The sequence below is a fragment of the Pelobates fuscus genome, chromosome 6, assembly GCF_036172605.1.
Source record: "Pelobates fuscus isolate aPelFus1 chromosome 6, aPelFus1.pri, whole genome shotgun sequence".
Classification (NCBI taxonomy): Eukaryota; Metazoa; Chordata; class Amphibia; order Anura; family Pelobatidae; genus Pelobates; species Pelobates fuscus.
The window spans coordinates 43,079,874-43,151,962 of NC_086322.1; the positions used below are offsets into that span (position 1 = coordinate 43,079,874).

General features: G+C 42.7%; 1 protein-coding gene across 4 annotated transcripts; it reads right to left on the minus strand.

Moving 5' to 3' along the window:
- Positions 1–424: 424 nt before the first annotated feature.
- RPIA (ribose 5-phosphate isomerase A) lies at positions 425–37,538 on the minus strand. 4 transcript variants are annotated; one of them, XM_063459816.1, is made up of 10 exons: positions 37,468–37,538; positions 26,875–27,002; positions 24,992–25,052; positions 16,998–17,053; positions 16,380–16,439; positions 15,499–15,563; positions 15,056–15,124; positions 13,755–13,896; positions 11,641–11,740; positions 425–1,226 (listed from the first exon to the last, which is right to left on the minus strand). In XM_063459816.1, the coding sequence occupies exons 2-10, from the start codon at positions 26,965–26,967 to the stop codon at positions 1,129–1,131; spliced, it is 744 nt and encodes a 247-aa protein (XP_063315886.1). In that variant the 5' UTR covers positions 26,968–27,002; positions 37,468–37,538; the 3' UTR covers positions 425–1,128. The 4 variants fall into 4 exon arrangements, with proteins under 4 accessions (XP_063315886.1, XP_063315885.1, XP_063315884.1 ...); XM_063459815.1 differs by having other exon boundaries at positions 26,875–27,006; positions 37,468–37,537; XM_063459814.1 differs by lacking the exon at positions 37,468–37,538 and adding an exon at positions 28,157–28,176 and having other exon boundaries at positions 26,875–27,006.
- Between the last annotated feature and the right edge of the window lie 34,551 nt (positions 37,539–72,089).

Here is a 72,089-nt window from a genome sequence, read left to right on the forward strand (position 1 = left end):
TATATATATATATATATTATATAATTAATACTTTTAAAACATGGTAAATAAAGAGGGTCCTCCAAATATTTACAATCTGGCATAAATCTAGATATGTGCATATATGTGGGTAACGTTAGGCCAAAATGATTATTTTATTAACACACAAACAGACTAAAACACACAGAGAACCACAATTTAATTTGACCACTGGCATGTCACGAATTCAAAAACAGTCCGTTTGTTAAGTTTTCATCTACTTTATTGCAGAATACAAAACCTTATTTTACATTGCATGGATACAGAAGCAGCAGTAACAATTGTGCTTTACAGACTCCGTAAGTAATCTGTTATTGGAGGGATAGTTATTAAATTCCAAGTACCGAGGCAGGAGTACTTTGCCAGCTGTGTGTCATACATACAGAAAATTTGATTAATTTATATAAACAAAAAATAAAAAAAAATAAAAAAAAATACCTAAATTAGTACTTGCAGGTTGGACGATACCAAAAAAGTTTATTTCCCATTTGTTATGTAGTTATTGGACGGCATACCACAGTGCAGGAATATAGGGCATTGCCTAGAAATGTCAAGCACCGACTTGAAATAGCAAAGAGATACAGAAAAATATAAAAAACAGAAATTAACTGCATAAGGCACAGATAAACATAAAAAAAATATACAAGTGTTTCAATGATGGTTTAAAATGTTCGAGAACCGTGCATTGTACATTTTTTTTTAATTTTTTTTGCATTTTTCAGCTATTTACTCTTTGACTTAACTTTCAAAACCAATATGGAAATACAATTGTTTTTTTCTTTACCCTTTCAATGGCACAAGAGTAGCCGATTCGGTGGAAACAGCTAAGGGTTATGTTCTAAATGTCACAGCAAATGGCACATTGTACAATACACACTTCACTTGGCACTTAAAAGTTTAAAGTGTGGTCATCAAAGCAAGTCATAACCCATTAAGATGCCTGTATGCCATTTTTGTGGAAAAAACTATAAAAAAAAACAAAAAAAAAACAAACAAACTGTAGAGTACAAAACAGCAAATGAAATACACAATGTGGAACATGGGAAGAAAGTAGAAGTCTACTTGGCACAAACATTCCATGACAACAGAGAACGGCTGGCAACTTAGGAATTAGAGGGCATGTTTATCGCGGACACTAACTGTTCCATCTTCCATTCCAAAATACACCCTCTCAGCCATATTGATGAAGAGGCCAGTATCTACCACACCTGGGGAGAGGATTGAAAAAAAAAATTAAAAAATTTCAACACACAAAATAATAGCATTTTTTTTTTCAATTGAATGCAATAGGGCTGACATACAGAATAATTAGACTTAGAATTAGGCAAAATATATAAAAAGCAACAACAACAACAAAAATAAAAATCTATGGTCCATTAATAAAAGGTTAGTCACACTATACAGGTTTCTGAAAGCCTTTTGGAACATACATATACGCATATGGTCAACCAAGCAGTGACAAGGGATTTTCTACTCATAGAAACCTATCCTGACTACAGAGACAGAAGCTGGATGGTGATGAAGTAACAACTAAACGCCTAGCAATCATTATGTGTATTCTGTGTGAAGATTTTGATCTTGAAAATTGGAATCCGCTGGCACTTTATAACTACATCTTGATAGTTAGAGCATCTACTCCAACAGCTGGCTAAAACAAATCACTAAGCGGTTTATTCAAAGGGGAAGCATACAGCACGTATCTTTGTGTTGCCGTTATGTAAACCAAAGCATTACGGTTTTACTACAGTTATTAGAACAATTGATAAAAACTGTGTGATTCAATTAACGGTCTTCGAACAGAAACCAAAAAGGAGTAACCTGTGCTCTCGCGCAAATCCCAAGGCACATTTAACCCCTTAAGGACCAAACTTCTGGAATAAAAGGGAATCATGACATGTCACACGTCATGTGTCCTTAAGGGGTTCTTTATATCACATCGATTGTAATTCAAGTGTAAGCTCACTGGCCATATCAAGGCAAACCTCTTACATGAGTCCTACGCCAACAATTCACCTGATTTCAGAAAAAAAGAAAAAAAAAAACAGACAGAAAGCTGTAGTTTTATGAACCCCTATACATATCTTAACAGGGTAAACATGGCTGTGTATTAGAGAAGCAAATAAAAAAATAAAAAAAAATAAAAGCAAAATTAAGTCCTGCACTTAAACTCCCACAATCAAAATATATAAAACAGAAACCAAAAAGAGCTACCTGTGCTTACACTTAAACAGCCATTGATGTGATACCAAAAATAAAATTCCCGGGGGGGCGGAGCCAAGCAGCCGAGCTGAATGGCCGCACATTTTCTGAGCTCTGACCACGGGACCCATAAACATACCTCACAAGACCCTAAAATCAAGCTATCCACAACCGGGGAACCCCCCACGAGACAGTGGACACACCATGGGTCGTAAATCTAAAAAGATGAAGCCGGAAAAAACACAGATGGGCTTCGATATCGGAGACATGCTGTGGCAGGCAAGTGGAGTGACAAGACCAAAGATGGTCGACTACCCAGCAACGTACTCTGACCTCTCAGGCGACATGTCCCCTGATGAGGAAAGCGAGATCCCCCTTGCGAACCCAAGAGTAGCACAAAAGCACACCGAGCAAGACAATGCACCACTGACGGCAGCAGTGCTGAAAGCACTCCTGGCGGATCTCCAGAAGAGCATCCAAACGGACGTTACATTACTCCTCACAGATTTGCAAGGACTTACGGGCAGACTGGTGGTGTTGGAAGCCGCGTCCGATACCCAAGCCCAACAGGTTGCCACACTTCAGGAGGCTGTCAGGGGGCGCCAGCGACACAGTTAACAGGCTGAACACCACTTCTCCGCCATGGAAGACTGGAGGCGGAAAAACAACATTAAAATTAGGGGCATCTCGGACCACATGCCGACGGCGGAATTACCGCACTTCCTAAGGTGCCTACTAGGCACTATACTTACCCCACAACAAGGCAAACTGGTGGGAATTGATGGGTTCTTCCGGGTACCAAAGTCCCCACGAGCACCAGACAACGTACCAAGGGACATGGTCCTCCAGCTAATGAGCGGGAGAGATAAAGCAGCGGTGACGGCGGCGGTCAGAGACCACGCGCCATATAAATTTGAAGACGTGTCTCTCACTTTCTTCCCGGACCTATCAGGGAGCACACTAGCTTGGAGACAATCGCTCCGACCTTTTACATCACTCCTCCAACAAAAGCAGATTCCATACCAGTGGCGGCAATCCCGTACCTTAATGATCCAGCATGGGGGAAACAAGCTCCAGATAAGAGATCTTGACGCCCTGTCATGGACCGGCGCAGAGGCAGCAGGCTGCACTCCACACCAATGGAAACCGGAAGCAGTGATCCCTTTCTCCCACCGACAGCCGAACAAGGGAGGATATGCAGCGGCGACCACCTGAGGACATTATTGAGACAGACAGTTCTCTAATACCACGTCCTCAGACACTGCCTAGGGCAACAGTTTACAATGCCAATTCTTCTGCTCATCTTTTTACACATTTTCGTCCCACGTTTATAAATTCCAGCCCCACTAAAATATACACATATGAGAGCTCACACACACAAACAGCTCACCCGAAGCTCGACAGCCTACCCTGAGCCACATACACCCCCCCCCACACACACCTCCTAAGACCTATGTACATATAATACTACTTTGACTAGTACCGGAGGCAGTCAGCAGCGAACTACTAACCCACTCCGGAACAAACACTAGCTGAGACGCATACTAGAACGAAGAAGACAGTACCACTGTAACCTAGCTAGACCTAGACCACAACACACCAGAGATACTTAATAGTGCCCGGAGATGGACGGCCGACTCTTTACCTATCATCACACATAGCCTGTTTCACACAATACTCCACCTTAACGACAACACTTAAAAATATAAAATGTGCAACTTAAATGCATGCCAGGCTACCGTTGTTCCTTTAATAACGTTAGGTATCGCTATTGTGGCATACCAAATTTGTCTGTTAATATGTGCACAATACAAATAAAGAAAAGAAAAACAAAATCCCACTAGCTATTTAAATGTTTGGGAAAGAGTACAGGTAACTCTTTTGGGCTTCTGTTCTATGTATTTGGGCTGATTAACACTGTAGCCATTGCTGCTGCCCATGGAGTAGTGGGAGTATATGGGCAATGTTTCTATTTGGGTCTTTTAGTAAAAAGTACCCTGCTTAACAGAAAACTACATATAAATAAATAACTTTAACAATCCATTCCAAGAAACAATGAATCAGTTACTGAACAAGGAGAAACTAGAATGAGTTTAATCTCAGCTGAGGACATTGCAACAGAAGCAGTCGGATGACTATATCCAATGTTTGACCTGCACCTGTTTTTGTGACACATAAGCAGACTACACACAGCAGATGTTCTTTGATGACTGGTCATTACTAGACTATAGTGTATTACATCAGAGAATGACAGAATGCCTTCCAATGGCTGATCTGTCAAAAATTAAAACCAAAAAGATATTAATGTATAAAATGCATAAATAAAATACAAATTGGATGGTTCAGCATAGATTCTGATGAAAGCTATTCCATTATTGGGTGCTAAAAACAAAAGCCCAATTGCCATGGGCACCAAAAAAAGAACTTTTATCTGAGGCTGTGCTGGACCAAAAAAGTACTTTTTTTATTTAATTGCTTTTAATCACAATTGGGGTGCATGTACCCTCTGATTAAGTGCGCTCTTACCATTTGTTAGAGATTCGCACATGACTGTATGTATGGATTGATTGGTTTAGCTCCACTGCAGGATCCTAACCCCTTTCACCAAAACAAAAATCTGGTTCCCCCCCCCAGTGATTCCGCAATGCATGCAAGTGATCACAGTACGGCTGTTTACAGTTTGATCATTGGCCAAATGTCTATTATAACTCTGGAACACTTTGAATCATCAGCAACTCTACAGCATTTCTAGGCAATCGCTTATTACATGGCGAGAAATGCCGAATAGGTGCAGGCAGTGTTGGTAACAGCTCTGTTCCAAGGATTCCATATCACAGCAATCACAAGTGAGATATTTGGAGTTTAAAGCAGAACAGAAAAAAAAAAATCACAATAAACAAACCTATTTCGTGGGACTTCATTTTGCCAGCACTTGTGTACAAACTATTGGCAAAAATAAATGCATTTAATTTTTATTTTATTTTGAAACAATTAAAAAAAAAAAAAAAGAAAAGAAAAAAAAAAAAAAAAAAAAAAAAAAATCGGTATCCCACAAAATGTGGAAAGGACACCAGAGTAGGACATTTTAGATATTAAGATATATATTATGCATTTAATGGCATGTGGCCTAAAATACTTCTTCCTGGCTGATTACTGTAGGCAATGAGGTTACAGCTCCATTCCAGTCTGCAGTGTTTCTCCAATAAGAAAGTTGTTCAGGTAATCAGGAAGTTCCAATAGTAGTATTAGTAGTCCAGCTATAAAGCGATCTTACGTTAAAGGTTGAGGAGGGGAATTACAACTTCCAGAAACTATTACTTTACTCAAATGTCTGCAGGGGAAGGGGATTTGGGGAGATGATCTACAGGATAAAGTCAGAATTCTGAAAGTCCCCATAGAAAACAATGAGTGTTCTGACTGATGTGTTTAGCTCCTGCATGACAATGTTCCCCTCCCACATTAGCAATGCCAGCGTTCTTTAGAACTACATCCTTATCGTCCAGACCGAATGCCATGTTTTGATGCAAGAGTCAATGTATCACCCAAATCGTGCTTTTAAAATGTGCAGTTTTGCCCACTGTAATACTTAAAAATAACAAAAGATAAAAACTTCCATTATTCCATAAAGTAAAATGATATATTCAAATACTACAGTGCATGACAGAATGTGAAAATGATGTCTTGCATATTACGACTAATATGACCTTTCCTCCTCGGATCGTCACAGGGATTGTATTTGGAATCCTTCCAACAGTAATGGAGGTAAATATAGCAGTTTGCAATAATCGTTATGTTTTTGTGATTGTGTTTTCTAGTTTTATTTTATTTTGTTACAGCACAATCAGCTTGAGATTTAGAGAATGCGGAACCGTGCATGTTTACCATGGATACAAGGGCTGCCAACATCATATTAGAGATACTATAATGTCAGGAGAGTACTACCCTTTTCCCCTGTGGATTATTCTAGTTTTTTTCAAAAGTGTATACTACAAGTGATTCTCACCATACCCTAATGTTTTCAAAATTGAATTCATGCTCATACCATTCTTAGAACTTCCATTGAATGAAGCATTAGAAGGGTTCGATGTTGGTGCTTGCTACAGCCGTTCACCTAAATTATCCCATTTTGCTTGTAGTAAAACAAATACTTTCCTCTCCTGATTGTTTTTACCCTAGCTTTCTTCATATCACTTACACCCTGTCTACTACTGATGAAGTCATCTCTAAAATGAGAAACAATAGTTTCTCAACATTGAAATTCAAATTGCATTAGTAATATTACTTCTACTAATCACATTCTTTATTTCCAACTGTACATCCAAATCATTCCTAGTCTACACTCGAGTCCTCACTAGTCCATCTCATCCAACCGAAAGCACCTCTAATCCATTCACAACTCAGCGTTTCTCCATAGCTCTTAAGATGATATTTAAAAAAAAATTAAAAAAAATAAAAAAATTGTCATGCCCAAATATACCAATGCAACCAACATAAATAACATATGGCAGATTATATCATATACACTTACAGGGTTAATCCCAAAGGTAATCAGATCCGCAACATCAGGGGCTACTGGGCTTCAATAACTTTGATAACTCTGTTATACTCGGTGGTAGGGAGAAACTGAATATGTAGATAGCGAAAACAACAAAAAAAATATACAATAAGGTTATCCATGGCTAAGTCCCGTGGCTGTGTGTGAGCCGGGTCAGTGGGTTCCGACCGGATTTTTTCCCATAGTCAAGTCTCTGTTTAGGAGAGGCTCCCATGTCGTGGCACAAAGGGGACCACCGTCTCAGGATTCCGAGTTCCGTTCGTGGTACTTCCAGGGATGCTGAGGTCAAGTGCTTCTATCCGAAGGGCTGCGTAGAGTGTTGGCGCCTCAGTGAATGCGGTGTGTGTGGGTAGTTCTGTTCCGGGTTACGAGTAAGGTGCACTGCATTCCCCAGTGGTATGGCACTCCTTTGGAGGTGAGTCGTGATGGGGCCCATTTGTATGCAACACTGCAGCGTTGCCCTAGTTAGGTCTTAAAAAAGAAATTTAATGAGGAGTCCTCAAACTGCAGTGGGGTTTTACCTTGTACTGTCACCATAATATGGCCTCTGTCATTCGCAGAGGTGCAGCGGACAATCACGTCCCATGGCTCAGGATTGGAGGGCTTGGCCATGCTGGTGATTCGGAATAGTCTAGTGTGACTTTTTCCAACCGCTGGTGGGAGTACGGCGGCTAACAGCCTCTGGGTATAATGCGGGAGTTCTTCAGCTCCTACCGCCGCTGGTTTGCCTCTGATTTTAATGTTGTTCCGCCGTAGCTGATCTTCAAGGGTTGTCAGCCAGTGTGCGAGTGCCTGGTGGAGAGTATTGAGCTGCTGTACTGGGCTCTTGAGGTGGGACACCTCAGTATGGACATCCAGGATGCTTTCCTCCATGGCCTTTATGCGGTCTGTGTTTGCATGAATTTCCGTGCATACAAGTGCAAGGTCGGCCGCCATCATTTTATGTTAGTTTGAGGTCACTTTTAGTGGTCAGTGCCATGCTGTCCGCCTGCTGTAAGCTTTGGGATGGCTCATGGTGGGGTGTTTGCCCGGTTTCCATGTCCCTGCTCTCTGTCCCCGAGGGTGGAACCACTGTGGCGTGGTCAACCTCTGTTGTTGGAGTCTTCGAGGCTGTATAGCCCCTATGTCCGTGTCGGGTTTCTGTGTTCGATGTTTCATAGTTGGAGTGTCGGGCAGCGGGGGCGACCAGAGCTTCTCCGGGATGTTTGGAGTGTGTACTCCGATGGAGTCAAGGAGCGAGTCTAGGCCTTGAGGCGTCGGGTAGCATTAGGCCAGAGATCTGCGCCTCTGTTTATTTTTCCTCTGGGTGTACTGAAAGGGCATCAGTCGATGCGGTAAAGTGGCCTGTGTGTAGTTTTCGTGGTTTCAAAGCTTGATGGCAAGTCGGGAAGGAGATATTAGGTGGATTTTGTTGGGCCCGTGAGGAGTTTAAAGAAATGGCAACGGTTTAGTTTCATGCGTTAGCTGCGCCCCTTGATTTAAACAACTTTGATCATGATTTTATTAGTGCTGGATGTGATAGTTTATCTCCACAATGGCTGATCATCTGTAAATCTTGAAATGGATGGATTACAACAACAGAAGGAAAACTGGAAACATGTAATCTGGTTGAATCTTTCTATTTCTAATGCAAGATGCAAATAGAGTCTGGAGTAACAAAAACAAAACAAAAAAACGCAACAGCCCTTGTGTCTTCCTGCAGTGGGTGTGGGTCAACTGCCAAAGCTGGTGGTGTAATGAAATATTTTCTTGGCACATAGTAGGCACCTTAAATGATTTCTATAATGCTTTGACTTCTAAAAAGTGTCCTCTGGGTACTCCTCTCTGGATGTACTTCTTCCGTCACAGCCAACAGTGCAGGGCTTAGCTCACTGGTTGAGAAGGGTCAGTGGACACTCTCAGGTCAATAAGCTAGTCCAGTTAGTGAACCCCAGATCAAACCATTATAAAAATAATTTGACTATTTATAATGGGAGGATTGCCAGAGCACCCCTGGCACCATAAACACTACAGTGCACTATAGTAGTTCTGGTACTTGGGAGTATTCCTTTAATACCAAATAAGTATTGTTTAAATGTCCCAAGTTTTGCTGACGACCATGTGGATCCCTTAATGACCAGTGTACTCCTTCTAATGGCTTGTTCCAGCGTGATAACTAGTCACGTCACAAAGCAGCAGTAATCTCTAAGTCGCTTCAATTAACTTAACATTGAGTTTAGTGGATTTCTAATGGCTTTCATAGCTTCCAGATCTCAATCCAAAGAAGTTCCTTGAATATGCAGTCAACACATCTGCAGCAACTTGAATTGATACCACAAATAATTCAGGATGTGCTGGGCAAAGGGGGCACTATCTACTATTAGAAAAAAAGCGTGCCTAGAAGAGATGCCACTGAGTGATTATTGCAGTTCAGACTAACTATTTACCCGCAAAAGGACATATAATTAAAAAAATAAAAATAAAAAAAAACAAACAACAAAATTGAAAGGAAATGGTCACCAGTCAAAATGGAGAATCTTTATAGGGATTATTCTTTTCACATGGGAAGTGGTCAGAATATACTGCCCCTATGCAACACCGCCTAGGACATACCCACCCAACACCACCACACCTCCCACAGTTTGTATGTGCGGTGAGGTTGTAGGTGACTGGGGGGTGGAAGAAGCTGTCGTGGGGCCACAAGCAACCTCTCAACCAAAAACAGCCCCACAACATCTTCCCCCACCCCCAGTCACCTACAACCTCACCGCACATACAAACCCTGAACTTGCAGGAAGCGCCTCTAGTGGCTAGTTGTGAGACAGCCACTAGAAGCAGTTGTAACCCTGCAAGGTAAACATTGCAGTTTATCTAAAAGTGCAAGGCTTCATATTGCAGGACAGGTACACTGCACCCAGACCAGTTCAATAAGATGAAGTGGTCTGGGTGCCTATAGTGTCCCTTTAAATGCTGCCATTAGCTTGATACTGTAAGGAAGCCTGTATGAATGTGATGGCAGTTAATCTAATCCAGTGTCTGAGTGTTGGGGGTATAATGCTTCACTTAATGCTGTAATGATATTTGCCACCATAAACATTACTGTACAGACACACTATGTTTAAGCCAATATTCTTATCTTATATTTGAAACCTGTCAAATATATTTAAACACAAGATAAACATACTTTCCCAAAAAATATATTGCACATGATCTGCTATGTTCTAGCAACATTAGAGTTACAGCAACCCCAAAAGTCTCAAATGTTTGACTGCTGTGAATAATAGAATAGAACACTTCAAGGAGACTGCTTCCATCTAGTGGTCACACAGATGTAGTGATGGGTGAAAGAGAAAATAATATCTTGATAAAATGTAACATGCAAGGTAGTGTTTGTGAGAGAGGGAAAAAAAATCACTGTAGTAAAAAACTAGAAAAAATTTTTAAATAAAATAATATATATATTATTAAATTATAAATTATCGTTCACTTGAGTTGGTGGTGGTGGCCAAGAGGAGAACACTAGGTGCCCAACCACCACCCCATAATTATGGCCCCCACCTGCTGGCATTGGGTGGGTGCTGAGGTGAACAATTACAATAGTTAATTAGGATACAGTCCCCTCTTTCTGTTTTCGTTTATTAAATAAACTCCAGGAGCTGGTTATGGATGGGGGCAATACGAAGTCCCCGCCTCCCCTCGTTGGTGTTTCAAACATTAAGTAGATATGCTTTAAGTTCCTTAAACACTTGGCAAAAGGTATACATGTAGGGTATTGGTGCGCATAAGTTTACAGCCAATTGTGATTACATGTTCAAGTGAAAACACTCAAAATGCCCCATATGAAACAACGTAAGTGGTCTTTTAAAAACAGTATGCCACGATGAGGGTGTTGTGAAATTTGTGGCTGCGATCTAGTCCCAAAAGGAACACAGGCGCGGTAAGCAAAATCGTGAAAACATCTGCATAAACAAATCCGCATATTTGTATTATTTTTTTGGTGCATAGAATAAACTGTACGTATTTGCTGGCAGTGCCCCAATAGCAATTGCCGGCGATTAAATCAACATATAACATCAAGGTTGGAGCATGCATAACAGGGCACATTTTTGTTTTATGGTGATGTAGTTAGTAGTGTGATGCTAGCAAATAATGTTAGGTTTCTGTGTGTATGGTGTGTGGTTGTGTGTATAGTATGGTGTGTGGTGAGTTTCTCCCCAGAGCCGTGAATAGCATGGGATTGTGGTCCCTCACTCCAAGCAGGAGGGTGCCACTATTGCCTACCCCCGAGTGTCGTTCAGGTCATCGTGGAGTGCTTTGTCCGTGCGAGGGGGATGCCCCTGGTTGGGTAAGGTGGCTGTGTCTGCAGTGGGGCACTCTCAAGTCCCTGTGGGAGCTCCTGTTGGGTGGGTGTCTGGAGTTTGGTGCTCACGGTGGGGTTAAGACGTCCAAGGAATAGGAGATCTTACAGTTCGTCGGGGGTAAGTGAGGGTTGTAGTGTCAAGGTGGTTTCGTAAGTGACGATAGTCGGGGTGATACCAGTCGTGTTGGCCATAGGGGGAGCCTAGCACGTCTGAATTACCCTGAGGGGTTCACCTTGGGGAGGGGGAGTGGAGGAAGGTGAGGGGATGTGAGGCATAGTGATGGTGGATTTCGGTAGGCTGTTGGTGCATTGTGTCCTGGGTCGGGAGTCTAGCAAGGAGAGCGCATATCTGTATTTTTACATTAATTCTCTAAATTTGTAAAAAAAAAAAAAAAGTCTTTACAAAGGAGTACTGCTGTAACACTGGGGAAAAAAAATTAAAATTACTTTCTACAGATATGCACTTTTGTGTATTGGTTTCCCTTTTTCTACAGTACAGTTAGAATTTCTGTAAGAGCTTAAGATATACCTGGTATCATTTTAATTGCTGTGTTGATAGTGTTCCAGTCGTGAACCTTATCAAACTTCCAGTCAAGGAGAAAATTCCCATTATCTGTAACCACTGGACCCTGAACAAGAATAGACAAAATAAATACATAAAATAAAAATAGACCAGTTACATCAATGCAAATACTTTTTTTATTTTTAAGAATGGAAGACACAACTATGGATTTATTGCCCGGTGGGCCTGTGTCAGCAGGGGCCCGGTCGGGCGCTGTGGCGCTTTAACAGCGCGACCGGGCCCTTGCTTTACGGCAGCACTGGGAGGAAGTGACAGCCGCGCGTCACTTCCTCCCACAGAAACAGGAGCCGCGCAGGAGGAAGGAGCTGTTCAGGAGGGGGCCAGGACGGGAGAGCTTAACTCCCAGCCAGCCCACTGGACCCCGGGGAAGCCACCCTCCAGGAAAAGGTAAAAAACTGGAGAGTGGTTATCAAATTTTGAATGAGTGTCAAAGTGTGTGTGTGTCAGTATATATGTATGTGTGTTTTTCGGTTAGTGTGCCAGTATGTCTGTGTGTGTGTGAGTCTGTCAGTGTCTGGGTGGATCAGTATGTATGTGTGTTTTAGTATGGCTGTCTGTGAGTGTCAAAATGTCTGTATGTGTATGTGTGTTTCAGTATGTCTGTCTGTGTGTATGTGTGACAATGTCTATGTGTGAGTCTGTCAGTGTCCGTGTGGTTCTGTATGTCGGTGTTTGTCAATATGTCTGTCAGTGTATGTGTGTTTCAGTATGCCCATCTGTCTGTGTGTATATGTATCAGTATGTCTGTCAGTGTATCTGTATGTCTATGTGTGTGAGTCCGTCAGTGTGTCTTTGTGTATGTGTGTTTCAGTATGGCTGTCTGTGTCAGTACGTCTGTCAGAATGTGTCTCTGTATGTTGTCCATTTGTGCTTGTGTATCTGTATGTGTCATTGTTTGTATCTGTATATCTGCATGTGTGTCAGGTTGTGTATCTGTGTGTCTGCATGTGTCGGTGTATCTATATGTAGTCAGTGTGTGTACCTTTGTATCTGCGTGTATGTCAGTGTGTGTGTGTGTGTGTGTGTGTGTGTGTGTGTCTAAGTGTGTGTCAGTGTCTGTGTGTATCTGTATGTTCTTGTGTGTATCTATATGCGGTCAGTGTGTATCTGCATGTGTGTCAGGTAGTGTATTTGTGTGTATCTATATGTAGTCAGGGGGACCCAAGTAAATGCTTGCCCAGGGTCGAATCAAAATTAAAGACGGCCCTGAAAGCATAACATGGCTTAATTATCCCTGACACAGTCTATGGGTGGGAGATGGGACATCAGAGAATGTCCGTTATTTATCATACGAGTGTTTGGTTGCTCAAACAGAGCACGAAACATGCATTAAGATGGGAAGGGCTTTAATTGTCCAAGCAATGAACAAGATATAAAGAGGAGATTGTAACCGAGAGGCAGAGCAATGGCACTCTGAAGAATTATAGCGTTTGAAGACATGATCCACCATTAAATAACAGACAGAACACGAATTGTATATCAATAAAAAGAAAAAAGTGAAAGAAAAAAAATAGAATATCTAGTGTTTTAGCCATTCACGAACACTATAGGCAGCAAGTACAGATAGAAGATAAGTAAATGAACTATCAGTAATATGCTTAAAGAAACACTCCAAGCACCTAGCATTGCAGGCATGGCTCAGGAGAGCTTATGGAAGTTCTGGCTCTCCAGATTAGTTAAGGAGACAGGGGGCAGTGCCCAGATCAGAAAGGATTGCTTGGAGTGTTCTGTTAAAGAATTCAATTTTTTTTTAGATCTGAAAATAGTCTACAAAGAACACAGCCCTGATATATGATGGGAAGTTAGTGAAACAAGTGCAGTAAATGCAAGATTATGTCCAATTCTTACATTATGTGTGATTGCAATCAGTAAGGCATGTTTTACACAAACGAAGATCGATGAGAAATAAAAACAAAGTAGCACAGGAAATCAGTAAAAGTTAGACCTATTTACGTTTTACCTGTGTCACGAACTTGGGTAAGTTCAGAATTTTGCCTGGACAGTTACTGAAATTTGTAAGTTAGAGAAACATTACCCAGTATGTGACCAGAATAACTTACAGCTTTGCTAATGGCCATCCTCAGCTCAGCAACACCACCAAATTGACCTTGTAAAGCTTTGGATACTGGCACATAAGCCATTGGGATAACTTCAATAGGAATGCCCTTTTTCCACTGCTCCCCCAAATTCTTGGAATCTTTTCTATAAATAAAGAAGGACGAGATACAATTTAAGAACTTTAAATAGTGCAAAAAAAAAAAAAAACTACAGAAAATACACAATCATTCAATACAATAAAACAGGCTCCTAAAGACTACTGCTGGTGTACACAAACAAATATATATCCATCACCGGGTCACGAATGTTGAAGTTGTAAACTGACATGTTGACCAAACAAGCAATACCCAGGGATCCTATATTCCCATGAGAAGGGATTTAAAGTGGCTCTGTTACCATCTGGGGTCTTTGTATGATTAGCAATGTCCCCCCATCGGTGACATTGCAGCTGAGAGTTGATGGTGTCCCCCCATCCCCCCATGTCCCCCCATCTCTCAAGGCCGCCATGATCTTCCATCCGGTACTCTTCAGCTCATGGTGCTTTAGCTGCCAGGAGCCAATGTCCGTGCTAAACTCTCACACGTGAACAAGAGTACAACACTAAGGTCTATGGAGGAATTCGCAAGATTGCAGGATCCTCGACAGAAAGAGCATTTTCTCCCTTTTGTCGAGTGTTGTAAAAATACTGAGACAAAGTAGTCCCTATCTTTTGACTTGGTTGGAATTTCAGCAATTAATTTTTTATAAAGATTTTAAGTTTATGAACTGCTAATTTTGTGTGCCATAACATGGTACACAAGAAGCAGTAATTCAGGAATAATGATTTGTATGATGCCATGTTCTATTTCCTAATCTGACTTGATGACCATTTTGGATTAAAGCAGGGAACCATTATTCAGCATTCTCCTTGGGTTAGTGACTAGAGTGTGTGGGAACACCGGGGTCTAACAGGTTTTTGACTTTGATTTACAAATGGACAAATCTCTGATCTCAGGTAGAGTTAACATATTGGTGGTGATTAACTGGTTAAGAGTATACACAAAAGTAAGTCATGAGCACACAACATAGTGTTGTGTCCATCACATCATGGTGGGCTTGGCAATCCAAAACAATTTTTTTTTATTGGGAATAATTCCCAGATTGCTATAAAAAAAAAAAAAATAAAAAAAAAAAAACACAAAATACAGATTAAGCATCCACCTACAACCATCCCACAGTGCCATATTCATTAATTTACGAGTGACACCTTCCTCGTGTTGCCATTGAAACATTTCCAAAAGAAGAAGAAAACTACGCCTCTTACCTAAAATCTGCAACCACAATGAAAGATTTTGCACAAGCAGCAACTATTTTTTCCTGTGTTAAACAGCCGCTAAAACCAGAAAAGAAAAACACTATTAGTGCTACAATCCCGCATATGGTACAGTAAAATCTCCTTTTAGGGTGATTGGGGGTTAAAATTATGATTTGATTATACATACCCATGCACACATTTTGATCTCAAATTCACTGCCAACCACATTGTACACACCATCCAAATTCAATAAAACTGAATCCTCACATTTTGGCTAAACTTCTCGCAAATGCATAAACTAAAGACAAAGGAGCACGATAAAATTTTATAAAAAAGTTTTATCGGAATTAGAATGCAACTCATGTGGCCAGGGTTAAAAAAAAAATAAAGAAAAAAAAATACACACACACTTTTAGTGACATAATTAAAAAAACAACATGTTTATACTTTACCCTCCCCCTTTGATTAGGTTGAGGTCAGAGTCCACTTCATCTGCTCCATCAATGGCTACATCAAGCTGCGTAAAGAGGAAGTTTGCCGAATAAAAAGAAATAAAATAAAAATTCAAAAAAAATAAAACAATTGAGATAGAACCATAAAAAAGAAAAAAGAAAAATCAAAGTAGCACAAAAAAAAAAAAAATGAAAAAAAAAAAAAAAAATACAAAAAAAAAAAATTTAGGCTACATAAGTATATATAACAAAGGATAATGCAACAATAATTAAATGAACACTCAGCACCAAACCACTACTACAGCACGTAGTCCGTTAAAAAATTAAAAAATAAAAATAAATTTAACCCTGTCAGGCAGGATAATCCAGTAAGCCTGCAGTACGAAGTCTGGACATTCTCATGGTTTAGTACACAACACTCCAAATTGATTGGTCTTTGCTCTCCATGGAAACTGCTAAATAAGATGGTTTCAGCAGCATCATTACTTCAATTATTTAATAAAGTGGACGAAGACTTCTTACCAGTAATAAGTTGAAGATGACAATTTGATACTCTTTACAAACCAGATTGCGATGATTGTTTTAGGCCGGTCATTGAGCAGCGCCATCAAGGCATTTTAGAATAGGAACAAAAACCTAAACTGCTAAAATTTCACAGTTTTTCATAGTTTTGAGAAACTGGTAATCAACTCATTCAGGGGGAGACATTTCCCAAAAAGGGAGGCTGAAAAAAAACTGATGAAAACATCTGGAATTGGTACTATGGGTATATACACTTGGCCAATGCAGAGAAATAGAACAGCATTTAGAATAGGTTTCTGGTGCATGCTGTACCACCAGTTACATTACTGCAAAGGGTATGCATATTTATTATGCCTTACCTCAGGATGCCGGTCCAGGTCAGTCAGAGTTAAGTCATTCTCAAGGATCAGCTGCCGTGCCTGGGCAACAAAATCAATGCCATGTTTGAGGTTTTGATTAACACACTACCACATCAAAACTTCTAAAAGGGATTTATCACAGATGGATTAAGCAGAAGGAAAGAACAGAACATACAATGCAGCAAATTGGTAAAAATTTAAATTTTAAAAGTTGGTTTTTTTTAGAATTTTTCTTTTTTGTAGAAATCATTTGACATTGTAAGTCACTCAAAAATAAGGAGACGAGAAGCTTGAGTAATTTTATTTTTGTAATGCTGCTATGTGGTCTTAAAGGGACACTCTAAATGGCAGAGAATTCAGCAGTGAGACTGCAGGTACATGATCTATACACCAACACTGCTTCATTAAGCTAACTTTGTGTTGGGGCTTATGGAGTGCCCCTTTAAGTGGGACACAGGAAATGGTAATAACGAGCACAATTATTTTTGGATTGTATTTTCTTATAGCAAGGACACTCAATCATGATACAAGTTCACAGTTAATTTGATGGTTACCCTAAACAACATTGCTGACAGAAAAACACAAAAATAAACAAATAAAATATCAATGTAACGTCACCTGGAAAGATGTGGGGACACAGAAAACATTCAAATTTTCTTCTTTCACCCTTTCAGCTGTAAGTGTAAAACAAACTATGTTAGTTACAAAAACCCACTCCAGTTAATGCATTTTATCAGAGGGTAGAGCCATCACTTGTGCAATTCCTTTAATAAGGAGATATTAGGATAATGGACAGCATTCAATACATTTCCCCGTGGAAGGCATTTTATGGCGGTTCTGTGTAACATAACAGTTCAATGGGTAATGTACTTATGTGAGGCATGGGTAATGCACCAATGTTGAGGAGAAGTGATATTAAAATCAGTGTTCCTTTGAAAGCAAAAGGTAAGATCAACTAAATAACTGTATCAGAGGTACAGAAACAGTAAATAAAAATTCACATACCTAAACAAAGTTTTTTATTAACACGCAAGAGTCATATATGAATAATGTTAAAATGAAATCAGGTGATAATGTATAATATATGATAATGTAGAATATATATGCATATTGCAACAAAATCTGTATTGAATTTTAGAAAACCAATACTGAATTGCAAAATGGAAGAGAAAAAAAAAAAAACACATTTTGACAAAGAGGAGGATTCCAAATCTGATTTAATTTGCTAAAATTCAAAGTCTACTGAAGAACCCGGTCAGTCAAAGAATTTATCATTATAGGTGTAAAATGTGAAAAAACAGTGACATCTAGTGTACAAAACAAAAAAAACACTATTTAAAAACATTACAGGTAACAAAAGCACTATGCAACAGAGTCGGCATTTACACCTAGTGCAAAGGCAGTCACATTATTAAAAAATATTTCAAATGGACATTTTGACAGACTTCTTCAAAATTCAACTCTCTGCAGGATCAATGCAATCTACTATCCTTCCAAGATGGATAAAATGACCACCATTCAATGGTAAAATGTATGCCGCACAAGCACGCTAAGCTTTCAGCTTTTAAGTGTCCCCTGATCCACACGCATTACCTTCTACAGGGAGTGCAGAATTATTAGGCAAATGAGTATTTTGACCACATCATCCTCTTTATGCATGTTGTCTTACTCCAAGCTGTATAGGCTCGAAAGCCTACTACCAATTAAGCATATTAGGTGATGTGCATCTCTGTAATGAGAAGGGGTGTGGTCTAATGACATCAACACCCTATATCAGGTGTGCATAATTATTAGGCAACTTCCTTTCCTTTGGCAAAATGGGTCAAAAGAAGGACTTGACAGGCTCAGAAAAGTCAAAAATAGTGAGATATCTTGCAGAGGGATGCAGCACTCTTAAAATTGCAAAGCTTCTGAAGCGTGATCATCGAACAATTAAGCGTTTCAATCAAAATGGTCAACAGGGTCGCAAGAAGCGTGTGGAAAAACCAAGGCGCAAAATAACTGCCCATGAACTGAGAAAAGTCAAGCGTGCAGCTGCCAAGATGCCACTTGCCACCAGTTTGGCCATATTTCAGAGCTGCAACATCACTGGAGTGCCCAAAAGCACATGGTGTGCAATACTCAGAGACATGGCCAAGGTAAGAAAGGCTGAAAGACGACCACCACTGAACAAGACACACAAGCTGAAACGTCAAGACTGGGCCAAGAAATATCTCAAGACTGATTTTTCTAAGGTTTTATGGACTGATGAAATGAGAGTGAGTCTTGATGGGCCAGATGGATGGGCCCGTGGCTGGATTGGTAAAGGGCAGAGAGCTCCAGTCCGACAGACGCCAGCAAGGTGGAGGTGGAGTACTGGTTTGGGCTGGTATCATCAAAGATGAGCTTGTGGGGCCTTTTCGGGTTGAGGATGGAGTCAAGCTCAACTCCCAGTCCTACTGCCAGTTTCTGGAAGACACATTCTTCAAGCAGTGGTACAGGAAGAAGTCGGCATCCTTCAAGAAAAACATGATTTTCATGCAGGACAATGCTCCATCACACGCGTCCAAGTACTCCACAGCGTGGCTGGCAAGAAAGGGTATAAAATGACATGGCCTCCTTGTTCACCTGATCTGAACCACATTGAGAACCTGTGGTCCATCATCAAATGTGAGACTTACAAGGAGGGAAAACAGTACACCTCTCTGAACAGTGTCTGGGAGGCTGTGGTTGCTGCTGCACGCAATGTTGATGGTGAACAGATCAAAACACTGACAGAATCCATGGATGGCAGGCTTTTGAGTGTCCTTGCAAAGAAAGGTGGCTATATTGGTCACTGATTTGTTTTTGTATGTCAGAAATGTATATTTGTGAATGTTGAGATGTTATATTGGTTTCACTGGTAAAAATAAATAATTGAAATGGGTATATATTTGTTTTTTGTTAAGTTGCCTAATAATTATGCACAGTAATAGTCACCTGCACACACAGATATCCCCCTAAAATAGCTATAACTAAAAACAAACTAAAAACTACTTCCAAAAATATTCAGCTTTGATATTAATGAGTTTTTTGGGTTCATTGAGAACATGGTTGTTGTTCAATAATAAAATTAATCCTCAAAAATACAACTTGCCTAATAATTCTGCACTCCCTGTATAGCACCATCACAGTTAAATAGACCACAGCTAAATATACCCATCCTGGTGGCAAGTCTGACAGTAAATCGATTATATTTAAAATGTCATTGTATTGATCACTACTAATACAAATATTAAAAGTATGGCGCCCTCTAGTGTTGCTGGTTATGAATGGCATTAGGTTTTCATAGTTCAAATAGTTTGTTAGTGTGTCCTTCTCTAATCGGAGTTTGAATGATTAGAATTTCTGCCATATAGTAATTATTTTGTTACTGTAGTAACAGATATCCCGTTAGTTTTATAGATGTGATATGGGTCACACGTGTGTTGTTGCCTCTCTCTATGTATAGTACAAGGCTGACCTGATGGATATCAAATTCTGCATGTTTTAGCTTGAAGGTAAAACAAGATACCAAATCTAGTAACTCACATTATTTAAGTGCTATATGTGATATAATTCTAGCATTTTAAGTGGCTGATAAAGTGCAGATCTGCATGGATAATAATCCTGGAATTTTGCTTCTGCTTAATATTAAGAACGCCTATATCAAGGTATTTACAGATTAGGATTACGGACTAGATTGTACAAGATGAGTTTCTCTCTTGTAAGCATTGATTACATAGAAGGCAATGGGGAAATGTCTATAAAACATGAAGTTTAGTAAGTTTATCCCATCTAATAATAACCTAGCCCACAATTTGCACTTTCCAGTACTTCGCTGCAGCTCCAGAAGAGGATTACAATGTTCACCCAAAAGTAGCAGGTGAGTAACTGTAAATCTGCCTTTTCCATAACGCTTTAACAGTACAAGCTAGCATGAATTCTGGCTCTCGTGGGTTTTGCTGCAATCAGTTTGGGAAGGAAATGACAACACTACACATGTAGAAATCATGCACATTTACAAAATGAAGACATACTCTGCGTGAGCTTACAGAATTAAAATTGTTGGATAAATCGCTGAAGAAAGTAATATTAACTATTGGAATAATACAATAGGGAGGCTAAAAACATTTTGTATAGAGATCTAAAAGTTTATTCAAGAGAGAAACAGTGTCACAGAACCCCCCCAATATTGGTGGGTCCTACACTAATTTCAACTTGGGAGACAAACATGCAAACTGCAGAGATTCTCCTCAAATTTAGACTTTCCAACGCAGTGCCTATGGTGGATGGGTGGGGTGCTCAACCCAAAAGGAATCAATTCTGGATTCAAATTATATAAAGGAATCTATAAGGGATTTAGGGGCACACCTAGGACATGCATTTTTCAGTAGTGATTCTGCTGTAATGTCCATGTTCGAGAACTATCTAGGTAAGCCAAGGAAAAAAGGACTCCCACAGCTATTAAAAGCAGAGGAGGGACGTGCATAACAGACATTGTACAGAGTTCAACCTCTATGTACATTTTTAGAATTATGGCTTTAGACCGGCAAGGAAAGGAACAAAAAAAAAAACCCCACACACAAAAATAAACCACACACCACACCAAAAAAAAAAAAAAAAAAAGAAAACCACACGAGTGAAATTTATAAAAGGTGCCCAAGATTTTTGCCAGGGGAAGAATCTTCTAACAAGAAGCAAGGTAAGGTAAACATTCTCCTGAATGAAACAAAGTCGGTATGAGGCTTTCCTCAAATTAGAAAAAAGGATAAAACGTTAAAGCAACAGAAACACTATGGCTCTGGCCCCCTTCCATTGTAAGTTGTCAAATCGTTAAGAGGTGCTTGACAACTTACCTGGGTCCCTTATGTGCCCACTACGGTTATAATGCTTGGAGTGTATATTGCTATTCATTTCTGTTACCAGTCTGTCTATCCAGAAGTCTTTGAAAATCATTTAGCAAGCTATACAACTGCAGCCTTTTAAGCTAGTAAATAAGAAATGTAGTTATCCTTTTATAACAAAGCAATCCTGCATCTTAATCATTCAGCCCAACATAATTTGAAACTTATTTTCCTTAATAGGAATAAGTCACAAAAAAACAGTTACTTATTTCACAGGATCGCTTTATCTTAAAGCGTTCTTGTGGATACGTTGTATTGCTCTACTATCCAGATCACGTGTTATATTAATCTTGCATCTAACATGAGAACAATTCGAAGAATTAATTTCTTGATTGAAAACTTTCATTGTTGGGCGATCTCTGACAGATATTTAATTCTTTGCTACATTGTCACATATCCCCAGAGGACCTACTGTACCTGGTTTTCAGCATCCTCAAGGTGCCCAGTAGTGTAGGAGTCTCCCGAGTCACTCTGAGGCAGTACCGACATCAAGCATCAGTCACTACGCATGTGTTAATCATGCCTGACAATGCACAGGAATGATGCCAGACCATCATGTGTCCATAATTGAGGCCAAATTAGCTGCAGCGAAGCATCAGAGGTATTTTCTTGTGGCATACACACGCTTTAGACAGTCTCTGCCTAAATAACCCAAGAGCACATTTAGCTCTGCTCTTGGTTACTCTGCAGCCCACTTGCGGTTCCTACCTTCTGCTTCACTGAAAGCCCAGATTTCTGATCCTTGCCTTGTTTCTCAAAACTACAAATCTTTGTTGAATGCACTGACCTCTGCTTTGGGACTGATCATGGCTTCTCCCACTACCTTCTTGGCCCAAACATTCCCATCTCCGAATTTCTCGACAAATGTTCCAGTTTCCATATTAATAAAAGCCATGTGCTACCACAACTCTTCTGGAACCGGGGGCGGAGCCTGACCGGGGAGCTGCACAGACGTGCTTACTCTGAGCTCCGGATCACGGTTAAAGGCAGAAATCAACGGTGCATTCCGCAAATCCTGCACCCCAGTTCACCCTACCTTGTTACACTGGGGCAGAGGTACCGGGGGACACCTTCCGAGACAATATGCCTGCCATACCGCTGAACCGGAGGACCGAGGCCTACACCTCACTGGGCTGGCGAGAGACGGCCGCTCTCCCAGCACACCAAATCATGATGCACCCGCAGTATCGGACTTCCTCCCCCCCCCCCCAGGACCGGTGGGGGTTATCCCGGTCCTTACTAGCAGATATCATCGACCCACAAATGCTGCAAACGGGGACAACACTCCACAGCATGCTCCGAACCAGCAAGCAGTGCCCCACAAAATGGCGTCCGCAAACTTAATTGCTGAGCCTGCTCTCCATCAGCCCCTCCACGAACGTCTGGATGCCCTGCTGCAAAGCTTTTGGGAAAACCTGGAGCAGCGGACGGCACAACGACCACCTAACCGACCAGAGATGGGGGAAAGGCGGGAGGCCGCGAGACAAAGCGGGCATTCCCCGGGCAAAACCGCCATATGCTTACAGGCGGAGAGCCCTTCTAGGCAGGGGCCCAACAGGAGACTCCCTCCTAAACGCCTACCACACCGCAGGAGGGTCGCCCGCCGCCGGCGGCGGAGAACCACCAGGGCCCTCCAAAGCGCCCACAACGGGAAAGACCCGGCCCCGTATCCGTATCCGTATCCGAGTCTGTGGACACAAGGTGTGGGCCCAACTTCAAGCCTGGAGCTGGGGTGAAGCTCCGCGCCGTACTCCAACCACCTCCGTGCTGACCCACCTGACACCTCCGCTGCTGAACTACCGATTACTCCCTTGCTCACCACCAACCATAAGACTGACAGGGATCGGCTGAATGAAACCTAGACCCCGATCATACAAGGCCAGACCACAAGCTGACGGACACTCACAACTTGGCGCAATATTACCTAAGCAATCTACCTAAGAGATATACCTAACCTTATGTTTTGTTTTACTATTTACTGCACCTAAGTTTTATCAGTTGTATTGGTATGTGGGGGCATTAGCTGAGTAATGTTCCTTTAGCCTCTCGGCGCATGCCAGGGCACCCTATGTGACCCACGTATGTTTACTGATGCAGAACTAGGTTTTGCTTCATGAGTTAATATATCCTGTATGCTAAACTTAGATGGCGACCCTCATATAACTCTAATACTCTCGTTTGCTAAGCAAGACCAATTTCTTTACCTACTTCTAGTTTACTCTACCGACATTTCGCATGTTTTTATGTCCCCTATGCTAATGTAAATTGGAGCGAATCCAGCCTGAAATCGTGCTATATTTACTAACTGCATGTCTAGGTAATTATATTGTATTTTGCTATTCCCTTGACTCTCTAACACGTCATGCAGTGATCATGAATATATTCCATAAAAAAACAAAAAATGAGGCATGGTCACTCGGGAAATGTAGTTCTCTGAAAATGTCGATATACTAATCCTGTTTTGTAAACCGTTTATTACATTTCCCTCCCTTTTTCTACCCAATCCTGTATGCTTCAATAAAAGAAAGATTGACAAAAAAAAAAAAAAAAAACTCTTCTGGAACCTCTACCCATTTCCAGGCTTTGCTTGGGATTGGTAATTCTCTAGGGCAGGGATAGGCAACCTTTTACCAGCACTGTGATGTCCCGCAGCGTGCGGGTCTTTTTTTTATTTTTTTATTGAGGTGTGTATGTTGCCGTATTCAGCTTGTGTTATTTATACTGTAGTTGCTTTGTGCGTATATGAGCTTTTATATTGTATATGATCATTAGTAGTTTGTGGTATTGTGTATGATACCTATTAATGTGGGCTGGGGGATGCTTGTAGAGTTGTGTGTGTGGATGGATGCGTCACATTGTGTGTTGGGTAGTTTGGGGTATTGCATATAGGCTGCATGTGGGGATGTGTGCATGTATGTGGATTGTTAGTGGTGTTACGTTTGTGCGGATTGTGTGTGGGCTGTTCGTATTATTGGTATGAAGGGAGTTATTCTGCATTTCTGTGTATATCTAGCAGTGTGGGTGGCTTCCCTGGGATCCAGTGAGGACCAGGTACAGGCCAAGGACAGGACCTGCTGGAGCAGCTGCGTGTCGCTCTACTCCAGTGTGAATTCCTATTCACAAGTGCTGGGAGGAAGTGATCTGAGATCACTTTATCTATGTGCTGCAATGCTTAAATCGAGGATTGCCCTTTACCACCTTTTTGTATTAGCAGATATCTGAAGTTTCACTGGGACTCCTGATAGGCCAGAGCCTATTTGGCTCTAGCAGCCTTGAGTGCCGTGCAAAGACTACTGGAGTGCCATGCATGGCACATGTGCCATAGGTTGCCTACCCCTGCTCTAGGGTCGGCTTTCTTCTCACAATCCGGATCCATTTCTGTAAATCCACAGTGCAATGCAAAAACAATTTAGCTATTTTTTTGATTTCCAATGCTACATTTTTTTTCCTGTTAGGGGTTAGTCGCTATTTAGAGTAATAAATGTACTGGTGGTATAGGACCCTTACAACAAGATTTTGAAATTATATATACACACACAGGACAAGAAATCCGTGTGGATGCAAAAGCAGCTGCCAAATCAAACTTGGTTTAATCCAATCACATTTCATACCAGTCAAAAATGTATTTAAAAATAAATAAATAAATAAATAAATAAAAAAAAATTTAAAAAGCACACAAACTGAAAACAGGGTTTGTTTAAACCGTACCTAGTCGCTTTACTGCATGGACTATCGTAGATCCACTTCCAATGCCAATAGCTTGATTGTTCTGAGGGAAAGGGAAAATAAAATGCATGTCACAAACCAGGTTAATACACCCGTGTATCATGCTGTTCAAATTTCAGTATTCATTACTGCTTGAGTCTGCACAAAGCTATTTGGAAAAGGCGATATTACTGTAAAATAAATATGCATGACTTGATATTGCAAGCAATATTATAATCCCTATAGCTAGAGAGGCACGGGAAACTGACAAAGAGCAATGGCATCAACTCTTGAGCTTTAACATTTTTACAGCCAAGGTGCCATTTGGAACGTGCAGGAACAAACCAGTCTCAACATGCTGGTAAAACCCTTTGTGTCAATGGATGTGATAAGATTCTTCTTTTCTCATACAGGAGAGCAAACAGGCGAGGAAGCAGGAAGATCAGATATAAGATCCGTGTCGTAATTTTTCCATCCACACCACTGCTCATGTGTAGAAATTGCTTTCGATAATGTTATATAATTAAGAAAATGCGTATTCAGAAAAATCCACAAGGGAACAAGAATTCTGCTTTTATTAAGATTAATTGAAAAAAATAAAATAAAAATAAATGCACACATTTTTGTACATAACTCACAGAAATCATGCTCCTTGCAGGAACAGGTTTAAATATTTGAGCATTAAATTCAAACTCATTGAATTAGCCTGGAATCTATACATTGCAATATAAATACAACATAACTCCTTAAACCTTTAAATATAAAAGTTAAACCTGCCTTCAGTAACTTTCTCATGCGGTTTGTAAACAGCTTGACCTTGATAATGTCAAAATGCAGGAGAAAACAGAGGCTGACTGGAAAATAGCCAAGATGGCAGTTCTCAAATGCATAACATAAAGGGACATAATATGAATACTGGAGGGGAAAAAGCCTGGGCTGAGGATACAGGTAACGTTTAGGGAAAAGGTAAATAATGGATTACACCAGCTTAACTCACTACATCCCCAAATAGTGTTTTTGGATGATGTAATCCATTAAGGATATAATTTGTCAATTACCTATTAACTAACATATCAGGGACAGACCAATCATCAATTCCACCGATTATTAGAGCCTATATACATTTTACCAATAATCGGTATTGACCTTGTAATTTACTGATGACTTAGCACACCCAGTCACCACACGCTGTTTTCTGCATCCAGAAACTCTAGCCGCCAGCCAATGAAGCACCACGTCGTGGCCTCACGTCACCCCTTTCTATGCGGAGCTCAGCTGAAGGCGAGACTGGGAATAATCTACTGTAATGTACTCGGCTAGCTGACAGAGTGATAGGAGTGTGGTTGCGGCAATCAGCAATCAGACTCCTATCCGTAACAGCACTGTACATGCTTTGATCGGAGATGTACTGGATGCCTGAGCATGATAGGAGTGTGACCGCTGTCAGCATGTTCAGTTAATACCAGATTTGTGTAGAAAGTTTTGTTACTTCTTCAAAACTTTAAATGCACAGAATATCAGCACCAATTATTGGCAATGAGCCCAAAAGGCGAACGATATTCGGTATCGGCTCTGGAAAAATGGTATCTGTCAATCCCCATTACTCACATGCTCAAGAGATATCTTAAAGCAGAAAATGTGTTTTCCTTGTTTAAATGTGCTGCCTCTGTAAGGGTTTGGGGTTAAGATATGTACAGTACTTAGCTTCCTGGCAGTCACACGGTTTAACTATACACATGAGCGATTTTGCACAAGTTAAACAGAAGGCTAGCAAAGCATCCCTGCCCTGATACGTCTAATAAAAACTCTGCCAAAGTAATGTCACCTGATTAAACACAATGCGGTGTATAATACCCGGCCCTCCCTCGGTACACAGCACATAATACCTTCACGTGGTTGTCTACAGCCGCATATCCTGCAAGTTTCTTGGCCTCTTCAACCATTCTGCTGACGGTAGTGAACAGCCGGCGCTGGATCATGCAAGGTCCTTAATAAAAAAAGACTGGGGTCCAAGCTGTCTAAACAAAAAGACAGAGTAGCATTATAGTTACTTTATTGCAATCCTAATTCACAAATTGCACCTACATAGCTTTCATTCATACAGACAACATACAGGTTACAAATGTGAGAAGCACAAAGCATCTGACTGTATGTAGATTTTGGGATCCAAGCTCTTTAACACTCTTTGCATCTCTATATTTACAGAGTTAATCCACAAATAACCTTTTGAATAGGGAGTCAACACAGTAACTAGTGTACTGAAGGCCAGCCTGCACAATGTAAGCCACATTACCATACTAGGATCAATTTACTCACACAAAAAAAATAAACTTCATGGATTAGTGAATCAATCTAATGAATTGGAAACTGAGCGAAGTTATAGGTTTGTGCTGCTTTCGTTTCAGACCCATTTCTTCGTTTATATATACACACACAAACACACACACAAAATGGGCTGATACATATAAATCTCCACCCACTTTGCATCCATGTAATTAACATGTGATTGCACATTTTCCATTTTTTATCCAGATAGGTGTGTCCAAAAAAAAAAAAAAAAGCCAAACATTTGTGTAGTTTTGGCTTCTGAAATATTATACTTATTTTAGGCCATGTGACCTCATTCTCCACCCAGTTTGCAAACCATGTAGTGAATCAAATAGAAATATACTATTGTGCTTGTGCCAATTCCATGAGTGTTTGCGTTTGGGGTAAATATAGGAGAGCAGGGATTTGCATTTCTGACTACTAACAAAAAATTAAATTTTTGCAACACAAATACTGCACAATACCTGCAAAACCAAAACGGCACAAATGTTTTTAGGGCACATATCAAAGAAATAGGGTTTATTTTTATTCACTTTATAAAAACACGTGGTGCCAAGTTTACACAACTTTCTTTAATACCCTTAAGTAAGTTCTGTAGTTTAATATCTACCATTAGGTCACTCTTCTTCAATTGGTCCAGGGATATAATAATCCCAAAGTGGTCCAGTGTGTGTCAATATTTACATTGAAGCGCTAGATTATACCATCGTAACATAGACAGTGTGTTAGATCACAACACCCCAGAATCAGTCTCGCACAAGGTGTCCTTAGGAATTTGCAGCTAGATAAGTCACACAGGGGATTCCAACACAGAATGATATATGTTGATAAAAACCGTACCTTGTTAAACACAGAAAATCCCGATAATTTCTTGTCAAAGCAGTGAGGAATGCTGACAGACTGAGCTGTTCTGCTTTCTCACTTCCTTAACGCAGCCCTAACATGTCAAATTGCCAAAGACAATTAGGGCAAAAATAAGCAAGACGAAACTGAAGGAATTACAGTGCAAAGTAATAAGATAAGAAGACAGGCACCATTGGAACGCAAGACCAAAAGTGCAGTATGTAGTTGCTAAACAAGCACTTGCTTTCCTGCTCCATATTGCATCATGCTTCTTTGGCCAAATGTAGACAAGCAGTATGCCCAAAGTACAACACATGGGAACCATCAATTGCACAGTCTGCTTTCTACAGCCAAAATCTGTCCCCAGCGGCAGGCAGGGACGCAGCAGAGCTGGAGTTCATTCCACCGCCAACAAGGGGGATATGAGCAATGAACAACATAGATGGGTTAGCAATAGTGATGTCGCAAACATAAAATTTTCGGTTCGCGATCGGCCAACGCGAACTTCCGCAAATGTTCGCGAAAGGGCGAACCGCCATAGACTTCAATAAGCAGGCGAATTTTAAAACCCACAGGGACTCTTTCTGGCCACAATTGTGATGGAAAAGTTGTTTCAAGGGGACTAACACCAGGACTGTGGCATGCCGGAGGGGGATCCATGGCAAAACATCCATGGAAAATTACATAGTTGATGCAGAGTCTGGTTTTAATCCATAAAGGGCATAAATCACCTAACATTCCTAAATGTTAAAGATAAAGATGGCGGGGGGGGGGGACGATGACCTACTGTCCTCCCCCCCCCCGGCCCCCACCCCTGAGCGGTGGGTGGGGGCCCTAAATAAAGATAGGGGGGGGGACCTACTGTCCTCCCCCCCGGCCCCCACCCCTGAGCGGTAGGTGGGGGCCCTAGATAAGAATGGTGGGGGGTGGAGACCTACCGTCCTCCCCCCGGCCCCCACCCCTGAGCGGCGGGTGGGGGCCCTAAATGAAAATCCCCCCCAATCAAGGTGACTAGGGGCCCCAAGCCCCTAGCCACCACCCCCACCCCCCCATCAAACTATCCCCTACCTACCCCCCTCACCCTAAAAATAGTGAGGGGGGAATAAAATAACTAAAATAACTAACCTGTAAAAAAAATTAAACTTACCATTTGACGTCTTCTTTTTTTTTCTAAAATCTTCATTTTTCAGCCCCAAAAAATGCCAAATAAAAAGCCATCAAACCGACGAACTTAAAGGGAAACTCCAGTGCCAGAAAAACGATCCGTTTTTCTGGCACTGGAGGGTCCCTCTCCCTCCCACCCACCAATCCCCGGTTACTGAAGGGGTGAAAACCCCTTCAGTGACTTACCTGGGACAGCGGCGATGTCCCTCGCCGCTGTCTCCGCCTCCGCGACGCTCCTCCTAATGATTACGTCGGCCGGTGGGCGAGACTAATCTCGCTCACCGGCCGAGGAGACCTAATGCGCATGCGCGGAAATTCCGCGCATGCGCATTACGTCTCCCCATAGGAAAGCATTGAAAGATCATTTCAATGCTTTCCTGTGGGGTTTTGAGCGACGCTGGAGGTCCTCACACAGCGTGAAACCTGTGCTAGAACCCAGGAAGTGACCTCTAGTGGCTGTCTAATAGACAGCCACTAGAGGTGGAGTTAACCCTGCAATGTAAATATTGCAGTTTATGAAAACGGCAATAATTACACTTGCAGGGTTAAGGGTAGTGGGAGTTGGCACCCAGACCACTCCAATGAGCAGAAGTGGTCTGGGTGCCTGGAGTGTCCCTTTAAAATAAAACAAAAATCCCGAGTGCAAAAAAAAAAAACAGACGAAAAAGAAAAAAAACAGAGCGCAAAACAATAATCCATCTTCACCCATGGAGGGCTCCGCGCAGACTGAGCTACGCAGGGCGGGGGAAGGCTTATGAAGCCTTGCCCCGCCCTGCAATTAGGCTAAGAACAGTTCTTTGGAATTTTCCCACGCTGTGTAAAATGACAAAGAGCACTCTGATTGGCTTAAACCCACCAATCAGAGTGTTCTTAGCCTAATTGCAGGCCGGGGCAAGGCTTTATAAGCTTTCCCCCGCCCTGCGTAGCTCAGTCTACGCAGAGCCCTCCATGGGTGAAGATGGATTTTTTTTTGCGCTCAGGTTTTTTTTTGCGCTCGGGTTTTTTATTTTATTTTAAGTTCGATGGGTATGATGGCTTTTTATTTGGCCTTTTTTGGGGCTGAAAAAAAAAGATTTTAGAGAAAAAAAAGAAGACGTCAAATGGTAAGTTTAATTTTTTTTACAGGTTAGTTATTTTAGTTATTTTATTCCCCCCTCACTATTTTTAGGGTGAGGGGGGTAGGTAGGGGATAGTTTGATTTGAGTGGGGGTGGGGGGGTGACTAGGGGCTTGGGACCCCTAGTCACCTTGATTGGGGGGGTGGGGGATTTTTATTTAGGGCCCCCATTCGCTGCTCAGGGGTGGGGGCCAGGGGGGGGACAGTAGGTCCCCCCCTTATTGTTTTCTTAGGGACCCCACGCACCACTCAGGGGTGGGGGCCGGGGGTGGGGGGGGTAGTTCCCCCCACATTCTTATCTAGGGCCCCACCCACCACACAGGGGTGGGGGCCAGGAGAGAGGACAGTAGGTCCCCCCTTATTGTTTTTTTAGGGCCCCCACCCTCCGCTCAGGGGTGGGCGGGGCTGAGGACGGTAGTTCCCCCCCACCATTCTTATCTAGGGCCCCCACCCACTGCTCAGGGGAGGGGGCTGGGGGGAGGACGGTAGTTCCCCCCACCATTCTTATCTAGGGCCCCCACCCACTGCTCAGGGGTGGGGCCAGGAGGGAGGACAGTAGGTCCCCCCCTTATTGTTGTTTTTAGGGCCCCCACCCAGCGCTCAGGGGTGGGGGCCGGGGAGGACGGTAGTTCCACCATTCTTATCTCGGGCCCCCACCCACTGCTCAGGGGTGGGGGCCGGGGGGAGGACAGTAGGTCCCCCCCTTATTCTTTATTTAGGGCCCCCACCCACCGCTCAGGGGTGGGGGCCGGAGGACGGTAGTTCCACCATTCTTATCTCGGGCCCCCACCCAGGTCCCCCCCCTTATTCTTTATTAAGGGCCCCCACCCACCGCTCAGGGGTGGGGGAGGACAGTAGGTCCCCCCCCCTTGTTTTTTTAGGGCCCCCACTCACCGCTCAGGGGGAGGGGGAGGATGGTAGGTCCCCCCCCCACCATTCTTATCTAGGGCCCCCACCCACTGCTCAGGGGTGGGGGCCGGGGGAGGACAGTAGGTACCCCCCCTCTCTTTATTTAGGGCCCCCACCCACCGCTCAGGGGTGGGGGCGGGGGGGAGGACGGTAGTTCCCCCCACCATTCTTATCTAGGGCCCCCACCCACTGCTCAGGGGTGGGGCCAGGAGGGAGGACAGTAGGACCCCCCTTTTTGTTTTTTTTAGAGCCCCCACCCAGCGCTCAGGGGTGGGGGCCGGGGAGGACGGTAGTTCCACCATTCTTATCTCGGGCCCCCACCCACTGCTCAGGGGTGGGGGCGGGGGGAGGACAGTAGGTCCCCCCCTTATTCTTTATTTAGGGCCCCCACCCACCGCTCAGGGGTGGGGGCCAGGGGGGGAGGACAGTAGGTCGCCCCCCCCTTGTTTTTTTAGGGCCCCCACCCACCGCTCAGGGGTGGGGGCCGGGGGGAGGGGGAGGATGGTAGGTCCCCCCCCACCATTCTTATCTAGGGCCCCCACCCACTGCTCAGGGATGGGGGCCGGGGAGGACAGTAGGTCCCCCCCTCTCTTTATTTAGGGCCCCCACCCACTGCTCAGGGGTGGGAGGACAGTAGGTCCCCCCCACCTTATTGTTATTTATGGGGCCCCCACCAGCCGCGCAAGGGGGGGGGGGGGAGGTTATTAGGTTTTTATTTTTTTTATTATTTTTTACACAGGCTGCTCACTAGACATGCCCCTACTCGCGGTATAGCGAGTAGGGGCATATTATTTACTAATACTTAGTAATCTTTAGGTTACTGGCTATGGGGGGGGGGGTAATGTATAATAAGCACAGGTTACTGGCTATGGGAGGATAATGTATAATAAACACAAACACAAAAAAAATGAATGCAGCTTCAGAATTAATCTAAATTGTATGCCGTCTAGGAGGTGGGAGGGTATGCTGCTGATTGGCTGGAATGTGTCTGCTGACTGTGAGGTACAGGGTCAAAGTTTACTCAATGATGATGAATAGGGGGCGGACCGAACATTGCATATGTTCGCCGTCCGTGACGAACGCAAACATGCTTTGTTCGCCAGGAACTATTCGCCAGCGAACCGTTCGGGACATCACTAGTTAGCAATTTTGAAAACGTAGGATCCATCTTAAAATTTGTACTGCCCATTTACATTAAAATGGGATGCTATAGGCATAAAAACAACTTTATTCAAAACAATATAGAGGGCTATATAGTGTTTAACAAATATACATACTTATTGCTAGGGTTATTGATGTGTCTCCATCAGAATAAAGTAAAGTAATCAAATCATTTTTTTATTTATTTTTTTTACACGGTTTTGGTTAGCAGCAAATAAAGATAACCGATGTATTGTAAATATATTATATTGTAACTATATGCTGTTGATATACTATATTGCAGCTATGGTTAAATGCGCAGGTGACTTACAGAATATAGAGCCCATCCTCCACTCTATAAAATATATTTTTAAAATGTTGTTATTAATTAGAAATATATAATACATAACCATAAAATACAAATAAATTAAATAAAAGTAGCAGAGGACAGAAGCAAAATGGCCAGAGCTGTATATCCTAAATAGGATGAATGTCAATACCTACCTATCAGTCCGGTGTAGCCGAATAGATTACAGAAAGTCACAAGTCTTAGACAAGATGAATATAGCATATAAATGCTTGTCACTTGGCCAATAAACAATGTCAGGAGCCGGGGAATAGTAGAAGGCTCTGAAAAGCTGCACTCCACGTGGCTAATTTGATAAAGCTCCGCCTCTGCTCTGGCCCACCAGTGACGCATTTCGCATACGTTGCTTCTCAGATTGGTGAGATGCGTTTCAGCCTCCTTTGAGAATACATATACCACCATAACAAATCAACCCCCACAAGGGAAGCACTTAATAGTGCATCTGGTGGAAGATATTTATAAACACACTAATGATGGGGTTTTTTGGATGTAAAAAAAAAAAAAAAAAAAAAAAAAAAAAAAAAAAAAAATCAATGCTTCCCCATAGGATTGGCTGAGACTGACAAAGAGACAGATCAGGGGCAGAGCCAGCAAAATTCATACACAGCCCTGGCCAATCAGCATCTCCTCATAAATATGAATTGAATCAATGAATCTCTATGAGGAAAATTCAGTGTCTGCATGAATTGTTCTGTATAGAACTGCTCTTTGTTGTAATCAACAGACAATAAGTCACTAATTACAATGGAACACTCTCTGTGATCCAAAACTGCAAGAAAACGACGGCTCCATATTGGGAAGACATATGAATAAATGACACAAGTTCTTTGTTTGATTCTATTTTAAAGTTATCATTCTATTCTTTAACCCCTTAAGGACCAAATTTCTGGAATAAAAGGGAATTATGACATGTCACACATGTCGTGTGTCCTTAAGGGGTTAAGGGGCCACTGCCATGCGTAATAATTCATAGTCCTACTTTAAAATCACCTCATTTGTTTTATCCTTCTCACTGTGCTAGTTGTCAAGTTATCACATTTGTAAAAGCAAAGTAATGTCCAGCCTGCAAACCAGTCAATCCCTGAGGCTACGTATCTCTTCCAACAGATCAATGTTTGGCATTATTAAAGGACCACTATAGTGCCAGGAAAACACTCGTTTTCCTGGCACTGTAGTGCCCTGAGGGTGCCCCCACCATCAGGGTCCCACTCCCGCCGGGCTGGATGGAAAGGAAGGGGTTAAACACTTACCTTTCTCTTCCTCCTTTCCCCGTCATCGGCTGAATGCGAATGCGCGGCACGAGCATTCACCCAGTCTCATAGGCACGCGTTCTCAACGCTTTCCTATGGACGCTGGCGTCTTCTCACTGTGAAAATCACAGTGAGTAGCGCGGAAGCGCCTGTCAATGAGACAGCCACTAGAGGCTGGATTAACCCATAGGTAAACCTAGCAGTTTCTCTGAAACTGCTATGTTTACAGCAGAAAGGGTTAACCCTAGCTGGACCTGGAACCCAGACCACTTCATTAACCCCTTAAGGACACATGACATGTCTGACACGTCATGATTCCATTTTATTCCAGAAGTTTGGTCCTTAAGGGGTTAAGCTGAAGTGGTCTGGGTGCCTATAGTGGTCCTTTAACAGTCAACCGTGATTAACTGAACACAAGTTAGATACATAAGTCAGTCTCATATCTGTAGTTTTATCAATGCATTTATTTTGTTAATCGAATTTATATAATTTTTCTAATTAGATGTGCACTAGTCGTATTTCATCACATGCTTTCCAATGAACTATTAGCAGTTACACATACTGTATCCAACATAAATCTGTCACACTGTTAGAAGTCTTGTGTTCACACAACCGTCTCTATTGCTGCATTAAAGCTTCAATATAAAAGGGGAATTGTTTAGGGATTCTGGACATTGCTAAGAGCACAAAGCTTTAACTAGAACATCCCACATCCTCTAGTGCAGGCTTCCACAAATTCCGGTCCTCCAGATGTTGCTGAACTACAACTCCCATGATTCTCAGCCTATTTCATTCATAGAATCATGGGAGTTGTAGTTCAGCAACATCTGGATGGCCGGAGTTTTGGGAAGCCAGACCTATTGATTTTCAAGCTACATGACCTACAACAAAAATAAAAAATACTCCCCTAATGACGTAGCTTTTAATAAACATTGCTTCTAATTCATTGTGCTTTCCAGCTTTTGTAAAACAAAACAAACCTCTAAATGTGTGCTGGTGCAAGCGTGTGTCCTTATTTCATCTCCTCAAATGGTTACACCAAGCGCCAAAACCACTTCATCTTAATGATATAGTTTTGGTGCACAAACACTGTAGAATATAGCCATATTTACATCTAGCTGACAGCCACTAGAGGTACTTCCTCACTGAAAACTTTCACTTACTAAAAGTCTTCGAGTTCAGGTGAACACTGGGAATGCAGCTCACTGAGAAACATTAGACTCAGTGCCTCTCCACAGCGATAACAGTGAGAAGCATTGTATTGGGGGAAAAAAAAAAATCATTCTGACAGATGATTGCAGAAGATTAGCAGCAGCTGCTTGGAGGATACTGGGTAGTATTTTTAACAAGTGTGGGGTATCCATAACCTAAAAAGGTAAGGAACACACTAACATTAAAGGATTACTATAGTGACACTATAGTGCCGAGAGGGTGCCCCCACCCTCGGGGTCCCCCTCCCGTGGCGCTGAAGGGGTTTAAAACCCCTTCAGCCACTTACCTTAATCCAGCATCGGGTTCCCTTGGCGCTGGTGACCTCTCCTCCCCCGCCGACGCCAGCTCCCCCGTCAGTAGAGTTAAATGCGCATGCGCGGCAAGTGCTGCGCGCGCATTCAAAGTAATCATAGGAAAGCATTTCTTGATGCTTTCCTATGGACGCTTTGCGTGATGGAGGCATAATATGCCTCCAGCGTCGCAGATGCGCCTCTAGTGGCTTTCCGGAAGACAGCCACTAGAGGCTGGCTTAACCCCAAATGTAAACATAGCAGTTTCTCTTAAACTGCTATGTTTGCATCTGAAGGGTTAAAACCTGAGGGACCTGGCACCCAGACCACTTCATTGAGCTTAAGTGGTCTGGGTGACTATAGTGGTCCTTTAAATAAAAATAATAAAATTATATATATATATATATATATATAAAAGAAACACTAACAAGTATTCCTAACAGAGTATTTTACTATATATTTAGAGCATTTTATGAGTTTTTCTTTTAATCCTTGAGGCCACTACTCCATCATGACTGATATCAATAATAATGTTCTTAGTTAATCCAACACATCCTACAGGAGCAGGGGGGCTAGTGTGCATGCACAGCAATTACTATTCTGTACCACTCAGCACCTCCTCATGCATCTCTATGGGGAGAGTTTGTGGTCTTTATGCCGTGCTAAAAGATACTAAACGTCAGTTCTGCATACATTGCAGCACTATACCAGGAAGACTTTATTTTTAGATTAGGCAGAATTCATTAAGAGGATGAAGGCTTAGTCTCTTTGCACGAGAAACACTAAATTAAAGGCACAATGAAGTGGTTGTGTTGATGAGGACCCAGACAGTCTTACTTTAAGAGGTTAAACGGTTTGTTAATGGTTTAACTCCAAACTCTAGAAGATGGAGTGCGATACCACTACTCATATAATTCCTATGAAGATCAGAAGCTTCAATCAGGAAGCCTCTGCACTACTGATAGGCTGAGATCTTCTCAACTGCACCTTGATAGGAAGTACAGGGACAGAACCATCAGGTGTCATCTCCCAGAGTTTGGGTTTAGACTGTAACAATATTTACCTTTAAACTGTAGTGGTTGTAGTGTTTATAGTGTCCCTTTAAAGCCCATCAAGAGAATGCAGAACACTCTTAAAGAAACACTAAAGACCGAATCAATGCTTTCCTATGGGTATTTGCAATTCGCTGGACGTCCAGCGTAGTTTCATGAAGCTAAACACCAAGAAGCTGCAGTAGGCACCTCTAATGGCTGTGTGTCAGACAGCCCACAGAGGCAGTCTTAACCCTGCAATTTAAACATTGCAGGTTCTCCAAAACTGCAATGTGCTCAGATGCAGGGCTAAAGTGGACAGGAGCACTGTAGCCAGCCCACTTCAATGCCCCTTTAAGTAACTGTCTTACCTCACAGATTCAATCCTGCAAACATTACAGCTGATGTATCAACATCAACACTCCTGCAATGTACAGGGTGACCACATTATAGTTGTATCTTTCAGTCATTTCACATTCAGCCACTAAAAGCATGCGAATATAGAATTGTAAATAAGTAGATGTATGCACATTACAGAACAAGAAGTATGAGATGAGCAGAATGAAGCATTTTGCAATATACCTGCTTACACCTACCTGGCAAACTGTGCATTGCACACCAGTTAAAATAAGATGAATTAGAAGCAATTCAGATTTACCAATAAAACTCTCTGAACAGGGCAAACAGCCCAGGACTGTAATTCATATAATTCAGATCAAACAGGTAGTTTATAGTTTTTTTTTTGTTTTTTTTTACTGAACGCATAATGCTGTTTCCTTTAGGAGAGCACAATTTGTGCCTTCCAGTACATGCAGCCCCCCAGACTCACCGTGACAGGTCCTGTGTCTGCAGCAATGTGCTCACACTGAGAACATCATGGTCCCTTCCCAGTACTGCACTGGGGCTGAGTGATGTCACGCCTGGGGGCGGAGCATCATGCATGCTGTAGGAGGGACTGCTTTAAAGGGACAGATGAGACAGGCTCCCTGAATGACAGCTAGAGGTGTGGAATTAGCTGGTATCATATGGGAGTTTAATGCACATTTATTTTTATTTTTTTTATTTTTTTATCAAAGCTCAAGGTTTTTTTTTGGGTTTTTTTATATGCTATGCCTGGTTGTGCAGAGTACTCAAAACCCATGAGGTGTTTTTTTTTAACACACCAGTCTTACACATGTTTAGTTAGAGGATTATTATTATTATTATTATTATAATATTTATAGAGCACCGTCAAATTCCGCAGCGCTTTACAATGGGTGGACGAACAGACATGTAGTTGTAACCAGACAAGTTGGACATACAGGAACAGAGGGGTTGAGGGCCCTGCTCAATGAGCTTTCATGCTAGAGGGATTGGGGTAAAATGACACAAAAGGTAAGGATATGATTATACAAAGGAATAAGCTTGTCGCAAACATCTAATACTATTTTACTAGACCTACTCTAGTCAACAGTGAGCTGAGAGACACCTTAACATGAAGAATTAGGTAGCGTGCTCAAACTAAATTCACTAATCACTGAATTTTACTCCGATTGATAAGCTTCGGTATAATGTGCTATATGGATTTTCAATAACACTATGTACAAAAGTATTGGGATCCTCCTCTTAATTATTAAATTCAGGTGTTTATATCAGACCCCTTGCCACAGGTAAAACTAAGCACCTAGCCATGCAGTCTGAATTTATAAACATTTGGGGGGGAAATGGATAGTTGAAGAGCTCAGTGAATTCAAACATGGTACTGTGATAGGATGCCACCTTTGCAACAAGTCAGTTTGTTAAATTTCATCACTTCTAGATTTTCCATAGTCAACTGTAAGTAGTATTATTGGAAAGTGGAGGTGTTTAGGAACAGCAGCAACTTAGCAACGAGGTGGAAGACCATGTAAAGTCACAGAGAGGGGTCGCAAAGTGCTGAGGCGAATGGTGTGTAAGAGTCGCCAATACTCTGCTGATTCCATAGCGGAAGAGTTCCAAACTTCCACTGGCATTAATATCAGCACAATATTGTGGCGGATTTTTTATGGAATAAGTTTCCATGGTCAAGCAGCTGCATGCAAGCCTCACATCACCACGTACACTGCCAATCGGTGGATCGAGTGGTGTAAAGCACGCCGTCACTGGATTCTGGAGCAATGGAAATGTGTTCTGTGGGGTGACGAATCATGCTTCTCTGTTTGGCAGTCTGATGGACGGAAGCCAGGAGAACGTTACCTGCCTGACTGCATTGTCACAACTGTAAAGTTTGGTGGATGAGGGCTGTTTTTCACGGGTTTGTAAAGCCCCTTACTTCAAGTGAAGGGAAATCTTAATGCTTCACCACCAAGATATTTTGGACAATGCTATGCTTCCAACTTTGTGAGAACAGTCTGGGGAAGGCTCTTTTCTATTCCAGCATGACTGTGCCCCAGTGCACAAAGCAAGGTCCATAAAGACATGGTTGGATGAGTTTGGTGTAGAAGAACTTGACTGCCTGTGCACAGCCCTGATCTCAACCCCATTGAACATCTTTGGGATGAACTGAAATGGAGATTGCGAGCCAGGCCTTCTCGTCCAATATCAGCCTGACCTCACAAATGCTCTATTGGATGAATGGGCAAAAGTTCCCACAGAAACACTCCAAAATCTTGTGAAAAGCATTCCCAGAAAAATGGAAGCTGTTATTCCTGCAAAAGGGGGAACAGCTACAAATTAATATCTCAAAAAGGAAAGTCTCTATAGGTACAGTGTAGACCTTGAGTAAATGTTCTTCTGTTCTCGCTTTGGAATCGCAGTGGTTGGATATGAAACACAAAAGCAGAGAAGGGGGGGACCAATAGTGCAAAACCGTATGGTAGAGAGGATCACGAACAACACAGACGTAGAGAAATGCCAACTTACAATTTTTAGAGCTAAGCCCAGCTCTAGGTAAAACAGCTTACAGTGGTATTTGATACTCCCCACATGTAGGATATAACTGGGCAATTGGAGTCTCCACACGATTCTTTAAAACTTCTGAGACAGACGTCAGCATATAAAAAATATAAAAAAAAAAAACCCAATGGTGCAATAACTTAGGTAGTACTGCAACAACAGACAACACAGAGGTCCTAAGAGTGCCAACTTACAATTTAGAGAGCTATAACCAGCTCTGAGTAAAACAGCATACAGTGGTATTTAAACTCCCCACGTGTAGGATATTCCTCTAGTGATGCTTGTAGTGCCGGTCTTATGAAAAATAAAATCACAAGAGAGGGCCCAAAGTGTTTTTCTTATGTAAAAATGACTAAGTGATAAAAAGAAACGTACTTACAGTGTTCAGAGCAGCCACACTGCTCTATGAACCAAGCGTAGGTGGAATAATCCCCACCAGGGATTTCTTTTGCAGTACTGGATCTTGTTAAAAATGATGATAAAAAGATCAGCCAGGATAAAACAGCAGCATATAAAGTAAATGAACTAACCCAAAGTAAAAGGTAGTAACAAAATACTTTAATATAAAACAGAGTAAAAATACACAACGCGTTTCGCCAAACAGTAGGCTTTTTCAAGTGTACACTTGAAAAAGCCTACTGTTTGGCGAAACGCGTTGTGTATTTTTACTCTGTTTTATATTAAAGTATTTTGTTACTACCTTTTACTTTGGGTTAGTTCATTTACTTTATATGCTGCTGTTTTATCCTGGCTGATCTTTTTATCATCATTTTTAACAAGATCCAGTACTGCAAAAGAAATCCCTGGTGGGGATTATTCCACCTACGCTTGGTTCATAGAGCAGTGTGGCTGCTCTGAACACTGTAAGTACGTTTCTTTTTATCACTTTGTCATTTTTACATAAGGAAAACACTATGGGCCCTCTCTTGTGATTTTATTTTTCATAAGACCGGCACTACAAGCATCACTAGAGGAATATCCTACACGTGGGGAGTTTAAATACCACTGTATGCTGTTTTACTCAGAGCTGGTTATAGCTCTCTAAATTGTAAGTTGGCACTCTTAGGACCTCTGTGTTGTCTGTTGTTGCAGTACTACCTAAGTTATTGCACCATTGGGTTTTTTTCTTTTATATATTTTATATGCTGACGTCTGTCTCAGAAGTTTTAAAGAATCGTGTGGAGACTCCAATTGCCCAGTTATATCCTACATGTGGGGAGTATCAAATACCACTGTAAGCTGTTTTACCTAGAGCTGGGCTTAGCTCTAAAAATTGTAAGTTGGCATTTCTCTACGTCTGTGTTGTTCGTGATCCTCTCTACCATACGGTTTTGCACTATTGGTCCCCCCCTTCTCTGCTTTTGTGTTTCATATCCAACCACTGCGATTCCAAAGCGAGAACAGAAGAACATTTACTCAAGGTCTACACTGTACCTATAGAGACTTTCCTTTTTGTGTTATCGTTTTCGTTTATTTTATCCAGCGCACCCTGTATTTGTTGTTTTTTGTTTTCTCCATTTTCTGAAGGGTTTGAGGGTAGCCCTTCCTTTCAGGTGTGCAGCTTTTTTTTTTTTTTTTCCCCTTGTGATCAGTACTGTAGCGCTGTTCCCCTCCCACCTTTTCTCACTACAAATTAATATCTATCTATGTATTTAGAATGCCATGTCAAAAAAAGTCCCTGTTAGTGTAATGGTCATGTGTCCCAATACTTTTCTCCAGTGTATATAAAGGGTGATAGATACATGGAACAGTATACCAGTGGACACTGTAAAGGCTATTAGTGATATAGAAAGGGTAGTAGATATTTGGAACAGCCTTCCAGTGTAAGTGGTAGAGGCTAACAGTAAATGTATGTACTGCATGTGTATAATGTATGTCATATACACACAGTATGCATACAGAATGTATACAATAGCAAATTAGGGAGCTATCTTCTAAGCAGCTAAAAAATAAAAAAATAATACAAGCCTTTTTTTATCTTCAGGCAAACTCTTTCTAATGGTACCCTTATGTGAGACTGGCATTTTAGGAATACCAAAATAGAGAGCTATCTTCTAAACCAGACCTGCAACAAGCAACCTGCCAAATGATTTTGGGCAGCCAACAAAATATGTAGAGGATGTAAAAAGTTATGCACAGGCAAAGCACTCATTACAACATCTTTACTTTCAGGAAAATATGTTGTAATTAGTCCTTTATCCATTTAGAACCTGTGCCTGCCCATCATGTATACTTTGCTTAAAGAAGGGTATAGGTGGTGAGTAGGGCAGTAGTAATTTTCAGCTCTTAAGATTTCTTCTTCTTCTTTTCTGTGTCTTGTTCCCTTTGATTGATATATATGTCTTTTGTATTTATAGTCTTGGGTCAAAGGCTCGCTTCATTAATATACGTCTATATTAATGAAAAGTACCAATATGCAATCTGACTTATAGTTTCTTACGGTTTATTCTTAGTTACTGATACATAATAAAATAACAAAGGATGTTACATGATCATGGATGTTCAACAGCAGATGGTAGTTACTGGACTTCTGAAGGGAGAGTTACATCGTTACATAGCGGTACAAGAGCCGAGAGAGAGAGACCTCGTGTCGCTTTGTTCAGTTATTATATAGATGTGCCCATATTGACGTCAGAGTTTAACTATAGCCATATAAGGACAAGACCCCCAATCCACATTCCAGGGTTCTCATACAAGAAAACCTTGTGACTTATTGATACCATCTGTTACTTATGTCAATCCAGACATCCATAAATCATCAATAGAAACATAGAATATGCAATATTCTACACAGACATACTGACATACTGACTAGCACACAGACAGACAGCTGCCCCATTTGCCCTGCGTTAAAGACGGCCATGGGTAATAGGGTGACAGGACAGGAATGAGAAATATACAGGATTTAACAAGGAGTAGTCGAGGCGTAAAGGAACTGATGGAGGAGTATGCTTGAAATTCAAGTGGAGCAACAGTAAGGGGCAATAAAAAGGAGGGAATCACAGTACTGAGCACATGAATGAAAGGGGGTTACAGTGGTACGGGATAAAATAATAAAAAGTTGAGGTAAAAAGTGAGGGGTAAAAGAATTAAAGAAGAGGTAAATTGTCAGCAGTAAAAGAATGAAAAGAGTGGGTAAACAGTGTAATGGAGCACCTGTACCCGTAGTCTCTCCCAGATCCCACAAGGAATAGTGAATTATAACTCTCATATACCCAAACCAAACATCAGTCGAGACTTGATGAATGGTACAACAACTAGTTATATTAGGCAAAAGTACACACATTTATATCCTCCAGGCATCTCTGTGTCTGGGAGATAATTGAGTTGGTCCTGGGTAAACTAATTATCTCCCTGATACAGAAAGTGTAATGCCAAAATACCCTCAAAACACACATTAAACATCAAGGTATCCCCACATATCATACATCCCCCGAAAGGTTTGATCTGAGTTCCCATTCTGTGAAATTAGCACCCGGAACCATGGGGTATTGTCCAAACGCCATCGCCTCTAAGTTTAACCACTGTAACAAGTTTAAACAAAAAGATTCCCATGCGGTCTGAGCCATTCCTCTGTGAATTAACAGGATTTATATCCTGAAGAGAAGGGGAGCTCCATGGTGGATACAGGGAGTTAATGGTAGGCTTAAGGCTTCCCTCCAAAAAGCCCCGTCCTGAGTTGTTGGGAAGGTGGTAAATAACGAGGTATGAAAGGACTGTGACAAGGGGTTGAGCGTGGCCGAGCCGGAGTTCAAGAGCGAACATAGGTTACTCCAGCAGAAAGCTCCCTTATAACGTCTCCTGTGTAGCGAACAAGGGACAGTGGCTGAGAACAGTACACAGGGGGTTGAAGTGACTAGGGGGTTGCTTAGTAGATTATAGTCTTTAGGTAGGTTCTTTACAAACAGCTTAGGGGTAAAATAATGAAATGAAAGGTAAAACAGTGAGGGAGGAAAGAAGTGAGTACACAAGGAGAAAACCATGCATATATTTATTACAATCAACAATATGCAAATTAATTCATTTACATTGTCATATTCAGAAAAAGGTTTTAATTATGTGTACCGGAATATTTCTGCTCGAGATGGTAGAAGCGGCACCTATTCTAAATCGGTGGCCTGCATAGTTTATGGGGTTGAAGCCAAGCCTCATTGGTGAGATTCTTTCATATAGCATGAATTTATGTTTAGTAAAAACTGCCCCGTGTAAAGTTAGTAGTGGTTGAGATGTGGGTGTGTTTTTGTAGTTCAGATATATGTCTAATGTTTCAAACGGACACCATTTGTTATGTGTAGGTTAATAAGGAATGTCAACGGTTTGGCCCATCTGCTTGGTGCAGAGTAATGGGAGTAAATAAAAGTTATGTTTCTGGATATGTGATATTTTAAGGCAGAGATTGGTTTTATTGGAGTTGATAGCGATAAATTATCTGGGTCTGAGAAATCCATAAAATGCAAGATAGATTGCAGTCTTAACGACTTGGTTTGTATGGGGTCAAATGGAGATGAATCTAATAGGTCTGATAAGGAAAACAATAATTTGCCATCAATAGGTAATCTTTTAGGTGGTTGGGTTATGCTAAAATTTTGGACACCTTTAAGAATGTGTTTCCATTTGGTATGATAAGAAAGTGTGTCTGTTGGGCCATAGATTGATCATGTGGTGCTGTATGTCTGTGAGATATAATTTAATAACATTATAGGAGAGTTTTAATTTAAGGTGGCAAAAGGAGCCGTGCATCTATATGTGTATCTGTTGCATAGGCGTGCGCACAGGGTGTGCCGGGTGTGCCTGGGCACACCCTAATCCCCGCGGCACGCCTATGTATTGAGACCGGCAGGGGAGATCTCAGGATTCCCCGTCGGCTTATGCAGAGCCAGCGCTATCCGAGCGCCGGCACTGCTCTAAGCCTCCCTCCCCACTGACCCAAAGGCAAGGAAGGAGGCAGGAGAGGACCCGGGGAGCTCTTGCCAGCAGCTCCGCCGGGTCCTCTCACGGGATTCTGAGCGTTGCCGCAGTTACCAAGGCAACGCTCAGATCTCGCGAGAGTGAACACTGGACCACCAGGGAAGGCAGCAGCAGAAAGGATCGCCACCCCCAAGCATAATATAAGAAGGGAGGGGGGATATTAAGCAATCTGCCCCACCTCCACTAGACCACCAGGGAAGGCAGCAGCAGCAAGGTCCCCCCTCCCTAAATAAGGTAAGAAGGGAGGGGGGATATTTACTAAACGGCCCCCACACAATCCCCCAAACATAAAGCACACACACACAGCACCCACATACAGCACCCCCCCACACACACAGCATCTACACACACAGGACCCTCACACAGCACCCTTACACATACACACACATCACCTTTTACACACACACACACACACACAGCACCCTCACACACACACATCACCCTCACATATACACATTAACAGCACACTTACACACACACACACACACACAGCACCCTCACATATACACACACACACACAGCACCTTTACACACACACAGTGCCTTCACACACACACAGCGCCTTCACACACACACAGCGCCTTCACACACACACAGCGCCTTCACACACACACAATGCCTTCACACACACACAGCGCCCTTACACACACAGCGCCCTTACACACACAGCGCCCGTACACACACAGCGCTCCTTACACACATTGTCCTCACACACACAGCGCACTTACACACACAGCGCCTTCACACACACACAGCGCCTACACACACACACACAGCAGTATATGTGTGTGTATGTGTGTGTGTGTGTGTATATATATATATATATATATATATATATATATATAGCGTGTGTTCGTGTGCTTTAGGGTGCACAACCTTATACAATAGGCTGCGCACGCCTATGATCTGTCTATATGTGTGTTTGTGTATCTGCATGTGTTTCAGTATATGTCTGTGTATCTGAATGCTTGTCAGAGTTTGTATCTGTAGGAGTGTCATTCTATGTATCTGAACGTGTGTCATTCTGTGTGTCTGTGTAGCTACATGTGTGTCTATGTGTATATATATTTATATATATATATGTGTCTGTGTATCTGTGTGTTAGTTTGTGTGTCTGTGTTTTTGCTTGTGTCAGTGCGTTTATCTGTGTGTCTGTGTATCAGCATGTGTGTCCGTGTATGTATCTGTATGTGTTATATAATGTGTGTGTTTGTCTGTTTATCTGCATATGTGTCAGAGTATGCACCTGTGTGTCTGTGTAACTGTCACCCCACACACACACTGTCACCCCCCTTTACCCTGCCACACTCACAATAACTCCCCCAATCCTGTCACTCACTTGTGCCATATAGTGATGTCGCAAACATAACATTTTCGGTTCGCGAACGCGAACTTCCGCAAATGTTCGCGAACCGGGCGAACCGCCATAGACTTCAATGGGCAGTCGAATTTTAAAACCCACAGGGACTCTCTGGCCACAATAGTGATTGAAAAGTTGTTTCAAGGGGACTAACACCTGGACTGTGGCATGTCGGAGGGGGATCCATGGCAAAACTCCCATGGAAAATTACAAAGTTGATGCAGAGTCTGGTTTTAATCCATCAAGGGCATAAATCACCTAACATTCCTAAATCACAATGGATATGGATTGACACCTGACATATGACATATTGACACCTTGACATACGGATTGACACCTGTCCTCAGAGACCCTGATACAGAGCAGAATAGGGACTGTTCCCCCTACATAGGGTCACTTGGCAGATATGGATTGACACCTGTCCTCAGGGACCCTGATACACACTGACACAGAGCAGAATAGGGACTGTTCCCCCTACATAGGGTCACTTGGCAGATATGGATTGACACATGTCCTCAGGGACCTTGATACACACTGACACAGAGCAGAATAGGGACTGTTCCTCCTACATAGGGTCACTTGGCAGATATGGATTGACACCTGTCCTCAGAGACCCTGATACACACTGACACAGAGCAGAATAGGGAATATTCACTAAATGCCAAACTCCTCTTCTTCAGACTCCTCTCTCTGCGTTGCCTCTCTCTGCGTTATTATAAGGTGTGTTAAGTACCGTATTTATTCGAGTATAACGCGCAAAATTTTGTACCGAATTTTAATTTAAAATTAGGGGTGCGCGTTATACTCGAATAAATATTCGAGTGGGTGCTCCGATTATACCTCCCAGGACCGCCGGGCTCATTACAAGCCCTGGGGGGCGGGCAGCAAGCGTTTACTCACCTCCGTGCAGCTCCTCCAGCTTCCGAGTGTAAATCTCGCGAGACCCGCGGCCGTCAGAGCTATATATATACTCGAATAAATACGGTAGTACTATTCTTATCAGTTTAATCCCTGTTACAAGTAGAGGACTATTTCCTTGTTTCGCCAAACCAAAGATGGAAAAAGCGGTATGAGTGGAAGAAATTAGGAAATGTGGTCAGGTGGTGGTGCCAGCCCCACCGAGGGCTTGTACCCAGGTATGCTAATAAACTGAAAAAAGAAAAAAATCTCCCAAGAAGGAGATCTAAAACTGGCATAGGAAAAGGTTAGACAACTATAATAAAGTGATACCTACAAATACCTAGTGAGCATAGGTGTATAATAGAGGGAGAAAGGGAAAGCAGAGTAATGCTTCCTAATACCGTGGTTAGTACCCTTTGTTAAAGTAAATTGAGTAATGGACAAAAGTCTTTATTGTATCATTTATAAATAACAAAGGGATACTATACTCATCCCCCTATAGTGGCTAATTGTGTAATAATGGTAATACTATTACCTATTATATAATATTGCCAGGGGCAAGGAAATTCCCTCTAAATAGATGGGTATAGGCAGAGAGTATGGAGACCAGAGTGATGCTGTAATAAAAAGTGTCAATAAGGTGATATAAAGTTAAATGTATCACAGACACACAGCCACCCTTTCTCTTAGCTAGTTTCCAGAAATGCTGGATAGGTAGAAGGGCTATAAAGACTCAGAGAGGTCTAAGAAGAATCCTCTAAACTAGCCCTAATCTCCTTAAACACCTTCAAGGGTGTTCTAAGCTAAAGCTCAATCTAAACATTTAGATGACTGCCTGATTTCCCATCACAGATGCTGGCTAGGAATAACACTGTGCAAGACAAAGAGTGGGTCTAAGTGCCCATAGTGCAGTAAAGTGTCCCTAGTGAAGTGAAAAAGAGAATAACGAGCTGGCGCCCTATCAGGGGACGTGTATATGGCATCGATTTTAGGAACTGGGAGATGGAAAAAGATGCTTGGTCGGTCCCCCTACTTCAAACTTGGGGCACTGCGCGTGCCATCTAATGTGCCACCAGATAGGAGTGGTGTGTTAAGTAGTACTATTCCTATCAGTTTAATCCATGTTATGTGCCTTTTTTTTGGTTTGGATTTTGAAGCCACAGTGCAGCACCAGAGGCCCGAAAAATTAGGCATGTACACATGCCTGAAAAATTAGGTATTGTTGCAGCCGCTGCGGCCAGAAAAATTCATGTTTGTTTCCCAGTGCCCTAAAACATTGCGGCTTGAACCCTAGTTGGTGGCGGATAAGTCACGCAAGTCAACCAGCATTCAGAGCTAAAATACAGCAGCGTGTGGACCATTTTTAGCCCAAGGCAGTTCATCTCATCAGGCCTTTTTTAGTCGAATGGATCGCCTAGTGTCAGTCCCTTCGGAATCCATCCCTCATTCATCTTAATAAAGGTGAGGTAATCTAGACTTTTTTGACCTAGGCGACTTCTATTCTCAGTGACAATACCTCCTGCTGCACTGAAGGTCCTTTCTGACAGGACACTTGAAGCGGGGCAGGCCAGAAGTTCTATCGCAAATTGGGATAGCTCAGGCCACAGGTCAAGCCTGCACACCCAGTAGTCAAGGGGTTCATCGCTCCTCAGAGTGTCTATATCTGCAGTTAAGGCGAATTAGTCTGCTACCTGTCAGTCGAGTCGTTCTCTGAGGGTGGATCTTGAAGGGCTGTGGCGATGCGTAGGACTTAAAAAGCTCTGCATGTCCTCCATCAACAACAAGTCTGTAAAGCGTCCTGTCCTTGCCGGCGTGGTCGTGGGAGGAGGGGGATTACTTTCACCTCTTCCCCTGTTAGATTCCCGTTGTGCTGTGACATCACCCTTATACGCTGTGTAACGCATACTTTTTAATTTATTTTGCAAATGCTGCATCCTTTACGACTTGTTGTAATTTGGTAACATTTCAGCCACTTTCTGCTTATACCGGGGGTCTAGTAGCGTGGACACCCAGTACAGGTCGTTCTCCTTCAGCCTTTTTATACGAGGGTCCCTCAACAGGCACGACAGCATGAAAAACCCCATTTGCACAAGGTTGGATGCCAAGCTACTCATTTCCCGTTCCTCCTCCTCATTAATGGCTTTTTCTTGTTGGAGCAGGCGGTCGAACATTAGGAGTGTTGAATTCCAATGTGTCGGTCTGTCGCAAATCAAGCGCCTCACTGGCATGTTGTTTCGCCGCTGGATATCTGCAAAGTGCACCATGGCCATGTAGGAACGCCTGAAATGGCCACACACCTTCCTGGCCTGCTTCAGGACGTCCTGTAAGCCTGTGTACTTATGCACAAAGTGTTGTACGATCAGATTACACACATGTGCCATGCACGGCACATGTGTCAACTTGCCCAACTTCAATGCCGCCAACAAATTTGTTCCGTTGTCACAAACCACTTTGCCGATCTCCAGTTGCTGCGGAGTCAGCCACTTTTCCACCTGTACGTTCAGGGCGGACAGGAGTGCTTGTCTGGTGTGACTCTCTGCAAGTCAAACCCAAGACGGCGTGACACTGCCGTATCCGGGATGTGGAATAGTACCTGGGGACCTGGGGGGGTGCCGTTGATGTGGAGCAAGATGCAGCAGCAGAAGAGGACTCAGCCGAGGAGGTTATGGAAGAGGATGGAGTAGGAGGAGTAGAGGAGGTGGCAGCAGGCCTGCCTGCAAGTCGTGGCGGTGTCACCAACTCCTCTGCAGAGCCACGCATTCCATGCTTGGCAGCCGTCAGCAGGTTTACCCAATGGGCAGTGTAGGTGATATACCTGCCCTGACCATGCTTTGCAGACCAGGTATTAGTGGTCAGATGGACCCTTGCCCCAACAATGTGTGCCCGACATGCCATTACTTACTTTTGCACAATCGAGTACAGGTTGGGGATTGCCTTTTGTGAAAATAAATTTCGTCCGGGTACCTTCCACTGCGGTGTCCCAATAGCTACAAATTTTTTGAACGCCTCAGACTCCACCAGCTTGCATGGTAAAAGCTGGCGGGCTAATAGTTCAGACAAGCCAGCTGTCAGACGCCGGGCCAGGGGGTGACTTTCTGACATTGGCTTCTTACGCTCAAACATGTCCTTGACAGACACCTGACTGTGGGCAGATGAGCGGGAACTGCTCAAGGCGAGAGACAGAGTGGCGGATGGTTGAGAGCAGTGGTTGATGTGGCTGAAGATGCTGGACCAGGAGGAGGATGGCGGCTTTGAGTTTGTGTGCTGCTTGTACTCATCTGTTGATCCCATAGGCGTTTGTGATGTGTGATAATGTGCCTACGCAAAGCAGTTGTACCTAGGTGGGTGTTGGACTTCCCACGACTCAGTTTCTTTTGGCACAGGTTGCAAATGGCATCGCTGTTGTCAGAGGCAGACACACAAAAAAAAATTCCACACTGCTGAGCTCTGCAATGACGGCATTCTGGTGGTGGACACAGCATGCGTTTATTGGCGTGCAGTCGGGCTGACCCTTGGTGCCGATGCAAGCTGTCTGACTGTGCCACTAGCTCCTTGCGACGACCTCCCCCTGCTTCCAACTCGTCTCCTCCTCCTCTCTGTCTACATCCTCTGGCAATAATGGTTGCGCATCACTCAATTCTTCAAACGGATGTGTAAATAACTCCTCTGACAGATAAAGTGAAGCGGCTGTGGTGCTAGTGTTGGTGGTGGCGGCAGGCGGGTGAGTGGTATCTTGAGAGGTGCCCGAAACTAAACTGGAGGAGGATGGTGCATCAAGGTTCCGAGCGGAAGCTGTAGAAGATTGGGTGTCCTGTGTTAGCCAGTCAACTATGTCCTCAGAACTTTTCAAGTTCAGGGTTCGTGGCCTCTGAAAACTGGGCATTATTCTAGGGCAAAAGGGAATCACAGCACCACGACCACGACGGCCCCCGCGGGGTGGCCTGCCTCTGCCTGTCATTTTTTTTTGGATTAGTGGTACTATGCGTGCAAGCTACTGTGAGACCAGATATGAGTGGCACTGTGCAGTGGCAGAGGTTGGCAGAGTACACGCTGTAGGCCTGACACACCCGCTTGAAGACAACTAACTGCTATTCAATCTATAACAGTGAAAAAAATTATTTGTTTTTAAATGCACGCTATTGTGACACCACATATGAGTGGCAATGTGCACTGGCAGAGGTTGGCAGAGTACACGCTGTAGGCCTGACACACCTGCTTGAAGACAACTAACTGCTATTCAATCTATAACAATGAAAAAAGTTTTTTGTTTTTAAATGCACGCTATTGTGACACCACATATGAGTGGCACTGTGCAGTGGCAGAGGTTGGCAGAGTAGACACTGTAGGCCTGACACACACGCTTGAAGACAACTAACTGCTATTCAATCTGTAACAGTGAAAAAAAATTTGGGGTTTTAAATGCGTGCTATTGTGACACCAGATATGAGTGGCAATGTGCACTGGCAGAGGTTGGCAAAGTACACGCTGTAGGCCTGACACACCTGCTTGAAGACAACTAACTGCTATTCAATCTATAACAGTGAAAAAAGTTTTTTGTTTTTAAATGCACGCTATTGTGAGACCAGATATGAGTGGCACTGGGCACTGGCAGAGGTTGGCAGAGTAGACGCTGTAGGCCTGACACACACGCTTGAAGACAACTAACTGCTATTCAATCTATAACAGTGAAAAAAGTTTTTGGGTTTTTAAATGCAATCTATTGCGACACCAGATAAGAGTGGCTCTGTGCACTGGCAGAGGTTGGCAGAGTACACGCTGTAGGCCTGACACATACTTATGAAGGACACTGACTGCTATTATATTACAGTCAAAAACTTTTTTTGCTTTTAAATGCAAGCTATTGTGACACCAGATATGAGTGGCACTGTGCACTGGCAGATGTTGGCAGAGTACACGCTGTAGGCCTGACACCCGCTTGAAGGACACTGACTGCTATTAGATTACAGTCAAAAAGTTTTTTTGTTTTTAAATGCAAGCTATTGTGACACCGTGGCACTGTGCACTGGCAGAGGTTGGCAGAGTACACGCTGTAGGCCTAACACACACTTATGAAGGACACTGACTGCTATTATATTACAGTCAAAAACTTTTTTTTGTTTTTAAATGCAAGCTATTGTGACACCAGATATGAGTGGCACTGTGCACTGGCAGAGGTTGGCAGAGTACACGCTGTAGGCCTGACACCCGCTTGAAGGACACTGACTGCTATTAGATTACAGTCAAAACGTTTTTTTGTTTTTAAATGCAAGCTATTGTGACACAGTGGCACTGTGCACTGGCAGAGGTTGGCAGAGTACACGCTGTAGGCCTAACACACACTTATGAAGGACACTGACTGCTATTATATTACAGTCAAAAACTTTTTTTGTTTTTAAATGCAAGCTATTGTGACACCAGATATGAGTGGCACTGTGCACTGGCAGAGGTTGGCAGAGTACACGCTGTAGGCCTGACACCCGCTTACAGACAACTAACTGCTATTCAATCTAGAACAGTGAAAAAAGTTTTTTGTTTTTTAAATGTAATCTATTGCGACACCAGATAAGAGTGGCACTGTGCACTGGCAGAGGTTGGCAGAGTACACGCTGTAGGCCTGACACACACTTATGAAGAACACTGACTGCTATTATATTACAGTCAAAAACTTTTTTGTTTTTAAATACAAGCTTTTGTGACACCAGATATGAGTGGCACTGTGCACTGGCAGAGGTTGGCAGAGTACACGCTGTAGGCCTGACACACACTTATGAAGGACACTGACTGCTATTATATTACAGTCAAAAAAAATTTTGTCTTTAAATGCACGCTATTGTGACACCAGATATGAGTGGCACTGTGCACTGGCAGAGGTTGGCAGAGTACACGCTGTAGGCCTGACACCCGCTTGAAGGACACTGACTGCTATTAGATGACAGTCAAAAACTTTTTTTTTGTTTTTAAATGCACGCTATTGTGACACCAGATATGAGTGGCACTGTGCACTGGCAGAGGTTGGCAGAGTACACGCTGTAGGCCTGACACCCTCTTGAAGGACACTGACTGCTATTAGATGACAGTCAAAAAGTTTTTTTTTTTAAATGCACGCTATTGTGACACCAGATATGAGTGGCACTGTGCACTAGCAGAGGTTGGCAGAGTAGACGCTGTAGGCCTGACACACCCGCTTGAAGACAACTAACTGCTATTCAATCTATAACAGTGAAAAAAAATGTTTTGTTTTTAAATGCACGCTATTGTGACACCAGATATGAGTGGCACTGTGCACTGGCAGAGGTTGGCAGAGTACACGCTGTAGGCCTGACACCCGCTTGAAGGACACTGACTGCTATTAGATTACAGTCAAAAACTTTTTTTGTTTTTAAATGCACGCTATTGTGACACCAGATATGAGTAGCACTGTGCACTGGCAGAGGTTGGCAGAGTAGACGCTGTAGGCCTGACACACAGACGCTTGCAGACAACTAACTGCTATTCAATCTATTACAGTGAAAAAAAATGTTTTGTTTTTAACCCCTTAAGACCGCAGGACGTACCATGCCGTCCTTATTTGGGCGGCTCTAAACGCCGCAGGACGGCATGGTACGTCCTGGGCGGTCTTCAGCCCCACGTGGCCGGCGGCACATGGCCGCTGCAGATCGCGGTCTGGGGGCATGCCTGGCCCCCCAGGCAGCCCCCCTGTGCCTGGGGACCGCGGTCTGCAGCTTCCGATCGCAGTGACAGGCTGTCACTGCGATCGGTATTTACCATGTGTCAGCCGATTTTAAAATCGGCTGACACATGGAGCCGGCCGCGTTTTCACTGTGCATATCGCGGTCGGGGGACATGCCTGGCCCCCCAGGCAGTCCCCCTGCGGTCAGTGACCGCGATCTGCAGAGTCTGATCGCAGGGAGAGGCTGTCTCTGCGATCTGAATGCAGAGACAGCCTCTCCCTGCGATCTGATCGCAGTGACAGCCTGTCACTGCGATCAGAGTTACTATGTGTCAGCCTATTGGCTGACCCATAGTAACTCCAATCAGGATCCCCCTGCAGATCGCGGTGGGGGGCATGCCTGGCCACCCAGGCACTCCCCCTGTGGCCAATTACCGCGATCTGCAGGAGGTGATCACAGTGACAGCCTGTCACTGTGATCACTGATCCTGTGTGTCAGCCAGTGATGTAAAATCACTGGCTGACACTGTCTCTGCCCCTCTCCTCCCCTATTAACCCCTTAAAGTAAAAAAATAATAAAAATTAAAGTTAAAAATAAAATACACTTACATCATTTATATATATATTATATATATGATCTATATATAATATATATATATATATATATACGCACACATTTACACATACACTAAGTGTATTTTAATATTTATATATATATATATATAATATATATATAATTATATATATATATATTAATATCAAAATACACGTAGAAGGATATTGATTAAATATATACATAATTATAATTATATATATATATATATATATATATATTATAATAAAAAATATGTAAATACGTAAAAAAAAAAAAATTAAAAAAAAAAATTAAAAATATATATGTGTGTAATTTCGTTCTGACTGTATTTTGATATTAATATATATATATATATATATATATATCAAAATACACGTAGAACAAAATATATATATGTATATACCCAAGTATATACGTATACATCACTATATGTATAACTATATATAAATAAAAAATATTAGTAAAAAAATTATATACATATATATATACATATATATATACACACACGTGTATATATAATAATTTTACATATATATTTATGTAATAATTTTACATAATTAGGTCCTTTTATTAATTACAATTTGCAGGACCTGCCTAACAACCCAGGCCGACAGTATAGGGAATTTAATTTGCTAGCACTATATTTAACCCTATAACTTTCCAAGACACTATAAAACCTGTACATGGGGGGTACTGTTTTACTCGGGAGACATCGCTGAATACAAATATTTGTGTTTCAAAACCTTAAAATTTATTACAACAATGATATCGTCAGGGAAAGTGAAATTTATTGCATTTTTCGCACACAAACGGCACTTACACTGACAATATTTTTGCTGTCATACTTTTTACTGTTTTGAAACACAAATATTTGTGTTCAGCAAAGTCTCCTGAGTATAACAGTACCCCTCATGTACAGGTTTTATGGTGTTTTCAAAAGTTACAGAGTCAAATATAAGGCTTGCGTTTCAGTTTTTTCATAATGAAATTCGCCAGATTGGTTACATTGGCTTTGAGACCGTATAGTAGCCCAGAAATAAGAATTACCTCCATAATGGCATACCATTTGCAAAAGTAGACAACCCAAGGTATTGCAAATGGGGTATGTTCAGTCTTTTTTAGTAGCCACTTAGTCACAAACACTGGCCAAAATTGGCTTTCAAATTAGTTTTTTGCATTTTTCACACACAAACAAATATTAACGTTAACTTTGGCTAGTGTTTGTGACCAAGTGGCTACTAAAAAAGACTGGACATACCCCATTTGCAATACCTTGGGTTGTCTACTTTTGCAAATGGTATGCCATCATGGGGGTAATTTTCATTCCTGGGCTACCATACGGTCTCAAAGGCAACGTAACCAAACTGGCAAATTTCAATGTGAAAAAACTGAAAAGTGTAACATGCTATATTTGACCCTGTAACTTCCCAAAACACCATAAAACCTGTACATAGGGGGTACTGTTTTACACGTGAGACATCGCTGAATACAAATATGTGTATTTTATTGCAGTAAAAGCAAACAGTATTATGACATTCACAGTTAGAATGTCACATAGAACTAAGAAAATTTAAAAAAAAATCATATTTTCTCTCATTTTTTTATATTTTATTCATATTACGTTATGTTCCATACCTAAATATTTGATGTTAAATGAAAGCCCTGTTTCCCCTGAACAAAATGATATATAATAAGTGTGGGTGCATTTAATAGGAAAGAGGTAAATTATTGTTGAACAGACATATAGTCAAAATCTGTGGTTTGTTTACATTTTTTTTGGTTCACAACTTGTACATTTGGCTGCGGTCTTAAGGGGTTAAATCCAAGCTATTGTGACACCAGATATGAGTGGTGGCACTGGGCACGTGGGCACAGTATCCACTGTGAGCCTGACACAGAAGCTGGCAGGCAGGCAACTGCAATTAGATTACACAGGAAAAAAAAGCAGACTGATGTTCTAGCCCTAAAAAGGGCTTTTTGGGGTGCTGTCCTTACAGCAGAGATCAGATGAGTCCTTCAGGACTGTAGTGGACACTGAATACACTAGCCGAGCTATCCATTTCCCTATCAAATCAGCAGCAGCTACACTTTCCCTCCTCTCACTAAGAATGCAGCTTCAGAATGAATCTAAAATGGATGCTGTACAGGAGGTGGGAGGGTCTGCTGCTGATTGGCTGGAATGTGTCTGCTGACTGTGAGGCACAGGGTCAAAGTTTACTCGATGATGACGAATAGAGGGCGGATCGAACCACGCATATGTTCGCCCGCCAAGGCGAACGCGAACACGTTTTGTTCGCCAGGAACTATTCGCCAGCGAACCGTTCGGTACATCACTAGTGCCATACTCACCTCCCATCGCTCTGCCATATTCATCCTATCACACTCACCTTCTCTAGCACTGTCACACTCACCCCAATCCTGTCACACTCATTATCCATCACTCTGTCACACTCGCCCCCTTTCACCCTGCCACACACACCCTATGACATTAACCCTCCAATTCTGTCATACTTATCCCCCTAACCATGCCTCACTCACCCTGTGGGGCTTGAATGAGGCACATTGGAAGACTGGGTGGTGTTAATGTGACACATGGTGCGGCTTGGGAAGGGTGAGATGTATGGGGGGGGGGGACAATTTTTGCACTGGGGCCCTGTGATTTATAGTTATGCCCCTGGATTGAACTATAGGCTGAATCTTTCATCAATTAACCAAGGAAGATAACCAACATACAGCACTGAAATGAAAAACAAACGGAAAGTAGTAATATCACACAAACCCTGTTAAAGCGCATAATACAATCAAAATCAATTATGAAAAGCATACATGTAGACTCAATGTGAAAGGACGTTGAGTTCATAATAAAAGCAAAGTAAAACAAAGTAAAGTTTCCTAAGTTGTAATATATTATAAAACCACTAGAGGGCACCCAACATTATCTTAACAAATCCTAGTTTGCATATGTATTGTTAATCATAATGTGAACAGTAATGCATGCTGGATAATGAATTACCTAATGTATGGAGCTGAACAAAGCAGCCGAACGAGGGCCCAAAGAAATTAGATGTATGCAGCTTATTTTGTATGAATGCAAGTGAATGCATACATAGACAATATGTGCATTCGTGTTCATGTGACCAAATGCTCTATACAGCCATAGAGCATTCATGTGATCGCAATCTAACTAATGTACCCGGACTGAGCATTCTTGCAAATGTAACCAAATGCTCAACCTGACCAACAGTCTGTGCGGTTTGAAACAAAGGCTTAACAACGTATACATTATAACAGTCCGTTCGTGCGAACTGGTTGTAGAAGAGGGCAAAGCCAGACGGATATGAGGCTATGCATCTGCTCCTGGCATCGTGAGACAACCGGAGGCACAGTATTTACTCATGAATCAGGAGGAATGAAGGGAAGCCTCTTTGGCCGCGTTGTGAAGGTTGTGCCCTGAGGTATGAGAGGTCGGATGGCAGTAACAGTCTGAAGGAGCCTTGAATCGGGATGCAGAAGAGAAATTCACTCATTATACCACGTAAGAAAATACAACAGTATCCACTGTGCCTGTGACCAGAAGTAGCCAAATGTAAGTCGCTGACCACAGTCAACAATACTGGAGAAGGAAGTGAAATTCTTTAAAAGGGGGTACAAGCCCCTCTCACAACTCCAAGCTATGCCATCACACATATATATATATATATATATATATATATATAATAATTCTTCTGTTTGTCAGTTAGAAATATCAATACACATCTGTCACGGACTCCGACATCTCTGCCGGCGTGGCTGCACTCAAACATAGCAGCCACGCCGTCAGAGATGTTTTCAACTTACATGGGGCTGCTACCCGGTCTCCCTCCGTTCCGGTCCCCAGCGGGTGCGACGGTGCCCTGTTGTGGTTTCCCTTGCTGGTTTTCTGAGAGTGTTCTCCTGATCGTATTATTTCTGGTATTTGACCATGGCTTAGTTTTGACTTCACTGATTTCTGGTATCCTTGACTTTTGGGTTTCCCTCGTCGTTGTGTCTCATTATGTTTCCCTGATCTCGGCAAGTATTTTGACTATTCTGCGGTACGTTAAGTCCAGCCATTCTAAGGTCCGGTGAGACGTTACCCTTAGTCCTAGGTGTGATTCTATTTCTGCGTGCTGGATCAACTAGTAATCCTGACAACATCAGACTTATGTTTTCTGTAGGTTTATTCTGCTTACAATTATTAACATATAATAAAATAACGAAGGGTGTTACAGGATGATGGATATGCGAATTGATGGACTCATGAAGAGAGAGATAGAGTCTTCAAAATCATAAAACAGACAAACAGCCCTCGTGATCCATTGTCTATTATCCTATTTAGCTATTACCATATTATTATATATCAGAGCTAAAATATTTGTTAACTAAATTCAAATTAACCATACAAAATTTCTCCCTCCGCCAAAAAAAAAAAAATAAAAAAATAAAGGAACAAAAATGTGAAATGTGAAACTTTTCTTTTATGTACATCTATTGTTTGGAATAACACTGCCACACTGTGGTGTGAAGTTGTATTACAGTGTGTTGTACTGTATATTACCTGTTCGAACTGGTAGACCGTAAGGAAGACATACAGAGAGATGGCAGCCAGGTAGACAATAAAGACTACAGAGAGATGGTAGCCAGGTAGACAGTAAGGAAGGCAAACAGATAGCAATAACACAAACAGGTACATAGATGCTGGGCACTTTCTCCACCCCATTTCTCATGACAATCTTCACAATGTAGCATGTGCAAAGCTTCATCCAGTATACAAGTAGCCACAAAAAACACACAGCTGCTCTTCTAGACCCTCCATTGCACCAGATCAAACTGAGGGTATTCAAGCTCCAAGTCTTTAGAAATATCCAGTCGATGCCTTTGAGATGGTATACAGGTAGAAGCTCTGTCACAGTCACATTCTCAGATACATCTGGGAGGAAATAGAATGTTTAGAATGTCAAGCATTTACAGCAGCATTTAAATTTATGACATCACAACATGGCATTACATATTATGATGTCATTGCTAAGGATCCCTGTGCACCTGAGGTGGAGTGGAAAAGGTTATTATTACACACATTAAAGGAGACTGCAATTCACCTGTAAAAGGGGTTTTAACAATCAATACATCAATACGTTTTGTATCAATATAAAAGTAAACTACATTTACTTTTGCTTGTCCTGCCATATGGTTATTTAATGTTCTTGCCGTTCACTGGCTTTGCTCCTCTTCCTGAGTTTTTTTTTCAAAGCTGTTGTATACAGCACACACATTCTCCAAGGAATCCATGTATAAAGTGGAATTATGAAGCAAAAATGTGGTTCTTTGTTGAGCTAATTTGCAAATGCCCACCCAGAATCCCTAAATGTAGTTAGAGCACTGTTAAAGTAAGCATAGCTGACTACACTCAGTAAACTCTTGTGCCTTGTTTTTTGCTCTCCTTACGTTTAAAGGGTAATCGAGACGTGGAGCCCTTGTTCACGGTGCCTAGAGAGATATCAGCTATGCCTCACTGATGATGCCTAACAAGGCTGAAACGATCGTCTGGGGTTGCTGTGTCTCTCGTGCAGAGGGAACTTGCTGGCATTTCGGATCTGGACTACCCGTATGGGTGGGACCAGTCTGATATGCTTCAGATATGTTCTCTCTGTAATGGCACAAGATGAGCTAAAACCAGCTTGAGATCTGAGCGGGGACCCACTGAAGGGCAGGCTATTTCAGCTACTGTCCATTCTCAGTACACTCTTGCGCCTTGTTTTTTTGCTCTCCACATATATATATATATATATCGATTGTTTGGGGGCATATTTTTTTTCCCTAGTGGTCCAGTTCACCTGACATATGGCCTCTGCCTGGCTCACTCATTCTGAGCGAGGTAGGACATAATGATGTCACATATCCCGGTGGCACTCTGACTATTTTGTTTATTCTTTGATACTTAGCTGGGAGGGTGGAGTCGGAGTCATTGCACCTTTGGGAGAAACAGAGGTGGGTGCTCTCTCAAACCATTGTTACTAGTGGGTGCTGGGTAGAGAGAAAATGTGAGGAGGATTCACACAGACATATGATGCTTCTTGTAACATCACTGGTAGGCCTGGGGAGATCTTATGCCCAACAAGTCCAATGCCTTATTCGCCTAATGCTTGTACAAGCCCTACGTAGCATATTAAAGATCATAAAATTATAAAGTTGTTTGTCTCCTTTGAAGAAACTCTATTATTAAATGTGTACAAGTAGCCAGGGAAAATATAACGCTCCATTTCTAGAAGGTCTGTTGCTTCACATCTAATTAAATGTAGCCAAGTTCCAAGTCTTCTCTCTGTCACAGCCCCAGGTACATCTGGAACAAAATAGAATGTTGTATGCATTTATAGCAGCAGTTACATTTATGACATCACAGCATGACATCATCTATTATGTGTTCACTTCTATTGACCACGGTGTACCTGAGGTGTAGAGAACAATATTAATATTACATATCGAAAAAGGGGCCTGCGATAAAAAAAAAAAAGACCGCTTCATAAGCAATATATATTTTACATCAATCTAAAAGTAAACTTTGCAATCTCCACTGCTCTCAGCTGTCCTCCCCATTAGCAATTATATGTTTTTATTACTGTATACACGTTTACATATACATTTCCAACCCAGTATTGGCTCCCATGAGTCATCATCCTGAGCCAGTGTTATCCCACTTTGCATCCTACTCCCTGATACAGACACTGGCGTACATACCGCCAGGGCCGGACTGGGAGAAAAATTAGGCCCGGGCATTTTTTTAGCACAGTGGCACACTAAGAAGGGGGCGGGGCAGAGAGGGTGTGTTTCGTCATCACCAATGACAAACACGCCCCCCTCTCACAGTGAGCGTTGGATCAATCATCTTCCAGGGCAGAGCTCTGCTAAAGAGCTCTAGCACGAGAAAAAAAAACCTGTATTTGTTCTGCACAGTGCAAGCAAATTTAATAACATGCTTGCACTGTGTTTCCTTGCAACTTGTCTCTGGTGTCTCTATAAATGGATACCAGGAGACAAAAGGGCCAGGAAAGAGTATTGTGCATGTGTTTGGAGCCTGCTTGTGGGATTGTGTGTGTGTAGAGTGGGTTGATTGTGGTGTGGTATTGTGTAATAAGGTCGGTTTTAGTCATGTTGTGTTTGTGGTGTAATGTAATGCATATGTGGCTAGGGGCTGTAGAGAATGTGTGTATAGGGGATGTAGTAAGTGTGCGCATACAGGCTATAGTGTGTGTGTGTGTGTGTGTGTATATAGGTGATGTAGTGGTTGTAAAGTGTGTGTTTAGGGGTGTAGCATGTGTTTGTTTACAAGGAATCTAGTGTGTGTATAAGGGATCCAGAGTGTGTATGTTAGGAATGTAGTGTGTGTGTAGGTGGTGCAGTGTGTGTGTGTGTGTATACAGGAGTCTAGTGTGTGTTTGTAGGACCCAGAATGTGTAGGAGATCTAGTGAGTGTGTTTATATAACGGAATCAGAGTGTATATAGGGATCTAGTGTGTGTATATGATCCAGAGTTGGGTAAGGGATATAGTGTGTGTCTGGAATGTAATGTGTTTAGGGGTGCAATATGTGTGTGAGGGGTTCAGTGTCTGAGAGGGGTGCTGTAGTGTGTGTGTGTGTGTGTGTGTGTGTGTATATATATATATATATATATATATTATATAAATATGTTTGAAAGTATTGTGTGTGTGTTTGGTGCAGTGTGTTGGGGTTCTGTGTGTATGTGTGTGAGGTGCAGTGAGTGTCTGTGAGGGGTGTGGTGTGTACGCGAAGGGTACAGTATGTGTTTGTGATGGATGCTGTGTTTGAGGGTGCTGTGTGTGATGATGCTGTGTGTGTGTGTGTGTGAGAGGGTGCCGTGTATGTGTGTGGGGGTGCTGTGTGTGATGTGTTTAAGGGTGCTGTGTGTGAGGGTGTTGTGTTTAAGGGTGCTGTGTGTGTGTGTGTTTTGTGTGTGAGGGTGCTGTGTGATTTGTGGGGGTGCTGTGTGTGATTTGTGTGTGTGGGTGCTGTGTGAGAGTGTGCTGTGTGAGAGTGTGCTGTGTGCGAGGTGTGTGTGGGTGCTGTGTGTGATTTGTGTGACGGTGCTGAGTGTGATGTGTGTAAGAGTGCTGTGTGTGAGAGTGCTGTGTGTGAGAGTGCTGTGTGTGAGAGTACTGAGTGTGATAGTGCTGCGAGTGATGTGTGTGAGAGTGATGTGTGTGAGGGTGCTGAGAGTGATGTGTGTGAGGGTGCTGAGAGTGATGTGTGTGAGGGTGCTGAGAGTGATGTGTGTGAGGGTGCTGAGTGTGATGTGGATGCGAGTGCTGAGAGTGATGTGTGTGAGGGTGCTGAGTGTGATGTGTGTGAGGGTGCTGAGGGTGCTGAGTGTGATGTGTGTGACGGTGCTGAGTGTGATGTGTGTGAGAGTGCTGTGTGTGAGAGTACTGAGTGTGATAGTGCTGCGAGTGATGTGTGTGAGAGTGATGTGTGTGAGGGTGCTGAGAGTGATGTGTGTGAGGGTGCTGAGAGTGATGTGTGTGAGGGTGCTGAGTGTGATGTGTGTAAGAGTGCTGTGTGTGAGAGTGCTGTGTGTGAGAGTACTGAGTGTGATGTGTGTGAGGGTGCTGAGTGTGATGTGGATGAGAGTGCTGAGAGTGATGTGTGTGAGGGTGCTGAGAGTGATGTGTGTGAGAGTACTGAGTGTGATGTGTGTGAGGGTGCTGAGTGTGATGTGGATGAGAGTGCTGAGAGTGATGTGTGTGAGGGTGCTGAGAGTGATGTGTGTGAGGGTGCTGAGTGTGATGTGTGTGAGGGTGCTGAGTGTGAGGGTGCTGAGTGTGGTGTGTGTGAGAGTGCTGTGTGTGAGAGTACTGAGTGTGATAGTGCTGCGAGTGATGTGTGTGAGGGTGCTGAGAGTGATGTGTGTGAGGGTGCTGAGAGTGATGTGTGTGAGGGTGCTGAGAGTGATGTGTGTGATGGTGCTGAGAGTGATGTGTGTGAGGGTGCTGAGTGTGATGTGTGTGAGGGTGCTGAGAGTGATGTGTGTGAGGGTGCTGAGTGTGATAGTGCTGCGAGTGATGTGTGTGAGAGTGATGTGTGTGATGGTGCTGAGAGTGATGTGTGTGAGGGTGCTGAGAGTGATGTGTGTGAGGGTGCTTAGAGTGATGTGTGTGAGGGTGCTGAGTGTGATGTGTGTGAGGGTGCTGAGTGTGATGTGTGTGAGGGTGCTGAGTGTGATGTGTGTGAGGGTGCTAAGAGTGATGTGTGTGAGGGTGCTGAGTGTGATGTGTGTGAGGGTGCTGAGTGTGATGTGTGTGAGAGTGCTGTGTGTGATGTGTGTGAGGGTGCTGAGAGTGATGTGTGTGTGAGGGTGCTGAGAGTGATGTGTGTGAGGGTGCTGAGTGTCATGTGTGTGAGGGTGCTGAGGGTGAATGTTAAAAGGGATTTTGTGTTGGGAAAAAAATCTAAGAAGCATGCATTATATCCCCCCCCCCTCTCCCTTCTTACCTTTAGCCTGGGAGGGGAGGGGGGGGGGGGGGGGGTCCGGCACGGTGGTGAGTGGGAGGGGGGGACCGGCACGGTGACATCATCCCTGGTGGTCCAGTGGGTGAGTGAACTCTAGCCTGCGGGCTAGAGTTCACTCTCGCGAGATCCGGTCATTGCCATGGCAACGACCGGATCTCGCGAGAGGAACCCGGCGGAGCTGCAAGATAGAGCTCCCGCGGGTCCTCTCCCTTCCCAGCCGCATGGGCCGCAGGTCTATTTAAATGGGCCGGTGAGGGAGATCTTTGATCTCCCCACCGGCCCATCGTGGCAAAGAGCGGGGCCGGCGCTCGCATAGTGCCGGCCCTGCATAGACCGGCAGGGGAGATCCTGGGTCCTCCCCTGCCGGCCTCGGCCCCTGCCCACCGGGCATTTGCCCGGTGTGCCCGATGGCCAGTCCGGGCCTGCATACCGCGGTCGCAGGGGTCACAGGTGCGACCAGGTCCGTCACTCCAGGGGGCCCGGCCACCCTGCGGACCCCTGCGACCGGGTGCCTGCCATCATCATTTGCGACCCTGGCCCACGCGGCAAACTGCTGGGGCCGCCGTCCAAGGGGTCCGTCGGGTGGCCCATGCTGTCAGGGCCACCTAATGGAGATGGACTGTCAGGGGGCCCGGTCAGCGCTGGGCGCTTTAACAGCGTGATCGGGCCCCCTGTGATGAGATCATGTCACTCTTCCCAGGTAACACACACAGACCACGCGGGAGGAAGAACAGGGAGTCAGAGTGGGAACTCTGACTCCCACCACCCTGAGTCACCACTGAACCCCAGGGAAAGTCACCCTCCTGCACCTAAAAGGTAGGAAACAGGAGGGTGACTTAAATATTATGTGTGTGTGTTTGTTTGTATGTATGTGTCTATCTGTCTTTATGTATGTGTGCCTGTCTGTATGTGTGTGTGTCTTGTCTGTCTGTTTGTATGTATGTGTCTTTGTATGCATGTGTCGTGTGTGTATGTGTGTGTGTGTGTGTGTGTGTGTGTGTGTGTCTGTCGGGAGGAAGAGTTAGAGGGGGGAGAAAAGGAGGGGGGAGAGGAACTGGGGGTCCCATTGATCAGTTTCGCACCGTGGCCACATGGGTTATGTGTACGCCACTGGATACAGATATATAAATGTATCTCTCATGATATCACTCCAATTACTATTTATCAACAGCTCACACGGATAAAATCATACCATTTTTTGGGGTTTTAAATGTGTCCATTAGCCATAATTCTATATGTTGTGAATGACCCCATTCTGTGGCTGCAAAGGTTGCTGTTTCCCTTTTTCATAATTATGAGCTTCAGCTTTTATCCTTCATTTCTGTTAGTTGTGACAAGCTGTCTAGAATTCACTTGATATGTAAATCAAGATGGGGTAGGTAATTGGCGGCCTCCCATAATGCATTGTAACTTATGACCACGTAGCTCATTGCTGCTATGCCTAAGAAATAACAAAATGTTATGGTAAATGAGAGCTACCTACTGACCATTTCTAGCTTAACTTGCAACTTTAATTCAATATTGTTACTATTATTAAAAAAAGGGAAGCACAAATCTATAGCTATGCTATTTTTCCCCTCTGCAATAATGATTCTCTCTGGCATTTCTTTAAATATTGTGTACTAAGGTCAGTATATAGCCCTAGTGACCATATGTAATTATGTCTGTAAGACATTTCTACAATATTTTGCATATCTAAATTATTAAAACTCATAAATAATGAATATTACAGAAATGAATTACATACAACAAATATTATTTTCCTGGTTCCATGATAATTAAAGAATAATCGCCGCAGCAAACATATGTATAAACATTGGGACCAGACAGAAATGTGAAGGAGATTTTACTGTTGGATGAGCTTCTTGCTACTGATATATACTGATACAGAGAGCCTTGTATATAGTTTAAAACATAAATGGTATACAATATGTCTTTCGAACTTCATGATAGCTGTTAAACCTAAAACACGTTCCTGGATCGCTCCCTTAAATTGCACAAACAACTCTGCATAGCTAATAAATTATACATTTGTGCACAATTCTGAGTATTCTCTCTTTAACCAGTGACATTTCCAAAATGTGAAACTAAATTGCAGCATTATACCGATCATATGAGATTTATTGACTGGAAAAAAGATTTCAATTATAAACAGAAATAAAAATATCTATATGCTTCCTGACGTATGCATCTTGTTTCTAGAACATACTGTACGTTTCTTTGATGACATATCATTCTGTCCTGGGCAAATGCAAGTAAAATCTAGATGCCTTAATATTTAACCAACTTTAAGTAAACTTTGCTATCGACAACCAAAAAGAAAAATTGTTTACCCAGCTGCAGGATCTCAGAACACAAGGACAAGTATACTAGGAGAATATGATGACTGAATCCATGAATTTTAGCAGAAGCAGGCATTATTTAACTCAAATGATTTAAGAAATGAAAGAAATTCTATCAAAGCGCTTTATGTTTACAAGATTCAGAATACATGGTCAAGGGTTTATAAATATATTATATGGACTGGAAGTTATTTAAATAGACTGCTGAGTGCTGCTTAACTGGTCAATGGCTGGCAGAGGGATCGGGGCTCTGAACACATCAACAATGTAATATCTTTGAATCTGGGAGTTTGTTATAGGGACACTATAGTCACCCAGACCACTCATCTCATTGAAGTTGTCTTGGTGCAGTGTCTCTGTCCAACCTTTTCCTGCAATGTAGATAATTGCAGTTTTAGAGAAACTGCAATGATTACCTTGCAGGAATAATACTGCCTCTAGTTGCTGTCAATCACACAACCACTAGACACACTTCCTGGATGCTAATGGACTGTAGGTCCTCTAAATAATGCTGGATGTCCTCATGCTCTGGAAAGCTTCAGTGTCAATTCTAATAGGAAAGCATTGAGGCAAAGCTTTTTTTTTATTGGGAGGACACAATGCGCCTGCAGCACTTACCACGCATGCACATTAAATGACGGCAGGGGAGGAGGAGTGCTGACCCAGCACTTAGGGACATCGGCGGTGGAATCGGGTGGGTGAATAAAGGTTTTTTAATCATTTAGATACCGGTTGAGGGCATGAGGGAGGGAAGGACCAGAGTGCACTAACGTGTTAGGAATACCTATAGAATCCTTTTAAAGTAAAATATCTGACTGAGGGTACTAAAAGATATGGATCAGCACATGCAGAACTGATGGATTTTACTTTCTTTAATAATTATTAACTATACACGAGAGAATGTGTGTCTGGTCTTCTAAAGTGTGTGTCTTCATACCAACAGCAATTATAATACATATAAAAAGTAGCGCTCCCCAAATTATGCTGCAACCTCTTATGTAGAAATAGGTAACCTTTTAAAACTGTTAAAGGAACACTGTAGGCACCAAGACCACTTCAGGTCATTCAGACAGCTAGAGGCATATTCTGCACTTCGGCAAATGTGGTCACCTAACTAACACTGGACGTTCTTCCGCTCACTTAAATCTCCATAGGAAACCATTGAAGCAATGCTTTTTTTATGGGGAGGGCGTAATGCACTGCAGGAGAGTTAGCAGAAGCTTGCAGGAGGAACTTTGGACTCTCATTACCTGCTGAGCGGAGGCAGAGCCTGGCGGATGACAGGTTAGAAGTTGAACCATTCTATAACAGTTTGACTACTCATATTGAGGGGTGCCTGGCACCATAACCACTACAGTGTGCAGTAACAGTTATGGTGCTTGGAGCGTACCTTATGTTTAATAATATTTTCACTGTGTGACATCTCAAATAAAGTGTGTTTATAATTTTTTTCTTTGTGATCTAACAAAAATAAATAAATGGCTAATTCCCATACAAGGAGTTAAACCCACACTGATAAAGAGAAAACAAACAAAGCCCTTGACCACATATGTAGAAAGAAAGTCATATGAATCCTCTGCAAAGTATAGGATTTGGAATATTCACAAAGCATCGTTTTTAAACTGAATAGGAGCCGAATGCATTCAGGAGGATGAACATTCGCAATTGCTTTCATGCAAACAAACTATAATTTTTAAGTACCATTTGCCAGCTGGTAGCAATATCAGCTAGAGGGCATAAAGTGAAATAACGTGAAATAATACAAGGGTTAATTATGTGGTAGCTGGACAGCACTAGCTAGCCAGCCTTCACATTTAAAAAAATAACAGTTTAAAACCTTAATTTGCTGCATGGCAGGTGGGGTAATGCCTACTAAATGCAAACAGGGCCTGTGAAATAATGTGGGCAGAAATAGTCCCCCTTGCGTGGGATTTGGTGGACAAGAAAAATAATGGAGGGCAGGACAGATCATTGCCCACATGCCTGTTCCCACCTGTGGCCAGTGGGTGTTTTTTTATTTTTTTTTAAATATATGGGAGAGGACCACAATCGCTAGGGAACCCCATTATCCTAGCCACCTCCCTTTATTAAAAATACATTGCTCTACCTACACCACTCACCCTAATAATAGTAAGTAGGGATGTGCATGGGAAAAATATTCGGTTCGTTTCGACATTCCAAAATTTGGGACTTTGGAACTTTGGGACTTCGACAGTATGAAACTTCGGAACTTGGGGTTCCGAAGTCCCGAAGTTCCTAACCCTAACCCTACACCCACCCTAACCCTACTCCTAACCCTACTCCTAACCCTAATCCTAACCTACCCCTACCCCTACCCTAACCCTACCCGCACTTCGCATTTCCAAAATTCGGCACTTTGGCGGTTCGGTTCGGCACTTCCGAAATTCTGCACTTCGATACTTCGGAAATTCGGTTCTGTTCGGCATTCCGAAATTCGAATGTCCGAAATACGGCCGAATTTCCATTCGGACAAAACCGAATTGCACATGTTTAATAGTAAGAGTGGGGCTAAAAAAATGAATACATGTAAAATAAAATTATACTTACTCATCAGAAGCTAGAAAACCCTAGGCCATCACTGAGTCAATGCTTTCCTATAAGGAAGACCTAATGCACGCATTGCATTTGCTCACGTGCGTATTAGGTTCCCCCTCCCAATGACATCGGAGGAGGCGGTGAAATAAGGTATGAGAAATAAGGCATGCCCACCACCCATTGTTTGCCGTGGGTGACATTAGGTCCTTCACAAAGAATCGAGAGCTAGGGCCCCTGTAGGGGTAATAGGTCCCTTTTTTCTATATATAGAAAACCCTGCCGCTAATGCTTTTTATATTATAATGTCCTCCGCCTACTGGAGGTTGGCGGATTCTATGTCTACCCTAGTATTAGTTCAATAGCCCCCACACGCTGACCACGGGTCTCGGCATAAGGAGGTTATTAGGATGTCCTCCCAGTTCATTTATTTATTAAATAGCCTCCATCTCCCCATTATTTAATTTAAAGTGTAGGCATGTATGTTCCCCCCGCAGTTATTTCACATGCTCCATCGCTATTTTTAAAAGTTTTTATAAATATACCCATATCTGCCACTTGGATCATTCATTCTGACGAATGAATGAATAGATGAAACTCCCGTTCGTATGCCCAAGTGTTTAACTGGGCATCCGCGGGAATTTCACAGTGCTATCTAGTGTGGGCAGATGACGTGTCCCACGGGGACTTCATCTACCCACACAAAGATGGCGGCGCCCAGGACCTAAGTCCGGACAGAAAATAAAGATTAAAAAATAGGTAAGATGGAGGCTTAGGGGCATTTGGGGGTGACTAACAAAATCCCCTGTTAATGGAATACATTGAAAGTTATAAGAATAACAATAACTGTTAATTGGCCTCCATTCCTGGAATCATGGTGAATACACTAAATATGTTATCAGATTCAAAGTTCGCCAGGACTCTCCTGAACTGTAAGTTCAGCTTCTGGCTCAATATAAATAAAACATACATCTTCATTCACTAAATGATTACATCATTCTTTCAGCTGGGTTTCCTGTGTAACAGAGAAAGGTGTATCATAGCACATCCAACAGGAACTGTCCAGGCCATCAGCATTCATCAATTACCCATTGGCGCCATTGGTTACTTTACAGAGGCATTTCTCAGTCAATGAAATTCCTCGGCCCTAAAAATGACATCACCGATAACTGAAGACTATAAATATGTTGAAATATAAAGTATCCCCTGATACCATCCGGAATGAGATAATGGGAAATCTCAACACGTGACAGGATGGTTTCATTGCATGGTAAATGAAACAATTCAGGCACCGTAGAGACTAGAGAATCCATCTCTTTATCTTTTATGAATTAAGCTATTAGCTCATTCAAAGACTATCAGTAAAGACTGGCTCCTTTGAGGGTATCAGGGAGATCACAATACTTTACTGCCGGAGATCACTCACTCACAATCGAAGGAACAAGACTGATTGATTTTTGGAAACATGAAATTCCCTGCTTGCTTTCATTTGTTTTCAATAGATTTATTTTGTTGCTTATTTTTGTCGCGTTTCATGACATCGTGATTGATAATATTACGTCTTTACATAAGTCCAATTTATAAACATTTTCACAGATTCAATTTCAGCACACTGCAGCTGCCCACCCCTGTAAACACCCTGTCTGGTTATGTAATGATTATATAATAAGGAGAAACATGCTTGGGGACTTTAATCCCATGCATGTCTGAGGAGTGAGGGTTTAAAAGCAATATTTGGGGTCTAATAGACCATAATGCAAATGTAGGGAGTTGTAGGCTTCCTTTAATAACTAATTTTGGCCAGTAGTATTGGTTATTTAGCCCCAATGTATAAACAAAGAAAAATAAAAAAATAAAAAAAAACCACAATAAATGCACATATTTAAGTGTATATTTAAAATGACACTCCAGACACACTTGGGGTACCAACGCAACTTATAGGAACACCCCAAACACCATGACTATTATGTCAGGCTAGGGATATACATTTTGCCTACCTCTGCTCTCAAGGAAGACAATACTTTTTTACTCACCTAAGCTAATGCCATCTGATACCCTCAAATCATCTTCTTTGGGTATCCTTCGAATAAAAAATGTAGAATTATGGCAACAAAATTTAATCCTGCCAGCATGATGGCTGAGTCCAAATGAAATGCTTAGTCTAACATTTTATACCCCAGGGAAAGAGCTTATAGGGGACAATCTGATTGGCTGTAATGATCTAGCACATGTTTTTATGCTAAATATTAAAGGACCATGTGACGAAGTGCCCTTCATCACTTGTGGCTGGAGAGGACTAATTGCCAGCCTCCTGCCCTGCGACTATGGCCCCTGGAAGATTTTGCCCTTTAAAAACGTTATTTGGGCATATTGGATTTTATTGTACTCTGTCTGCCCCTTTAAATTATATTGGAGCAGCCTGCAGCTTTGTGAGGAAGGCCCCTGTTTTATTCCCCTTTCCTCCCCCCTCCTAGAACACCAGTTAAACCCTTAATACCTTGATACATTCAAACACCGTCTGACCTTATAACGTCCATATATTCAAACACCGTCTGACCTTATAACTGCCATATATTCAAACACTGACTGACCTTAACTGTCATTTTGTTTTCCTCTGAGGAGGAGTTGTTTTGCTGCATGAGTGCTGTTGCTTTTGTGTGCTCATTAAACAGACCTGCTTGACCCTTTCTTGAAGCCTTGGCTCATGCTAGGGGGATGGGATAAGTCTGCAGTGCTGATGGTGTCGGTTGGAGTGCTTGGAGTCCTCGGCAAGCACTAGAAGCATCGATTGGTGGAGGTACTCGGTCGGAGTGCCAGCGGGTCTGTCACAGACCACAATAGGCACCCAGAACACCTCAGCTCAATGAAGTGGTCTGGGTGCCAGATCCCCCTAGTTTTAACCATGCAGAGAAACTGCTATGTTTACACTGCAGGGTTAATCCAGCCACTAGAAGATGCTTCCGCCATTTACACTGAGGAAATCGCGCATATCTCAAGGAGTCGAGCATCAAATAAGATCCCCCTAGGAAAGCATTGAGCTGTACTATCAGCACCGAGGGAGGAGGGCCCCTAGGGAGGTGAGCTCTCCAAGAGCCTATAGTGCCAGGAAAACAGGTTTGTTTTCCTGGCACTATAGGATCCCTTTAACCCCTTAAGGACCAAACTTCTGGAATAAAATGGAATCACGACGTGTCAGACATGTCATGTGTCCTTAAGGGGTTAACCCCTTAAGACCGCAGGACGTTCTATGCCGTCCTTATTTTGGTGTCTCTAAACGCCGCAAGGACGGCATAGAACGTCCTGCGATCTTTTGTACTTACCCGGTCGCCGGCGATCCCACGCCGGCGATCGCGGTATGGGGGACTTACCTGGGAGCCCAGGGAGTCCCCCTCTGTCCTCTTCGCAATGAACAATGAACTCCACAGATAACTGTGTGATTGTCAGTGTGAGTGTGACTGTCTGCCTCTGTCTGTGTGTGTGACTGTCTGCCTCTGTGGATGACTGTCTGCCTGTGTGTGTGTGTGTGTGTGTGTGTGTGTGTGACTGTCTGCCTGTGTGTGACTGTCTGCCTGTGTGTGTGTGTGTGTGTGTGTGTATGTGTGTGACTGTC

Excerpts from the sequence above, each read along its gene's own strand:
- RPIA (XM_063459816.1), bottom strand. The coding sequence starts at position 26,967 with ATGATCCAGCGCCGGCTGTTCACTACCGTCAGCAGAATGGTTGAAGAG. Across the intron at positions 13,897-15,055 it reads ATTGTGGTTGCAGATTTTAG|AAAAGATTCCAAGAATTTGG; the intron begins GTAAGAGGCGTA and ends CTTTATTTATAG. Across the intron at positions 1,227-11,640 it reads AGCAATTAAAATGATACCAG|GTGTGGTAGATACTGGCCTC; the intron begins GTATATCTTAAG and ends TCCTCTCCCCAG.